At 48.8% G+C, this 61,489-nt stretch overlaps 1 protein-coding gene and 1 long non-coding RNA gene across 4 annotated transcripts; one reads left to right on the top strand and one right to left on the bottom strand.

Annotated features, from left to right (window-relative positions):
* Positions 1–2,167: 2,167 nt before the first annotated feature.
* LOC116665855 lies at positions 2,168–16,980 on the bottom strand. The gene is made up of 2 exons (XR_004322595.1): positions 16,902–16,980; positions 2,168–5,362 (listed from the first exon to the last, which is right to left on the bottom strand). It is a non-coding gene; the product is annotated as an uncharacterized LOC116665855 (long non-coding RNA).
* Positions 16,143–37,750, top strand: TENT5C (terminal nucleotidyltransferase 5C). Of its 3 annotated transcripts, none has more exons than XM_032486945.1 (2): positions 16,143–16,274; positions 32,235–37,750. In XM_032486945.1, exon 2 carries the CDS (start codon positions 32,259–32,261, stop codon positions 33,432–33,434), a length of 1,176 nt encoding a protein of 391 aa, XP_032342836.1. In that variant the 5' UTR covers positions 16,143–16,274; positions 32,235–32,258; the 3' UTR covers positions 33,435–37,750. The 3 variants fall into 3 exon arrangements, with proteins under 3 accessions (XP_032342836.1, XP_032342835.1, XP_014414366.1); XM_032486944.1 differs by lacking the exon at positions 16,143–16,274 and adding an exon at positions 16,283–16,666; XM_014558880.2 differs by lacking the exon at positions 16,143–16,274 and adding an exon at positions 16,691–17,197.
* Positions 37,751–61,489: the final 23,739 nt, after the last annotated feature.

Raw genomic sequence — 61,489 nt, 5'->3', positions numbered from 1 at the left:
CCTGGTTTCTGGAACACGGGGCTGGCCTCACTGTGGGTCTGGAATCACCATTATGTTGCATTTGTATGACACCAGTAATATTTGTCATCTCATTTGTGAGGGAGAGTGGAAGTTTGAGGCTTTGTGCTTTCAGCAGAAGGGTGTCACTTTAATCCTCTGTCAAGGTTTATAAAACATGATTGCAAGGTGCCCTTGTCTCTTCAGTCTATGAAAGGGAAAGGGAGGCGACAATTCTGACTCAGATGGAGCCAAGAGCAAGCCTGGGCCTGCTGCCTCTGAACAGCAGGTTCCTGGGCCGTTCTTGAACTTCTCTATGCTGCCTTTTGTGCATCTAAAAAATGCAGATAATGCATGTGGAGCCCTTAGTTTGAAAGTTCAGAAAGGTTATTACAGGGCATGAAAAAGCTGTCACAGTCGCGATCCCATTCCACCCGCATGATGGAGCTGTCGGAGGAGGCATGAGATAGCCATCACGACCCGCATTTTACAGAGGAAACAAAAGTTCTGAGGGTTGTGTGGCCGGCTGAGTGGCAGAGCCCGTCTTTCCACCCTGAAGCTCGTGTTCCCCACTCTAAGGCTTCCCAGAGGGGCCCCCTGGCTGCTTAGGATTCTGATTTAGAAGGTGTGAGGTGGGTTCAAGAAATGATGTTTCTAACAGTCCCCCTGTCGGTGGCCCGGGGAGCATTTACAAAGCTGCTTCTAAGAGGACAGAGGCTGTGTCCCCTGCCTGCAGCTTCCAGCCAAGACTGCTGCACTCAAGTCCCTCAGGGGCAAAAGAACGAACACGGTCACAGTGGGGCGGTGGTGGAAACTTCTCAAAGGAGAAGTCTGCTTCCCTCCAGGTAGCAAGCTCCAAGAGGGGGGGTGCCTGAGCTGCACAGGAGGTATCTGGAGGGCACCCTGCCCTCGACAACTCTAGAAAGACGTTGCTCTTCAGTAGTGGCCAGCTTTTCAAGTCCTTTCTCCTGGTTTACTAGCCCTGGGCTCTGACATGTCATTTAATCTCCCTTGTCTCAGTTTGTCCATGTGAAAAAACAGACCCTACCTCCAGGAAAGAGCCCTTGGTACAGTTCCCAGAGCACGATATAACTGGGGACCACTGTTGTGAACATGGCTACCACTGCTCCGGCAGCCTCTCCCCCTTTCCAGCTGCTACTTCTCTGCAGCTTAGGGCCAGACCCAGCCAGGGGCAAACAGGAGCGAGGACGAGTGTGAGATGGGGCAAACCCAACAGAAGAGGCAGGCCAGCTTTGCTCCCCACCCCCGCCTCTCCTTCCTCAGTGTGACCAGGGTCCCACAGAAGCTGGCTGGATGGAGGGACAAGCCACACTGAGCCCTCACCCTCTGGCTGATGTTACCAAGTGCCGTCCTGGAGAAGCTGGCCTTGCTGTCCTGGACATGCACCACAAGGCAGGGGTGTGGCGGGTGGCAGGGACCCGGGGCTGCGCGGCCACCCCCTCAGAGCCATGTCTCCTCTACATGATGCTGGAGAAGCAGGGACTCTGCCAAGCACGGTGGCCAGAGGCCCAGGTCAGGCCAATGGAGTGGGTGCCTGGGGGAGCTGTCCACTTTTCCTCTCCCGGCCCTGGCGTCAGGAAGGCTTGGCTAATGCTCTTGGTGCTGGAAACTACGTCCTCATCTTGGGCTTTCTCCATTACCACCGACTCTGCTCCGCTCGGATGGCTGCCCTGGGGAATTTGCTCAGTGCAAAACAAACAGAAATGTATTTTGTAGTGGATCGTTGGCAGCGAGGCTGGGTTCTAACCGCCCTCTGGCCTGTTAAACTAGAACCGAGACCAAGCGTCATTCTGCGGAAACGTGAAGGCCAGCTCACCCAGACACTCGGACTCTAGGTTAGAAGGCGTGAGACTGAGGGATGACCACCCCCACCTGCCGCTGTGTGGATGAGAACCCCAAAGCTCTGAAACAGCCTGCCCAAGGTCACACAGCAAGGTCAAGAGAGTCAAGACTGGAACCCAGGTCTCTGAACCCTCCCCAGCCAGGTCCCCGGCTGGTTTTGTGTGGGGTAGACACAATTCTTGGATGTCTGCCAGGGCTTTAAGATTAATGAGGTAGAAGCTGGCTGACCCTGAATTCTAATGATTAGAAATGCTATTTAGGGGGTTCTCAGCTACAATGATAATCATTATTCACAACAAGGACAACAGAGCTTTGGAAGATTTTAATGTAACATTCTAACCCTTGAACATTAAATTTAGCAGAGTTTGGGAGTTGCCAGACCCTCTGTATAAAGTAACAATTCTCAAATATTCATGTATACAGGATCAGCCAAAGAACGGATTCGTCTGCTCTCTCAGTGAGCCCACATATTTGACCACACAAAAATATCGTATTTTTCCAAAGGCTGGATACCTGTTCTGGAATACTACTTGAAAAACCAGAAGTCTAAGACCTAAGAGTACTCAGGGTGGTGCCTGGGGCGGCCGCACCACTTGTGATGTCAGCAGCGGGCACAGACGCCCTGCTAACAGGTGTTCTGTGGACTGTGGGGGTCGCACAGGGACAAGCCCTTTGTGGAACAGGCAGTGGAGCACGGGGGCTTCCAGGCAGAGGGCTGGTCCAGTTGAAAGAGAAAGGAGGAGGGTGGGAGTGTGCCTGGGGTGAGGGTGCATTAGGATTGTTTTGTTTATCAGTGAGGACTCTGAATGCAGCAGCCAACACGGGTGTGTCTTTAGGACACGAGAATTACCTTTCGTTTCGGCAGCGTGTCTCTTGACAAGCCTGGTTCTGCAAGTGAGTTTTCACTCAGGCTTCCGTCACCCTTGCCCACCCTTCCCAGGCCTTGAGAGCAGCACCTTATTTATTTCATTTATTCTTCCTAATGCCCCAGTGAGGTTCATATTATTGTTCCCATTTCTCAGAAGAGAAAACTGAGGCACAAAGAGATGAAAGGGCTTGCCAAAGGCCACACAGCCAGCAAGTGGCAGAGCCAGACTACTGAATCCAAGTGTACCTGATGCCAAAACCTTCCTCTTAGACCAGAGTTCCTTAGATATGGTCCTTGGTCATCTGGAGCAACTACTTGGAGGGGGGCTTGTTGAAATAAAAGACCCCTGAGTCCCACCTGTAGGTTCAGAGCTGTAGGTTCAGAGCCTCTGGGGTTGGGCCATGGGAACCTGCCTTTTTAACAAGTACCCGAGGTGTTCCAATGGTCTCAAAGTTTCAAGAACAAGGTCCTAAATGAAGGAGGAAAGTTAACACCCACAGATGGGACTTCAGGTCAAGACTCCAGGGGTAGGCATCCTCCTGGGAGTTCAGCTGTTTCTAGTCTGAGAGGCACACCTCTTCCTCAGGTGACTGATACCAGGTCCGATCCCAGCCTGCCCTGGGCCCCTCTCCTCACAGGGGGCAGCCTTGTCCCCAGTACAGGTCCTCCCTGCTGATTCAGTACAACAACCGGAGCATCTTCTGGGTCGCGGTGACTGGGGATGATTCCGTGGGGCTGTGACTGTCTGTTATTCAAGCCTCTCAGCCCCCAGCAGCAAGAATGAGGGACAGGTGTCACCACACCAGGGTGGATGTGATTGTAAACAAGACAGCTCAGAAACAGACTGCTAAACACAGGAAGCCTGCTCCCCGCAGGCCAGGCCACAGCAGCATCTCACCCTATGCTCATTGGTACGTATTGTTAGGGCTGACGTGGTTACCAAACCTCAGTACCACCTGCAAGCACCAGACCTGTGATGACCCTTTCATACGGAAACAAGCCCTTTGGGAGACAGGCCATGACAGCTCCAGGCTCGAACAGCACAAGCCCTTGAGCTTTGGGAGCTTGGCCTGGGGTGAAGCTGCCCGGAACAAGACAATGAGAAAGGAGGGTGGACGCAGCCCTGGGAAGAAGCCCATGTCTGACACCGCTGTCCCTGAAGCTGACGGCCCCATCCAGCTGTGCAGCTTCAGGCTCTTGGCCCACCTCTGCTGTCCCTTGAGCACCTGTGCCCTGTGATCCCATCCCTGGGACCTCGGCTGAGAGCACCTGGCCCGGGGAGGCCAGCCTGGAAGCCACCAGAGAGAAGGGGCCCACACAGAGTCGCTGGTGCCAACCTCCCCCTCAGAGTCTTCCTCTGGGACTTTGGATCTTAGATAGCAGAGGCCTTGGGAAGCTAGGGGTGAGGAGCTCTAGAGAAAAGGGTTGCCAAGTCTCACGAGCTAACAGAAAGCATCGCTACATCGCTGAGAGGGCCGTTAGGAAAATGGGTCCCTAGAGCTGCCATGATGTGCTAGCTCCCTGGGTCCCGGGCGCTGTCCCGTCTGGGGTCTCAGTGGAGAAGCCGGTCTCCCCTGGACCCCAGCAGCCTTCCAGCTCAAGTGTAGTGAGAGAGCGTATTCGCTTGCATCCTCAGGGGCTCTCTCTCCAGCTCTGTTCCTCACTGCAGTGGGGGCTGATGGCCTCAGGCTCCAGAAAGAGGAAGGGGACAGTACTGACAAGGCACCCAGGTGTGACAGGCACGTTCCCACGGCCCGTGGGTTAATTTTCTGTCATCTTCACGGGCCCTCTGGGAGACGGGGAGGACAAGCCCCATTTACAGATGAGCCCCACATGGCCCAGCAGGAGGCACGATGCCGATGCAGGATTTTAGAACCTCAAACCCACGCTCTCTGCACATCCAGTCCTGATGCGCCGTGTATGTGAGGACCAGCAATGCATGGTCCTGTGTTTGTCTGCTGCAGTGGCTACATTTAAACCAAAACCAAAACCAAAACCAAAACCAAAACCAAAACCAAATAAACATGGGTCCCTGAAGGCCCTAGAGGTCACCTGACAGGTGGCCCCTGCATCATTTCTAAGGGCAGGGAGGCCTCCCTGTGCAGGAGAGCTCTGCCCTTGCTGCTCAACGAAAGACCCCTCAGCTCCTCTCTCTGCCAAGGCCAGCAGGTCCTCCTTTGTCAGGAGAGGAAACTGAGTCCCAGCTAGGGGAGGTCTCCTGGACTGTCTCTGACACTTTTGGAAAAATTCCTGTTTGCCCTACAAACGCACGGTGCATTCATCAGCTCATTTAATCCTCGCAACACCCAGAGGTGAGAGGTCCTCTTATTATCACCATCTTGTTATCTTGAGATAAGGAAGCTGAGGCTTAGCGGCGAGGTCAGGTAACTCTCCCGGAGAGACAGGCAGAGCTGGAACTTGAACCCAGCTAGTCAGAGCTGGGAGCCCATCCTTCTAACCATCAGATGGGTCCCGGCCCCCACCCTGCTGCCTTTGTTCTGCCGCAGAGAAGTGGAACTCGAGTCAGCTTAACTGATCGTCGCGATGCACGTGGTGCTGTCCTTCCAGGCCCCCCTCTTCCTTCACACTGGAGGGGCTTCCACTGTTGAGGCTGAAGTATCTGGTGTGTGGTCACTATGCAATAAAAGAGGGAAGGAAAGTTTTATTTGGAAAGCAAAACTAGTATAGGAAATGCCTACATGGAAGGTGGGGCCAAGGGACTTTGGGACCATGAAGGTTTGGAAGGTTGGCTTGAGGGAAGGTGATAGAAAATTAGGATTGTCCTTAAATTGTCAGATTTGGCACTCTTTGGTCAACATGACAGTTTCACTTTTTTCTGTCTGATAGTATTTGAGTTGGAAAAAAGTTGTTTAATTATATCAGATGCTCTGATTGTTAAGTATTAGAAAATACAGTTCAATTTGCTTAAACACAGGGAGTCCTGGGCTTCTGGAAGAGAGGAGTTCCGTGGTGGGGTGGTCTTCTGGATTGTTTGTCCCTGAGTCTTTGGCACTGCCCTTGCTGGTGTGTAGACTTCATCACACATTGCCCTCTCTTGTGGCAGCAAAATGCCAACAACCATCCCAGGACTCACATCTCCACATCATCCTCTCCAGAAAGATGAGCATTTGTGGATTTCCTTCCTCCAACCACTGAACATAAGCTTGAGAGAACTTCTTATCCCAGCTGATCAAGGGCAAGGGATGGAATTACACTGATGGGCTTAGGCCCATCAATAGGACACTGGGGTGTCCACATCAATTCTACCCAAGCAACATGGCCGCTCCCCAGTCAGGGAAGGAGACGTGGGTGTGTGCACTGGCCAAGAATTCCCACTATGTACATTTTTCTATTATATCTTCACTTTCAAGTAAAGAACAGCAATTATTTTATGCCATCCCTAGTGTTAGATTACAGTCTTTCCCCACAATTGGCTAAAATTCATTTGCTATAATTCCCAATATTCACTAATTAAGAAGCAATTACTCCCCATTTCATAGACTGAAAAGATTAAGGCAACTTGCAATCATGTTTATATTATATATCTTGACAGAGAATTAAAATGATATCCTTCTACTGAACATCACAAAGCCTCAAACTTCTACTCTCCCTCACAAATGAGATGACAGATATTACTGGTGTGATCTTGAAACCAGATACTCTCACATCTCCTGGAGAATTGCAAACCCTGGTGTGACCTAGACTTTGCCCAGGGGTCCTGGACCATCCCCAAGCAGCCTACTCTGGCCATCAGCAGGCCCATGATGCAGCCAGGGGCTGGGAAGCCTGCAGCCCACCTGGAGCCATCATCCCCAAACCAAGAAAGTGAGCCATTGACCTCTCTGGGTTCCTTGGGGCTCTATAATTTTCTAGTGTAGAATCTGCTTTACATTGCTCTATGATTTAGGCGAGGAAACTAGTGATCATAAATTGGATCTCATAATCCAATGGGATCCCCTCCTCTGAACCCCAAAGGAACAGAGTGGTGCAGTGGTTCTCAAAATTTGGTGTCTTAAGACCCCTTTTACAGACCTCCTGGAGGACCCTGGAAAGCTTTTCTGTGTGTGTCTATTGGCATTTACTGTATTAGAAGTTCACACCGAGAAAATTTAAAACACAGAACACACAGCACACATTCCAATAGCCTGAGTGATGTCCTCACATGTCATGCAGCCTCTGGAAGCTTCCCTGTGTGCTCGTGAGAGAATGAGAATTCAAAAGGCAAATGATGACTTAGTATTATTATCAAAATAATTTTTATCCCAGACTCATGGGAATAGAACATAGATTTTTGAGAAAATGTGGTTTTGAATCAGACTGCCTGGGTTCAAACTCTGGCTTCACCATTTCATCTTTCCATGCTTCAGTTTCTGTGTAAGTTATTTAACTTTTCCATGCCTGTTTCTTCAGCTAGAAAATGGAGCTAATAATACAACCTACCTCCTGGGACTGTTGGGAGATTAAATAATATAAGTACCTATAAAGCACTTAGAACAGACCAGTATATAGTAAACATTATCCGTTATTAATGAATATTAATTACTATTGGGCTAAAATATTAGCTTTTCTTACTAACCTACCACTGTGAGTGTAGACTTTGGTGCCTTCCTCATGGGCTTGCCCATCTGCCTGGTTAATGGATACTGGTGTGCTCTGAAGCCCGCCATGAGGTTGTAAGTTCCTGGCAGCCAGTGTCTGTGGTCCCCAGGGCCGTGTCTTACATCATGGAGGAGGCCCAGTTGGCTGAATACCTGAAGAGCTGATTCTGCCTCAAATGAGCAGAGAAGTCAGAGCCAGCAGCCTGGGCTCCAAACTCATGGTGTTGGGGGCAACAGCACAAGTTAGCAGTTTACTCATCTGCTGTTGTCATCAAGGAGAGAATTAACTTGGAACACTGCATTTTCTAGATCTGGAATTCTAGAAATTCCAAACCAATCAGTGTGTTCGTAAATGCACTCAGGAAACAATGTTAGACAGTCTCTATTGGCCCCTACAGAACCCCCCTCCATCCTAACTCCCCGCTCTGTGTCTCAGGGAGGCTGCCTTCTAGCAAGTGTACCCATCCGCCTTCTGACTCTGGGGAGGCAAGAGACCAGCAAGCTCCAGGAACAGCAGTCAGGCAGTTTCCCTCCGGCTCCCTCCGGGGAGCTGACTGCTTTTCAACCAGAGGCTGCTGCTCCTGTTAGACAGCCCCCTCTTAGCTGCAGCGAGGCTCCCCAGGTCCTGGGAGCCGCCTCTTCTCGTCCCTTCAGGCGTAGGGTGGAAATGGCTCGCTGCCTGCCGCTCGCCCTTCAGGGCTGCCCATCCCCTGTTACGCTTTCGCTGGACCTTGCCCACAACTAGGTAAATGGTTCCTTCACCAAGCGCTCCTCATTGCCATGTGCGAGTGTGTCGTCTGCTTGGAACACGTGTGTGTGAGTGTGGACCTACACATTGCGCGAGTGTGGAAGGGTAAACACCAAAGCCTCAGCTGCGAGATCCCGGATTTATTTCTTTCTCTGAACTTTCTGATTGTTTATCCACTGCAACTTGTTTGTGTTAAAAATTGTGTAAGAAATAGAGTAAAAATCCACAGATTTAGGAAATCTAGTGATTCCTGTCTAGGAGGATCAGGCTCAGGGAGACTAGAAGTCCTCAGATCCAGATCCTTCACAGGCAGATCTGGGCCCAGATCTACTTCATGGAAAGAAACTAAAGACACTGGCCATACCCCCTAGATCAGATGTCACGAGGATTAAAGGGATAAACGCATCTGCAGCTTGGAGTTCTTAATGTGATTAAAAAGAAAATAAGAGGCCCACTATCATTCCTTGGCTTTGGCCCTTTCACCTTGGCCGTCCCCAGTCTTGCTGCCATCCTGACTGTGCGGTAGCCACGCCGGTGTCAGAGCAGAAGCGAGAGGGAGTGTCGGCTGTGGGGCAGGAGGATGGCTCAGCCTGGTGGTCTTAGAGCTTCGGCCTGCACAGAGTCCCCTGAGGCTGTGCCAAGTGCAGATTCTTAGGCGCTGACCCAGTAGGGCCAGGGATCTGCATTTAAAAGTAGCTGGCCCTCCTCCACTCCCACACGCATGCACGTCATGAGGACTGGCAGTGCCTTGGCCGCTGGGTCTGGGGTGCAGGTCCCTCCTCCTTGGGACTCTCATCCCTAAGCCTGAGTGAGTAGAGGAAGGGGGAAGGGGGAGAGGAGGCAGAGCTGGGTGGGACAAGGGCAGTCAGGACAGGCCCCACCAAACCTGCTCATCACCAGGAGGAAACCTACAAGCGGGACGTTGAACCGCCAGGGCGATTAGTGCTCCGGAAACCACGGGGACCCACTGGAGACTTTGACCGATGCCGTGTTCTTTTCCATTTCTTCTCTGATTACATTGATCCTGTACTTTTGCTGATGTTGTGACAGTCTAATTATAGACTTCTCGGCTGCTGAGCAAACAGTCGTCCCCTCTCAGTAAATCTGCCTGTTACACAAGCGCCAGCTCTGGGACACTGTCATTATATGCAGCCAGCCCCATGATGTGCTGGGCAGCCAGGCCACACACCGTACCTCCTTCACATCACGTCGGGGCTGTAGGTGCTGGAGGTAAGCCAAGCCGGGTCCCTTTCTTTCTTCCTTTCTTTCTTTCTTCCTTCCTTCCTTCGGATGATTATTACGGTCTTCTTACTTCCTTCTTTCTTCTTTCGGGAGGGCGAGGCTTCCTTCCTGGCTCCGGCACTTGACCGGCCTTCCTTCTTCCGGTCCTGGGGTTCCTTCCTTCAGCCTACCTGCTTTCTTTGTTTCTTCGCGGAATCTCCGTCGGGCTCCTCGGCTCTTCCCCCTCCCCCCCGCCCCCTCCCTCTTTCTTCTTTCGTTTTTTCTTTCTCTCTTCTCCTTTTTCTCTTTTTTCAAACTTCCTCTCTCTTTTACTTTTTCCTTCTTCTTTCCTTCCTCCACCCTCCCTCCCTCCTTCTCTCTCCCTCTCTTTTTCTTTTTTCCTTCCTTTCTTTCCTTTTTTCTCTCTCCACCCCTTTCTTTGCTTTCTTTCTTGCTTTGCTTTCTTTTTTCTTTCTCTTTCTCTCCTCCCCTCCCTCCCTCCCCTCCCTTTTACTTTCTATTTCTTTTTTTTTTTAACTTTTTTGTATTGAGTTATAGTCATTTTACAATGTTGTGTCAATTTCCAGTGTAGAGCATAATTTTTCAGTTATACATGAATATACATGTATTCATTGTCACATCACATAGGAGCTGTAGGTGCTGGAGGTAAGCCAGGCCGGGTCCCTTCCTTCCTTCCTTCCTTCCTTCCTTCCTTCCTTCCTTCCTTCCTTCCTTTCTTTCCTTCCTTCCTTTCTTTCCTTCCTTCTTTCTTTCCTTTTCTCTCCCCTCCCTCTTTTTCTTTTTCTTTCTTTTTCCTTCCTTTCTTTCCTTTTTTCTCTCTCTACCCCTTTCTTTGCTTTCTTTCTTTTCTTTCTTCTTTCTTTCTTTTCACCAAACATCGTCCATTCAGTGTCCAGTCTAAGGATTTTGAAGAGGAAAATTGTCACCTGACCAAGAATATAGAGTCCTGGCAGGGTGGGGCCAGCTGGATGGCCTCCGCCCTCAAAGCTTCTCAAGAATCCATTTCCTTGTCCTCCAACTTATAGGCTTCAGAAACTTGTCTGGATCTGTGTCCCAGAGCTAGGTGGATCAGAGGATGCTTATTCATTCAGGCAGTGCTCACAGAGACAGATGTAAAGGCTGGAAGGAAGAGGTGCATGTTCTGGCCATCCAGCAGCTGAACCTCCTACTTCTGTTTGGAGAATTCTTTACCTCAAGAGGCAGAGCCCACAGTTAAAGCTGAAAATATCAGATAATTTGGTTTTTGAGCCTTCTTTGCAACCAAGGCTTGGGCACATGACTCAGACTCTGCTGATCAGATGCTCCCACCTAGATTTTGGATCAGAAGCTAGTGGATGGGACGCACAGACTCCATTTATCAGTGGGTGGCGGCAGTGGTGGGAGTGTAGCCACGGAACAGGCATTGCTTACGTCTGTGGTGATGTGATGGCCTCTTCTCTGGACCAGTTCTGCAGTACGATTTTTAAGCCTTGTTCCCAGTAGCACAGCAAACTGGCCAAGTTCTCTAGCCTTCCTGCAGATTCTGTGTGCTCCCCAATATTTTGAAAAGAATTCCATTTTGCTTAAATCATCCAGAGTCATTTCTAATTGTTTGCAACTAAAAATCTAAACCGACACATGGACTGGAAGACAATGTTTGAACGTTGAGAACCGCACTTGGTAGGTGAGTTAGACATCTAGCCGGTGGGCCGCCTCTTCCCTGGCAAGGTATGTGGGAATGGCGGGAGGCACAGACACCTGTGCCGGGAGTTTCAGGCATCACGGTGGCTGGCGAGAGAGACATCAGGGCCAAAACGGAAGGGCGGTTCAGAATGGACCCAGTGACTGGCCATGAGATATGAAGTGATCAGTTAACAATTTACACTTTCATGGAACACTTTTCCCTGAAGGGAGATTTGAAAACATTAATCCTCAGATAAGAGATGTGGGGCCCAGACATGAGGGCAGTCACAGCTAGGTGTCTGAACTTAACTCTCCTCTGCTCTCAGCCGATTCGCTTGCTAAGCTCTTCTAACAGTAAAGGGAGAAAACGGCCCCAGGTTGGCAAAGAGATAAATCTTGTGAGCCGGGCAACTGTTCTCACCTGCCTTCATTACCCGACTCAGTCAGCACAGAACTCCATGGAGCAGTGTTCGGAATAGGAAGCTGAGACTCAGGGGGCTTAAGCCATCCGACAGGGATACAAGCCATCTGACAAAGCCCTACATCCTTTCTCCAGTCTCACCGCTAGGGTGATGGGCAGGAAGGGTGTCTAGAGAGACAAGCTCAGAGGGATGCGGTCAGCCCTGCTCATCTTTGGCAGCTTCACTTTTTCTCTGGCAGTGCCACCCTCACTCCTTCCCCCCTTCCTGGCCCCTCTCTTACTGCCTTTGGGCTGCCCCGGTGCCCCAGTGCTTCCACTGCCATGCTATGCTTGAGCCTGTGGTCCTGGCCGCTCCTCCTCCCTGCCCCATCCAATCGGACCAGTCCTAGGTTCTTGCCTTCTGCTCTTTGTTCCAGATAAAACTCACACCTTCTTACTCTCAACCGAGCTCTCCTTCTGTGACGCCCAAGAAAAATATTGGCCTGAAGAAGCCTGAGAAGAGACAGGGATTTATTAGCAAGAGTTCTAGGTGGGAAGTGTAAAGCCAGGTCATGACTTAGCCCCACCAGAAACTTATGAGGGTGGAGACAATGCCACTGTCGTGGTTTTCAAATCTGGCTGCAAGGGCTGTGGGGCTCCTTTGTTTCTTGATCTGTGTGCTAGTGACATGTTTGTTCAGTTTGTGAAAATCCACTAAGCTGCTCTTATGATCTGTGCACGTCTCTATATGTCAGTGTACATCAATAAAAACTTTCCCTAAAAATCATTTTAAGATATTTAGACAAGGGCATTTTAATAAACATTTATCAAGGTGATCCACCTTGGGATAAAGTAATACAAAAACTCAAGACTTAAGAAAACCAATAAATGAGATAACAGGGCACTAAACAAAAGGTTTTTCTTGCCTTAAAAAAAAAGAATTAATGATAGAATTTCTTTGCTTCTATTGAGACATAAAACTTTTTCAGTGTTGTGGCCACAAGCAAGTCACACCTGCATTTTAAAGACTGTTTCCTCCCTCGGCTTTTCTTCCCTCCCTTTTCCCAGCTTTCCTAGGTACTGATCTTTAAACCATTTTGATTTGGCAAGAAGGAGGCTCCAATAATCTTGGAAGGAAAGTTTTAATATCTGGTTCCCCATCCAAAGGGCAGTACCTGGAGACTTCCTGAGTCTCCTTCCAGCTCCAAGGTGCCACAGTTTTATGGTGTAGAAAGAACAGTGTGTATTTTAAAGAAACAAAACAAAACAAAAATGGAAACAAAATTCTATTAAAAGTCAAGTAATGCCCCAGGACTAAAAAGGAGTTCAAAGGAAAAATATACACCTGTATAAATAATGAATTTCTTTCTTGGTTCTTGCCTCCTCCCTTCCACAAAATTGCCTAAGGTTTAGGAAACTAAATAAAATTTTACCTAAGCAAAGGTAAATTAAGCCATGATAGATCAAGTTCTAAGTAAGAATTTCTTTTTTTTTAATTAAATTGTAATTTTATTCAAATATATTAGATCATCATCCTAAAGAAAGAAAACAAAAGGGAAAATATTTCTATCTCAACCAGGTGTCATACTGGCAAATAGGAAAGAACTTCCGACCTGTGTTCTACCCTGAGGCCACTTGTGCTAATGGTATCCAGGAGGTATTGATAAAGTAGAGATGGTCCTAGGATCAATGTAATATAATAATTTATATTAATCTTATTCTGCTCATGTGTCCTAGATTTTTCTGGACAATCTGAATTTTAAGTAGCTAGTCACTTTGTTTTCTTAACTGAATTTTTCATTTAATAAATGTTCATTCATTCATTCAACAAAACTGCTTGCTAATGGTGCTGAGTTAATTAGATATTCATATGGGGAAAAAATAAATCTTGAGCCCAGACTGCACAAAAAATTAACTTGAGATGAATCATAGACCTAAACATGAAGGTTAGGGAAATCAAGTTCCTAGAAGAAAATGAAGGAGATGACCTCTATGGCCTTAGGCTGGGCAAAGATTTCCTCAACAGGACATAAAAAGTACTAGTCATAAAAGATTATGATTAATAAATTAGATGTCATTAAAATTAAGAATTTCTGTTCATCAAAAGATAACATCAAGAGAATGAAAAGAAAGGCACAGAGTGGGAGAAGATATTTGTAAAATATATATTGGACAAAGGACTTGCCCAGGATCTGTAAAGAACTCCTACAGATCATTAAGACAGACAACTGTCTAGAAATAAGCAAAAGACTAGAATAGACAGTTCACTAAAAAGGCATCTAAATGGCCAATGAGCATATGAAAAGTTGCTCAACATCATTATCAGAGAAAGGTAAATATAAATCACAGTGAAATAGACAACCCCATTTTTCCATGAAAAAGACTGACAATATCAGTCCTGGCAAAGATGTGGCGCAACTGGAAATCTCCTATCACTGGAATATAAATTGTTATATGACTTTGGAAAAATGCTTGGCAGTGCATTTAAAGCTTAATATGTATATACATTATGATTCTTCAATTTCAATACCTGGGCATAAACCCAGCATAAATGGACGTTATGTCCACCAAAAGACATATATAAGAATGCTTGTAGGTCAGAGGGCACAAAGGTTCAGAATAAGTGCTGGGGAATCTAATGTACAGCATGGTGACTATAGTTAATAATACCCTATTATATGCTTAATTTGCTAAGAAAGCTTATCTTTTTTATTTTTATTTTGTGTATGTGTATGTGATTTTTTGGGGGTAATTATGTTTATTTATTTATTTTAATGGGGGTACTGGGGATTGAACCTAGGACCTCATGCATGCTCTACTACTGAGCTAAACCTTCCCCCCAAGAGAGCTGCTCTTAATCATTCTCACTGCTCCTACCCCCAGCAAATGGTAACTATATGAGGTGATGGGTATGTTAATTAGCTGGGCTGTGGCGATCATTTCACAGTATATATGCATATAAAAATAACAAGGAGTACACTTTAAATATATACAATTTGTATTTGTCAAGTATACCTCACTAAAGCTAGGGGAGGAACAAGATTGTTTGTAGCAACTTCACTCATGACAGGTCAAAACCTGATGCAACCCAAACATCCACTGGTGGAATGATGCATAAATTATTGAATATTTACATAATGAAACAATACACAGCAATGGGAAAGAATGAACCATTGTTACATGCAACAACATGGATCACATCATAGACACACTGTTGAGTGAAGGAAACCAGATACAAAAGTACACACACTATGTAATTCATCCACATCCAGTTCAAACGTTAGTAAAACTAACGTATGGTGACAGAGCTCAGAAGAGTGGTTACTTGTGGCCACTGAACGGGAAGAGGCATGGGGAAGCTGGAGATGTTCTCTACCTCGATCTGGGTGGCAGTTACATGTAGAAATTCATTGTTCTGTACACTTTACAGAATTTATTCCTCAAAAACAAAAAGTTAAAAAAGATAAGGTCATATATCCTAATTTCATGTCCGACAATAGAGTCACTGTGCCTTTCCTACAAGCATTCATAGTGATATCCCATCTCATTAATGTTCCAGGGGACCTCCCCCTCCCCAGAAAAGGCATATATTTGAGAGCTCTATCCTGGCAGACACTGAGAGCCATACTTATTTCAGGCAGGGATGGAAGGGGCCAGGTAGAGAAACACTGCTTCTAGGAAGTAATCTTTTCCCCCACCACCGAGCTAAGATTAGTACAAGCTCAAAAACGTTTGATAAATAACAGCTACTACTTGATATAAATAACATTTAGCACACACTTTATATCAGGCACTGCACTTCTATCTTTCCATTTCCTTATTTAATACTTACATAACCCTACAAAGCTGTTCCATTTTTAGCCCCATCATACAGGTGAGGAAAAGGAGATTTATGGAGGGTTGGTTAAGTTACTTGCCCAAGACCTTACAGATAGTTAGGTGGTGAATGGAGATTCCAACCCATTAATCTGATTTAGAACCTGGACCCGAAACCACTCGCTGCGGAGTGACTGGATGGTGTCCAAGCCCCGCCTGCATGTTATATAACATACACGACTGAGCCCTGGGACATTGCGAGTCGCGCTGAAGTTGCCGCGACGAATTCCTCCAGACCCTTAGTCCCACTAACTGCACACAGGTGGTAACCGCGCCAGAGAACCAACTGTGCCGGCCTTTCCCCAATGACTTCCAGCCAATTTGCTTGGGGAATCAGGAAGGTTCGCCCGGCTCAGAAACCACACGTTTTTTTTTTCCAACTTCAAAACACACGTCGGAGGTAGGCGTGGGGGTTTCATTCCCTAGTCCCAGAGAGAGAACCAACGCGAAAATCCCCAGTAGAAGCAAAAGAAAAACAAGCCTGCGAGAGAGCGGAGTAGAGATGAGAAAACTTGTGGCGGCGGAAGTTTTGTGATCGGAGTAGCAGAAAAGAGCGTAGTGGAAAGTGGAAAGAAAGGGAGTCCCTGAAACTACGAAGTTAAGGGGGCGTCGACGCAGCCCCTCTCTATTGCGCCTGCGCAGTGCTACCTCCTTGGGCACCCCGGCCCCGTCCCGCAGCCGAAGATTTACTCGTCTCTCGGCAACCATTCACCCGAGGAGCCAATCAGAGGGCACCGTTCGCCCTGCCCTTGCCGTCAGCGCCCAGGCGGAAGGATCCCGTGGGCGCCGGCTCCTCCCCGCTCCGCCCCTCGCTCCCTCGGGAGGGCTGGCTCAGGGGCGGGGGTGGGGGCGGTGGTGGTGGCGGGCGGGGGCGTGGTCAGGCCGTATAAGAACGGAGGGGGCGGCGGCAGGACGGCTCATTTGGTGCCGCTGTCTGGGGGCTGTAGTGACCGCGCCGCTCCTGCCGGGGGCTGCCCACGCCAAGGACCTGCCTCTGTGGTCTCCTCCCCCGCCTCCCAGGTGAGCGCAAGGCCCACTCCTCCAAAGGTGCGAGGATGCGTGGTTCCAGGGAGCCGCGCACTCTGCCCTCGGGGGTCTGTCCCTGTCGAGCGGAGCTCAAGTTTTCACCGTGCCCGGTGGGAGCCCGGGGGGCGGAGGGGAGGTGCGGACAGGTGTCGGGCCCCGTGCTCCCTTCCCCTCCAGCTCCCGCGACGACACCTCCCCCTACGAAGCCCGCCCCCGAGGGCCCAGCGAATCGCTCCGAGGGGGAGCTACAACTTTCCAGAGACTTCGGCCGGGGCTGGCAAACTTCAGCGAGTTCCTGCTCTGCGCGTCCCGCAGGCTGCGCGCCGTCCGGGCGCGGGCCGGGCGGCCGAAGAGTGTGCGTTGGGGGCCTTCAGCTCCTCCCTGGGGTAGGACGGCGTCCGCACCACCCGTGCCTTGCTTGAGGTCTCTCGGGCTCGCCCCGGTGCTCCCGCGGGCGCGCACGCCGCGGCCCGCTGGACCGGCGCGAATTCGAATGCAGCGGTTTCTGAAGGCGCAGTTAGAGACTCCGCGGTCAGGGGCCGCATCCGGCTGGGGAGGGAGGGGCGCTTCCCAGGCTCGGTGCCAGGACCGGGGTTTTAAGGAGAGGGCGGAGATCCCTACCTTTTCCTGGACTCGCGCTAGACTGGGGTCTCCGTGAGCAGCAAAGTGATCCAAGCGAGTGACTCGTGCGCTGCGCTTCTCTCGGAAACTTCTCGGAATACTGCGTCTGTGACCTGGGTCCTCCCCTTTTAGGAATGAAACTTCCTTAGCCTGTAGACTGAAAGCCGCGGCCGTCAGTTGGCTTGGCTCGCGGGGCCGCGGGCGGCTTGGAGGCACAGCTGCCCCGGGAGGTGTCACAGTCCGGATCGCGAAGGTGGGAGGGAGTCGGAGGAGGGAGATGGACCTCGCGAGTACAGGTTGGTAGCCTGTACACCGAAATGCAGAACGCTTGCCTGCGGGAGAAAACAGCCCGGCGCTACCTCGAAGTGAGGGAAGACTTCCGGGGAAATGCCTGGCGAGTTTCTCTGGAAAACGCGAGTTGACCCATGCTCACTAGAACCGACTGCTAGGGCTGGATGCCGCGGAAGGGATCAGCTCAGTCCCCTTGCCCACTCTTTTTTATCTGGAGAAAGGCTTCTGCAAGGCAGACTAAATCCTTGTATTAAGCAGGGACCTGCTGCCTTTTTAAAGTTTGTTTGTTGTGGAGTTACAACATGCAGCTGCACTTTAACAGTAAGCGTTTATAAAGACTGTGAAATCGTTTATATTGTGGCAGTTGGTATTCAGAACATTTGGTAGGTGAGTTGGGAACCAGAACCTACCCAGGAAATGAAGTTAAGATTATTAAATCCTCCTGAAGTAGACTCCTGGCGCGGCCCAGCTGCCCTGCAGGGGGAATGTGAGTGGCCATTGTTGGCTACACTAACCTTTCAGCGTGAGTAACTTGGCAAGGAAGTGAACCAGGCAGCAAGCCAGGCAGCCGTCAGGGTGGCAGGAGCACTACCTACCAAGAATTGTGCTGTGTCTCAAGCCCCTGGAGGTGTTACTGGGGGAGTGAGACCTGTTCCGGGGACCCTGCCATGGTAGGGGCTGGAGCAGGGACTGGAGAATGCTGACTCTTCGTTTTCAGGGAAGCATCTGAGCTGGACCAGCAGGGTTTCTGCCCTTTGACATTTTTGTTTGTGAAGATGGGAAGCTTAGTGTCTCTGGAGTGAAGCGTTTACTTGAGATAACTGAAACCTTGTGTCTGAAGGCATACCCATGTCTTCAGTTTAGTCTCAGTAAGGCGTTTTTAGAAAGAAGATTTTGGTATATTGTATGTAATTGTTCAGGTAGTTTTTAGAAAGATTTTGGTGTATTGCATATAATTGTTCAGGTAGCTGTCAGGTAAAAAATAAAAAATAATTTTTTTCTCTGCTAGGAGGCCTCTAAATTGTTACCCAACAAAGGTCCCTAATTTCATGTTAGCATGTGCCCACAGAGCAAACAGCTACACTCTGAGTTTCTTCCACAATACCTACCTTGTATCCAGAGATTGTTAGGGTGACACTGAAGGAAAGGATTTGGCTCTTGGCCTGTTTGTCAGAATGAAGATGATTTGGTTGAGCACCCCTGGCACTCACTACTTACTGGCCTCAGCTCTACTGTGATTGCAAGTAGCCCCTGAAATCCCATCCTGTGTTGCAGAAGCTCTCCCCTACCCCTGTCCCATCTCCCAATATTTGCGCCCCACTGAGCACACATTCCCCAGCGTTCAAGGCCGGGCCAGATTGTGCACATTGTGCAAGGCCCATCAGAGAACAGAGGAGTCCTCACACTTCTGAGAGGCCAAGGAACTGCCCAGCAGTAAAGATAACTTAGAGTGGACTGCAGTGCTCTTGTTCTCCCAGGGCCAGAAACTGGGCACGTGTGATACAAAATTAGGAAAATGAGCAGTTGGAAAAAATAAGCGTCAAGTGAGCAGTACCCTGTCTTCATTTTCTTCTCTGATATGTTGTGTGCATGGGGTCAGTCATTAAAGAACTAAAGAATGACAAGCCAAGGGCTCTGATGCGGTAAGAGCTTTGCGTGTGTGTGTGTGTGTGTTACTGAGAGAACTTCATCTCGTGGATGCCTGGGACTGATTTCCTGAGTTAAGTGTTGGGTTCCTCAGTCTCATACTGGACTCTGGGCTGTATCTGTTGTTTTGTTGTTATGGGCGGGGGATGGGGATTAAGGGGAAGCAGTGCAGAGTCAGAGGGGTTACTTAGTATAAAGCATTAGTCTGGTTAGATAAGGTCCATTGCTTTTTTTGTGCTGTCACTGAGGTAAACAAGGCAATATAGACATATGCTTTCTGCCTTCTTGGTGCTTTGACTGTAGCATGTTCAATACATTGGCACAAGCAGTATTGTGATGAAGCAGACATCTCTGTCTTCAAAGAGATGTTCATGTATTTTAAAGCCACTTGGGTGCAGTGGTAGAGCTTATCTGTTGTGATGCTGCCAGAACTTCTGGTCTCACACTTTTTTATCCTTTCACTCCATGCATTCATAAGGAAGCTTATATTTGGAGTTTAAATGGTTTAGGGGAAGCATCTTTGTATAACCCAACTGTGTGAGGAAGCCTTACGAATTGTTTAAAATTAATAGATTTTGTACAGCTGGGCCCTATAGCCTGTTCTCGAACTGTTTCCAGAACTTCTTGAAACAATAGGACAAAACTAATGTGAAGAAATAATTGCTGATGTTAAGCAACTCTCCGGGTAGGATGTTTTCTAGTCTCAGAGCCTTTTGGAGTCTCGGTCACCCAACTGCGTAAAGTGTTTATTTCTTGGATGACAGTGACTGAGTCCGTGAGTGGTTAAATGCTTCCTTGGCAGTGGTTTGTGCCAGGTGCCGAGGAGGCCAAGGGGATGGGATGCGGAAAGGCTTGTGGAGACACTCTGGATGCAAGTGGAGCCGGGTCGGCCTCAGGACATCCTGGAGGCACGTGGGTTTTGCCAGTTGGTCGTAACTGCTGGCATGTGAGCCCAGGAAGGCAGGGGTCTGTGCTCAGGGCCTGGTGCCCAGAGCCGCCCGGGGCACAGGAGGTGCTCCTGATAATTGGCTCCAGGGCTCTGCTGGCCCTCGCCTGCCATTCCTCTCGGAGGGGGAAGTGCACATGAGGAGATGGCGGCCTAGTGGGCCCCAGGGGCTGGAGCCAGTTTTTGGATCAAAAGTGGGAAGCCCCAAAGGCTGGGTGGCTTCTGGGCCTTTTTTAAAACGGAGGCCTCTGGGGTGTAGGTTTGGAGCCAGAGGGGCAGTGCGGACCCATTGGGCAACAGCTGGAAGTCCTCAGGGTGACCTCCAGACCCTCCCTCCCAGCTCATCCGACCCTGCCTTCCACCCCAGCACCAGCCTCACACAGCGCACTCAGCCTTTCTCTCTCCCCATTCACTCCTGCCAGTTCTGCTGAGTCTTCCTCTTTTTAGCGTTTTGTTTCCCATTGCCATCGCTGACCTGGTTTCAGGCTGCAGACGGCAGCTCATCGGAGCTGGAGCCGGAGTGGAGCGCCTCCCCTGCCCTGGCCAGTTCTCCATCCTGCCCCTCCAGCACCACCTTAAGAGCTCAAGGACCTGCCCCCCTCAGAAGATGCACTCCTTTTGGGGACCTGAACCTTTCTGCCTTCTCTTCATTTTATACCTCCCTTCCTAACTGCCCTCCCTTGCCTCCCAGATGCACACTCAAATACTTGAACAAGTGAACACTTCTCTCTCCTCACCAAACCGTGTTTCAATCCAGCTTTGAACCCTTCTCAAAGGCTTCTGATCTTATCCATCTGGGGACCCCCTTATCCCATACCTCTTCTCATCAGTACTGCTTTGCACTCCTGCCTTGTCCCTTATTTTCTAGTTTTTAAAAAAATCTTGCATTTGATGAGCACAGAAACATCCGTATCTGTCTCTATATTCACTTCCTGTAAACACATTCTGAGAAAATTACCCATGAATCTTGAACTGCTCCCACCCTCTCGTGTTACCATAAGCTTCTCTCACCTTGTGCAGCGCTTACTGGATGTGAGAAGGGGTAATCCTCCACCTCGCCTGGCTGCCTGCTCCTTACCCCCAAACACACCCGGTTTGTCCCTGTCCCGTGCCTGTGGTGGTTGAAGAAGTGTGGGCATTAGGACACGGCAGCTGGCCGGCTGTGCGCGCACTCAGCCCGTCCCAGGAAGAGTGCTGGTCCCAGAGCAGAGATGAAGTGGGCACTCACTGAGCACCTGCTGTGTGTTCAGGTGCCGGCCTTGGGTTGGGTGGGGCACCAACACTGCTTCTGTCTCCTATGCCCAGGCCCTTTGTGGTCTTGATACTTGTCTCCTCCCGACCTCTGAGGCTGCTTTAGTTGTCAGGACACCTGGGTTCTGGTCCTGGATGCACCTCTACCTCTTCCATTTCTTCATGGTAATAAGAACAATAGGCCAGTGCTGTCCAATAGAAATATGAGTCATAATTCAGTTTCTAGTAGTCACATTGAAAAGGAAAAAAATAAACAGGTGAAAATAATTTTATTTAACCCATATCAAATATTATAATTTTAACCTGTAATCAATAGAAAAACATTACTGAGTTATTTTACTTCTCCACATGTGGAGTCCTTAAAATCCAGTTTGTATCTTCCAATCATCCATGGCACATCTCAGCCTGGACTTGCCCATTTCAAGGGCTCAACAGCTTGTGGGAACAGTATGGGGTGGTGCTGGTCTAGCCCATCTGCAAAAATGTTTCACCCTCCAATCCTGATCCTCCTGCTGTGGGAGACCACAGTTAACACGGAAGTTTTGGACGGAGAGTGTGAACTAGGATCTAAGCTCTGCAGCAGTAGAGATCTTGTTCTCTGCTGTTGCAGAACTTGGTCTCTTGCTGGATGGTTCCTCAGCTCCTCGAAGGATGCTCGGAACATTGTAGACACTCAGGTATCTGAAAGAACGAAAAGAAGTTCAGTCACTGGGGCCAGCTTGCTGCTAATCATTCACCATGTGAGTCAGACCTGACACTACAACACAGGATGTTTGAGTCCTAGTCCAGCTCATTCTTTTGTTTTTCTGTAGTTCTTAGAGAATAATCATAAGGTAATAGGATTTCCAAGAACTGCAGATAAAATCTTCTGAGACTGGCAGGGGACCAGGACTCCAACAATTTATCAACAAATAAAATTTATCAATAATTAAAGTTTGAAAATGCCAGAGGAAATAACTTTCAAGTGAAAGATGTGTGTGAGAAGCCTGATGGCAACAGCACATGACTCGGTAAACGCTACTTTAGTGATGATCATCCCAGTGCGCCGTATGCGTGGCTTGTCCGGCTCAGGCAGGTAGGGACACCAAAGACAAGGTGAGTTGGCCACCGCAGGTGTGGTTAGTACAGAATTAGGTACCATCCCACGGTCTCACTCCTTCCCTTTAATCCCACTCCTGCAACTCCGTCCTCTGCCTTCCCACCCAGGTTTCTGTTTTTCGTAGTATTTGTGCTGTTGTCAGAGGGACCATTGAGCCTGGCGATGTTCACTCAGGCTGCCGCCTCGCTCAGTACCTGCAGGTCAGGTACCTGCTATGTGATAGTTAACTCTGCAGGAAAAGAGCTACGCAAAACTGAAACTGTATGCGTAATTAGCATCCTCACTGAAATGGAGGCAGCTCATGCTTAGGTATCGGCGAAGGAGGTGTGTGTATGTCCAGGGGAGGAGGAGAAGTGCTGCATCTGAGCAACTAAGAGTTGCTTGTCCCTTTCCTGATGAGGCCCAGGGATGCTGCTTGTGACGAGATGCAGCTTTTAGCTGACTGAGGTCCTCATTTTGGACAGCTGACAACTATTGAAAGCTCTGAACTGGAGAGTTAATTGGTAAGGTAGCTCGTGGATGCAACCCTTGATAAAAAAAAAAAAACCCTTAAACCCCGTGGATTGTGTGTAAACTTGTTCGTCCTTACAACAAAGCCTCCTAGGAATCGTCCTGTTTTTCTCGGCCTGGTCAATCTGTAGGGCCGGCCCTGGGGATCTCTTTAAATGAGTTCAGACCAGTCACATCTCTGATTTAGAAAGAGGCATTTGATGGGAGGAAATGAGGTACCCAGTAGCAACAAGGATTATTTCCAGTTCAAGTTGTACATGTCGCATTTAATCGTGCTGACACCTTGGAAAAATCAAGGCTCCCATGCCTCGCTCCCATCCAAAGATATCTGTGTTCTGGCCTTGTTAATATTTACATTTGCAACAATTCAGGATATTCTTTTAAGCACTTGAACTTCTGTGGTGTCCCTGTTATAACATCTGGGCCAGTGTTTTGATTCTGTTTCATGCTGTTTTGCAGCCACAGCATGAGTTCTCCCTGTGTTATCTCTCCAGCCACACTTGCTCAAGCATCCTATTTTGAAAGACAGGGAAGCACTTTAAACTGTTTGGAGTCCTCACGGGGCGGGTGGTGTCTGTGGGCAGGGCCCTGCTGCTGATAACCATGAAGACTGTATGTTGGCATCAGTGGGGAGTGAGACCTCGTGAGAAGCCCCGGGCAGCATCCCAGTTGCTGTGGGAATCGAACTAAATTTTTTGACTCTAGTAAACATCAATGTTAAATGGCTAGGAGGATGCTGGTAACCCCGAGAAAATGGATTCAGGCCTCCGGCTGAATGTGCTCGAGCAGAGTGAGAAAAAACCACCTGCGGGGTTGGTGTCACTGGCCCAGAGACGGTTCCCTGGGCACAGCTTTGTGGTATGTGACGCTGATTCCTTTGAACTGAGATAGTGTGTTTGTGGGTGTTTGGGCAACTGTAAACATAACTTTTTGGGAAAAGTTAACAATATATTTTAGTGTTCTTTTAATAAACAAGGCTTTATTTTATCTGGTTCTGTTGCTTTGGGTTGCCTACTAGTCTAAACTCTTAACTCCATGTACGTTAAACCCAGGTGTGCATCTTGGTTGTCTGTAACCTTGCAGTGTGTTTGGGGGCAGTGGAGGAGTCTCCAGAATGTGACCTCCTCCCAGGTGGGCTTGGGGCCCCACTGAGGGGCTGGCAGCTGGTGGACGGAAGACTGGCTCAGGCTGCCCCCTGGACCTAGATAACTCCGGCCCTCACCCCCCTAGGAATTCAAGGAGTAAGGGAGGATGTCTCTGCAGAAGGCTGAATCCGTGTTGACCCTGGTTTTTCTCCTTTCTGACTACTAATCTGTTTCTGCGTGTATCAAGTCTGTGGTCATTCCAAGCGCTTGGCGCGCTCTCGAGGATGAAAGAATCTCAAGGTTCAGACCACAAACAGGTGGGAAAAAGGACAGGTGTCCAGTCTCAGGTTCCACGTGCATGTGTTGGTCAGGCTGTTCCAGGCTGTTTCTGTTTTCAGGTCTGTTCCAGCTCTCCTTCCTGTGCCAGCCCTTGGGATCCTAACCACTTCTTGCAAACTTACCTACCTTCCCTCTGCAGCTCCAGTTGGGTTGTCTGTTTCTTAGATCTGATAAAAGTGCCCTCTTGTCTGCAGGGGTGTCCTGTTCCGTTGGCTTCGTCAGCAGATTCACTCCTGATCTTCCAGCCACCAGAGCGAATCCCAGCAGCCATTCCTTTCGCCCGTGAGCAGGGCACGTGCCTTGGTTGCAGACCCAGATCAGGGTCAGCCCATTCTTAAACGCTCCCTTCTGTACCATTATTTTTTCCTCCTAATGCTTGTCTGCTCGTCTAGCAAGCTGACCATCCCAGCTCCTCCACTCTGGCTTCTCTCTGCCTTCCTGACTTGCCTTCTCTGAAACCACCACTGCCCAGAGCTCCGTCACGAGTGAGGACCCTGGCTTTCCTCTCTCAGCCCTTGTTCCTTTACAGCAAACATCCGCATAGCTGTTAGCGTGTCTGTGCTTAATCACATGCAATTCTGGTGGTTCCCACCAGGCTGGATACACCCGCACGTCCATGATGGTTTTGTTGGCTGGGGCGGGGGTGGTTTCTGTCCCACCAGTTGTAGATACTTTAGTTCTGGCTGCTTCTGCTTTGCTTTCGGCACTTGCCCTCTGGCCTTACTCCACACGGGGGACCTTCGCACATCTGGCTGACTTCTTTCCCGCCATCTCAGAACAAACCTTCATACCTTTCTTCTCTTTTTCTCTCCTCTTACTGCCATATCCTTCCTACAACTCCTGAGCACCCAGTTTACCTTCGAAGCCCTGCCGCCACCCCAGCACATGCATGCGGGCTGTCCATCTCTTAGGAAGCCTCCTGAGGCCCATTTCTGCCACTTGCAGCAGCGCATTCTTGGACCGTTAACAAAGCACGTATCCCCTTTGCTCCCCAGTTTCCCCGCCCACAAAGTAGGGACGATAGTCGTCGGGATCGGGTGAGTCAGTCCCGGTGAAGCCCTTGCAGCACTGTCTCGCTGCTGTTTGGGAAGCAGTCACATAGTTTGGTGGCTCATGTTCAGGGCGCCTGGCCAAACATCTAGTCACATTTGGCATCCCCTGGCTGTGACCAGCTCTACACGAAGAGCCCCTGGAGGGCTCTGCACTCGTCAGTACCTGCCAGAGCTTCCGAGGAAGTAGTAAATGAACCCCAGTGGCACAAGGCTGTGGGTGAGGATAGTAAAGTGTTTGTGTTGTGACACAGCCAGTGTGTGTGCCTGCCCTTGGAGAGCTGGGGTTCCCACACCGTGGCCAGTGAGCTGCCTTCTCGGTGCCTCTCTGAGGAGCCCCTCTATGCTCCGAACACGGACCCATGCCTTTGCTCGCCTGGAGTCTGCACTCAAGCAGGCAGTAAAGGGTGCTTGACTCAAGCGTAGCTGCCTTTGGCATGTGTGCATGTGTGGTGGGGACAAGGGGCGATGGGAAGATCAGGTGTCATAGTCACGTAGTGAGCAGAGTGTAGCTTTCTCCTTTTTTTTTGGATAAGACCAATAAAATTTGCTGTTTTAGAAAGGGTCACTTTGTTAGCAGCAAGACCTGGCCATCCCCGTGTACGTGTGGGTTTGTGGTGTGAACTTACTGCCCTCTCCCCACCTCTCGTCCTGCCAGCGGCAGAACTTGACCTTGGTGGAGGTTGTGGCCAGTTCCAGGAGTCAGAACTGTTAGCTCCGGAGTCTGGGGTCAGTTCACTTCATCTTTTCTGATCTTAGTCGTCGTGAAAAGGGGACAGTTGTCGCTTCCTTGGGTGCTTGTGAGGATGAATAGGGATGGACGTGAAGTGGCTTGTACTGAGAACCCTTCCATTGGCTGGTACACACCCCTCTATGCCTTCATTTTACAGGAAAAGAAAAAAAAAAGAAATAGGCCCAGAGTTGTCATTTCACTCACTCAGCTGGATGAGGGAAGAGGCGGGAGAGGATATTATGACACATGTTGCCCTCTGCTTTCACTTCTGCCTAAATTCTCTAGGCCTTTATACACAGTAAACTAGTTTCTTCCTGCTTAAAAGGTCCTCTGTTGTCCACGGAGGACAAGAGTTTGTGTGGAAGATGCCAGCCACGGGGCCATGGGATCCCCCCTAGCCAGGAGCTGGGGACAGCAGGGATCTTTGTTCCACAGACACACTCCCTCGGAGTCTGTCACCAGGCTTGGTCCACTGCCCTGGCTGGGTCTCCACGCTGAGCTGGGAAGTGTCACTGGGAGCATCCAGGCCGTGGGGGAGCATCCAGTTATCAGTGAGAGGGAATTTTGTCGTCAAAGGAGCGCCGGAATGTGTTTGAGTTTCTTTTGTGTTCTTAAGCCCACAGCAGGGTCAGAGGACGAGGGTGTCACTCAGTTGTCTGTGGACTGGATGGAGGGCTGCCACGGCTGAGAGCGCCTCATTTGACCACAGCGTTCCCATGAAGCCTTCTGGAGCTTGCACGTTAAACGTCGCAGACCTAGGCTGAAGTATATGCTGCCTTCAGCTTCGTGGATGTGCGTGTCCACATGTGACGGGGCTCTCTGGGCAGGGTCTGCGTCTTAGTGCCAGGCACAAACAAGGCTTGGCGTTGCCTCAACTGAGCGCTGGGCCGTAAGGCCGGGAAGTGCTACAGACGCTCTTACTGTCCGTCTGTCAGGCCTGCTCGCCCGCCTCGAATCCCGCCTGCTTTCACCGCCTCTGCCCCCCTTGTTTCTGGGGTCTAAGTAAGCTAGGAAGCAGGACTCTTTTCCATGAGGGCTCAAAGCGGTTTTCAGATCAACCTGCCTTGAGTGTCCCAGGCAGCGGGAAACAAAGGTAAGTTAGACATCAGCTTGTCCTCGGGGAGCTCGGTTTAGTCTTTGGGCTCAGTTTGTCTATCCCTCTCACCTTTTGCTGCCATCTCTGCAAACCTGTTTTCCAGGAATATGTGTATTTTATGCTGCTGCTGCAGCCGGATGATAAAAGGGAATTCAGGGGCACCCGGAGGTGCCGATCATCATGAGCCAAACTTTTTAGAAGACTATGTAGCTTAAGCTGAGTAGGCGGTTGGTCATCCTCACTTGTGAAAAGGTGCCTGAATTTTCAAATCAGTGAGGAGTCACGGTTCCTACCTTTCCCAGTTTCTCCTGTGCGGAATAACAGTGAATCTGCTTCTCTGGTAATGAAAGGAAATCAAACACTTTGAATTTACCAGGCTTCAGATGGATTTTTTTTTTCCTGGTTACCATTTTATTAATTCTGCTAGTTAGAATTTTCCTGTTGTGATTTGAGAATGTGTGTTTCACGTGGTTCTTTTATATGGGGATTATATCAATGTTGATCTCAAGTGGTTAATTAAAACTGTTACACTGTGCTCTGGTGTGCTATCCAAGCACTAAGGGCCTATGACTTGGATTTATTCTAGTAATAAATGTATTCTAGTGTTGGTCTAAGTAACTTAAAAATGTGCTTTTGATACTTGAAATTGTTTGGATGGGTGGGGGGCGGGGAAGAAAACAAAAGATTGCTTTCTAACAGGCCTCAGTAACTTACTTTGGGCTCTTCGGGCGGCTAGACGCCGAATGTGAAATCAGCCTACATCTGAGCCTTCAGTAGCCTGAGCTCCTCTATGTCTAAATCACGGTAAATTGGGAGAATTAAAAGCTACCCATGGGCTCGGTGTCTGGCGCGTCCCACACTGTGCTTTTACATAGACTGCTTTTTTCTGACAGTCGACGCCACTATTCGTACATGTGTCAGGAGTTGCTGGCGTGGAAGATGCCAACCACGGGCATCTTAGGTTCCTGAAAAAGTGTTTATTGCATTTATTAAGGTTCTTGCAACTGTAGACAATAATCAGCAACATCATGGGGAAAGCTGTACCATGTCTGAAATGAGAAATAGCGAGTCTTGTAAAACTACAGAAAACATTTTTGAATACCAAACATAAAATGGTGCTAGATGAGATGGCTTATCCATTAGTTTGAAAGTTTGGGTTTGTTGGGTTTTTTTTGTTTTTGTTTTTGTTTTTGGGATAAACAATGGACATCTTCTTTTAAACAACACGTAAGTAGAAAATTGACTAAAAGCTCTTCTAGAGAAAAACTGTTCCTCTTCCCCTGCTGATCTGGGGATCAGCTTTTAAGGCTTGGAGGGGAAGCCTCCAAGTGTACTTGATTTCGGCACCTGAGCATGGGGACATGGGGACGGCTAGGAGGAAAGGCATCGAAGGAATTAAACAAGGTAGCAGGTTAGATGGCTCATAGCGGGAGAGATTTGGGAACATGGCTCATAGGATTTTTTTTTTTTCAAGTAATGCATGTGTAGGTCCCAAATTCAAAAGAGAGAAAGTAAGTCTCCTTTGTTACCCTCTCCTAGCCTAGCTGTGGCATTTGGTGTAGTCGGAACCACTAGCATCTCCTTCCAGAGACTTCTGGTTGTATGACAAGCGCAGACTTATGCTTTTCTGCACAGTTTCACACTTTTCTGTTAATAGACCTTGATGAGCGCTTCATATTCATACAGAGGGAGCTGCCACCTTTCTTTTGGACACCTGTGTGCATTTGTATACTGTTGTGTACCTGCGAGTCATTTAACCTTCTTTACTGATGATTATTTGTAGCTTTATAATGCTTCAGTGAATATCCTTGTGTATACTTGCAAATGTACCCATAGAATAAAATCCAAAGTAGACTTCATGGAAGTTGAATTGCTTTGCCAAAGAGTGTGTCCGCTTAAAATTGAGAATCCCATGTCGTTCTTCAAAGAGAACCCAGGGACAGTGCACTAAAAGTGTCTGCTTCTCGGTCTTTGCCAATCTGATGGGTAAAAATGACACATCATAGTCTAAATTTGCCTATCCTTTAAGGTAAGGTTGACTACGTTACAGGTCTGAGCCACTGTTCATGTCCTTTACCCCATCTTATGTTGGGATTCTGTGGTTCTGATTTGCAGGAGCTCCTTATTCATTAAGGAAATTAGTACTTTGTCTAATGTTACAAATATTTTCCTAGTTTTGTCTTCTCACTTCTTTATGGTGTTTTCACCATGTAGATATTTTTATATAGGCAAATATATCAATTTTTTTCTGACTTTTAGGTTTTATGTGATTTAGAAAGGACTACCTAGCTTATGTAAGTATACATAAGTTTTGTGGGTTTTTTCCTAGTACTCTTAGGGTTTCATCCTTTACACTTAGGTCTTTGATTCTTCCATCTAGGTCTTAGATTGGCACCAGCTCAGGAGCCATCTTTGCGTATTTTTTAAATCTAGATAATTATCCAGATGTCTCAAAATTTTCCCTTTACTATTTTGAAATGCCTCCTTTATTATATACTAAATCTTCTTATGTATTAGATTTTATTTCTGGATTTAAAAGTTTCTGTTTCACCAGCTTGTCTTTTTGTGCCAGTGGCACGCTGTTCCCATCACTGTGGCTCCATAATATCTCTTACCAGCCTATTGTACGTCCTGTTCTTCGTAACTCTCCTGGCTGTTCCTGCCCCTCCTCACATATAAACCTTACCAATTTTCAGTCTAAAATAGATTCTCACTTTGAATCTACTACAAGTTCAGGGATTTTAAAACATATGAAAATTTTCAGGCATAAGTGCACCCCCCATCCCACTCCCCGCCCCCAACCCCTCCCCCCAGAAGGAGCGGTCACTTTCATGAGATTCTCCCCGGTCCCAGATGTCCCTCTCCTAATGTTAAGAACCACTGTTCTAGAGGTAGGAGTAGTCCTGGCTTTAACTCTACATGGCTTTTTTTTTTTTAAACAAGTCCTTAAAAAAAATGGCATGAGTCAAAAGCGATTCCTACAACGATTCTCCTCTACAACATTATTGAGTTTCTTCCTGGAGATTTTCTGAAAGTTAAGTGCTCCTTCTATTCCGAGTACCGACTGAGCAGCATCTCTCCTGTTGCTATGACTTCTTTTGCCCGTATCATCCGCACAAGCCTTGGAAGCACGCTAACAGGGGATCCGCAGGGTGTAAAGCGAGTTGCATTTTTATGGGTAGGTCAGCGTGCCTGACAGAAACCCATGCCACCAAATCACAGTTTGGCCGTGTCTCAAAACAAAGCTAGAGCCGTACCTTTCTGCGATCGCTTGAGCTTGCGTGCTGCCCTAGATAATGGGTACAAGTGTACTGCGTGCTCGTCATAAAAGGGGCCACAAAGAACTAAGTGTGCACAGAGCGCATTGAAGAAGAGAACTCTGCTGTTTCAGAGCTGACTTGAAGCCAAAGGCCAGCCACAGTAAACATGCAGCATTTCATCACCAAGTTCGCTTGGTCTCCTTAACGCAGAAGTGCTTTGGTCGGATAATCTAGATGGCCTAGGGCCTCCTAACGCTGTCCAAACAGGTTTGCAGGGAAACTTTTATCTTCCCCTTGGTGAGTATTCTTCAGGCGGGAGCAGAAGCCTGCCCATCCCCCATCGGTCTTCCTGGAGCCTGCTTGGATCATGCGATCAACCTTCCTGCTGCCCGGCCAAGCAGATTCTGTCCCTTAACCTACAGGGAGCCTGTGATCCGGCTAGAGGAGAGGCCCATGCTGGCCAGACTGGACAACTTGCCAGCTCTCAGCTGTGTGCTCCCTGCTGCCCCTCAGCCCCAGCCTTCCTGTCGGCCAGCATCCCCTCCCCATGTGAGCTCCTCTGTGGCCTCCCTGCTCACCCCAATCAGGGGGCGCTTCTTTCTTCTGCCCTTTTGTTACATTTTCTTTCTCCTACACACTGCCTTGTATTGAGACGTCGTGTTCTCACCCTCCTCTTAATGGCCAACTCCTAGAAAGCTTGTCTCGGCATGTCCCTGGGTGCCCCAGCACAGACTGAAAACTGTCCCATTGATCTGAGCCCTGTTGATGAGGTGAGGATCCCCGGCACCGGTGCAAGACTGAAAACTCAAGTTGGAACCCCAGGACAGCGCACGCTGGGTGTGCATCCGAAAGCAGCAGCTTCCAGACCCTGAGACTGCAGGTCATCGGGATGGGCTATGTGTGTCTGGCAAGTCAGTTTTGCTGCCCCTGTCACTTTTCTACCAATTTGCGAGGAAGTCTGAGGACAGCACCTCAACCTCTCGTTTGTGCTCTGACATCTGTCTGGCTAATAGGTGACCCAAGTGGATCCACAGGCACCTTGGCTTTCTAGTGTATCCGTTTATGTTCTTCCGCAGTAGGATTTCCAGTGTTTCATTTTCTGAAAAGTCTGACTTAGTTAGAAATTACTTTGGTAACTTTGTGGTTCTAACAGGTGAGCTGTGAGAGGCGTGCTTTGCTCCTGGTACTGAGTGCTAACTGTTCTCCTTGGGTGGCTTGAAGGCACTCTTTTTCAAAACACAGTTGAAAGATCACACTGCCCCAAGGAGGTTTCCCACATCCTGTGTCAGGCCTCCTTGCTGGGCAGAGCGGTTCCCTCCGTCCCTGACCTAACCCTCTGTTACTCAGGAATCCTGTCCTTCAGACAATTCCTTAGTCCTCGCCTGGATACCCCAGATAACAGGAGTGTTTGTTATAGGGCAGACGGCTCCCATAAGTGAAAAGCGTATCAGTGTACTGGATTCTAGCAGGACTAAACCGACTCTCTGTTCTCTGTGTGGTTGTAGCCTGGCGTTGAGAATCTATGTATTCACAGAGTGAAGGAGTCTTTGGTAGGTCGTGTGTTCTGTGTGGGCATTATAGCCTAGGCGTAGTTACGGTGCCAAAAGCAGGAGAGGTGATTTTCCATAGAAAACAAGGAAAATTAGCAACACCCATAGGCCCTCTGTTGAGTAACGTTGGGTTTAGGTTACTTGGCTTAATAAGTTTCTCTGCATCCCTTCACACACAAACTCTGCCCCCACCCTACCCCACACAGATAAAACAAAACAAACCCCACAGAAAACAAAATTATAAAGTTGTCAGATTCGATATAGGGTAAGTTTACGTGTATTCTCTCCTTACTGCCTGCCGGCACCATTCTTGCCACGTCTAACTCACTTAGCCCTCAGCAGCACCCGGCAGTAGGTGCTGTTTACCTCTTTACAGTAAGAAAGAGGTTCAGAGAGAAACCAGCATCATCTCTGAGTCCCGGGAGCCGCTTTGCCACGTAGAAGTGAGCGCTAACTGTTTCTCCCCCTCACTTTCAGTTTCCCTGGCAAGGACACCCCGAGATGGCAGAGGAGAGCAGCAGTACCAGGGACTGCGTGTCCTTCAGCGTGCTCAACTGGGACCAGGTGAGCCGGCTGCACGAGGTCCTGACCGAGGTCGTCCCCATCCACGGACGAGGCAACTTTCCAACCTTGGAGATAACCCTGAAGGACATCGTCCAGACCGTCCGCGGCCGGCTGGAGGAGGCGGGCATTAAAGTGCAGGATGTGCGGCTGAACGGCTCTGCAGCCGGCCATGTCTTGGTCAAAGACAACGGGTTGGGTTGCAAAGACCTGGACCTCATCTTTCACGTGGCTCTTCCCACGGAGGCCGAGTTTCAGCTGGTCAGGGATGTGGTTCTGTGCTCCCTTCTGAACTTCCTGCCAGAGGGCGTGAACAAGCTGAAGATCAGCCCAGTCACCCTGAAGGAGGCTTACGTCCAGAAGCTGGTGAAGGTGTGCACGGACACAGACCGCTGGAGCCTGATCTCGCTCTCCAACAAGAACGGGAGGAACGTGGAGCTGAAGTTTGTCGACTCCATCCGGCGTCAGTTCGAGTTTAGCGTGGACTCTTTTCAGATCATCCTGGACTCGCTGCTCTTCTTCTACGACTGCTCCAGTAACCCCATCTCCGAGCACCTGCACCCCACGGTGATTGGGGAGAGCGTGTATGGGGACTTCGAGGAAGCCTTCGACCACCTGCAGAACAGACTCATCGCCACCAAGAACCCCGAGGAGATCCGGGGCGGGGGGCTGCTCAAGTACAGCAACCTCCTGGTGCGGGACTTCAGGCCCACCGACCAGGAAGAGATCAAGACCCTGGAGCGTTACATGTGCTCCAGGTTCTTCATTGATTTCCCTGACATCCTCGAACAGCAGAGGAAGCTGGAGACCTACCTTCAGAACCACTTCGCCGAAGAGGAGAGGAGCAAGTACGACTACCTCATGACCCTGCGCCGGGTGGTGAACGAGAGCACCGTGTGTCTGATGGGGCACGAACGGAGGCAGACGCTGAACCTCATCTCCCTCCTGGCCTTGCGCGTGCTGGCGGAGCAGAACATCATCCCCAATGCCACTAACGTCACCTGTTACTACCAGCCCGCTCCTTACGTCAGCGACGGCAACTTCAACAACTACTACGTTGCCCAGCCCCCAGTCACCTACAGCCAGCCGTACCCCACCTGGCTGCCCTGTAACTAACCTTGAGACCTGTGGGTTTCCACAGTGGGAATCCCACTAGGGCAAGGGCTCTCAGGTAGGGGAGCCTCCTTCTAGATGTAGGCGTTTGGCTTTTAAAGGGGAACTCAGCTCTGATTCTGCTTTTTTTTTTTTCCTTTGTGTACCCATTGGAATGGGTCTACAGTGTATCATGAGCCAACCCTAAAGGGACCCGTTATTGCAGTGCCACTTTGGAAAAGGTTATAGGAAGTATGGCCTACCCACATCTTTCCAAGACAGACACTAACATGGCATGTCCCAAACACTGGCACGGGGCGTTTGGGCTCTGCAGTCACTGAGGTTGGGGGGACGCTTGGGCAGTGTCTGAGAAGTCGTCAGCTGCTGGTCCTCTCGTCTGTGCCCGGGGGAGGCCGCGCAGCCCTCATGTGCAATCCTCAGCCGTTGCATGAAAGTTGTGCTGATTGTCTGTTTTCTTGTTATCAATTTCAGTCGGGCAGAAAATGGTAAACATGAGGGTGCTCTTGTGACTTAATTTTTGTTCAAAGGACTGACTTGCTTATGTTTATTCTCCGTCAACAGAGCTGAGGATTTCTCTCATCAATAAACCAAAGCCAGTAGCTGGAGAATTGAGATCTGGTTGAAAGTGGTTTATGGTTTAGATGCTGTGCTAGCACGAGGAATTGTGAGAAATCGCTGAGAAAAAAAAAAGTGACCTTTTCTTGAAATGTAACTTGAAAACAAAATAAAATGTGCAACATAATGTTAAGTAGAATTGTGGTAGTGGTGGTGGGGTGACTGTAAATAGGAAACGTGAATGTTCAATTTTTCTTTTCTTTAACGTAAGGAATTCTTATTGAATGACATTTCTTCCCCCTCATCAGCTCATCACTTTCGTTTTGCTCTTCCCAAGACTAAGGTTGTGAGTCTAGAGTCGTTGCAGTAACTGACATGAGGGTCTTCTCACCTTTTAATCGGAAACCCATTTTGGTCACATTCCAAGTATGACTGGCTGTTTTTTCTGGAGTACTTTGGCTGATATTTTGTTTTTGTTCTCATCCCCCCCCAACCCAAAAAAATAGTGGTTTCCTTTTCCAGGCTTTTTGGACAGCAGATGAATCCAGGAGTTTCAGTAGATCTGAGTGACCTGTGGAATGGCCTGCTCTTGCGGGAAGAGTTCTTTGGTTTAAGAAAATTGCTTTAGAATCTCCCCTGCTGTCCCTGTGCTCCATGTGAGGTGGCCGCCCCTCCCGTCAGTCGGGCCTCATGTGGATCAGAGCCACTGAGGCACCTCCCGGCGACTACTTCCGGTGTATTTGGGAAGAAGCAAGTGAACGAAGGAGAATCTTCCTTACTCTGGTAGATTGATCATACGTGTTTGTACTCTGCACTTTAGAAGGAAAACAGTGTTACTCTCTAGTCTGAAGCAGGCTTAGTAAATGGGAGAGTTCTGGGCTACTTACTGTTGCTTTCCCGGTAGATTTATTTACGGGACTTTGTGTTTTGAAACTGTCTGTGGGCTCTCTTGGAAAACATCACTTCAGGGTTATCAAGGGCAAAGAACGCAATATTGCCAGCCAGCTTGGTTTCTCAAGTGATTGATCAAATCCACGCTCCAGAGTTTTGCATTCTCTTGTGGCCATAAAAATCCCAAGCCCTGCGTGATTGCCTGTTTCTTGCTTGAAGCAATGAAGTTACCTTAATGCTTAGTAGAAAAGGAGTGGTTTACCTTTTTCCAAAGATTATAGTTTCAGGGCTTTTTTCTAGAATGTGATGTCTAGGTCCTCTTGAAAGCAGATCGGGCGTGGCTCGGTATCCATGCTGTGGACTAGGCGAATAGAAGCCACTTCTCAGCGTAAACAGCTCCTGTCTCCCTGGGAGCCATAGTTATATTTAAATTCACGGCTTTGAGTCAAGGCTGGTTCTACATTGAGAGGGGCCCTGCGGTGCTTCAGGGTTAAAAAGGGCAATGAAGACTGAGCCCCAACTTTCAAAACTACGTGGTCATCCATGACCTTAAAAACTGCCATTGTGGTCAGATGGCAACATGTTTGCACAAAAATGAGAGATCTGTTTAACCAAAGCTTTGAAATATGATGAAGCCACCAACATAAGCACTTGCTAACAGAGGTCAGTGTTGCTTCCACCAGAAGGCTCACGGATCAGGGTGATGAGGGACCAGATGCAGAGAGGATCAGAACCGCATGAATAATTAAATTCCCAGTTTGTCCTTGGAGTGCTTTGTGCTCGTATTTTTTTTTTTTCCTATCTGGTACTAGTCCTCCTTTGAGGAGGAAGGGAGGCACAGAAGTTGCTGGAAATTCCCAGCCCCCCAATGCTTTACTACCACTGCACGATGGCCATCTCAGTAAACTCTCTTTGCCTGCAGTTCGTAGTCAGCCCAGCTGTTCTGAAGTTTGAGAGTAGGCCTGTGTTCTTAGAATCATCCGGGTAAAAAGCTGCCCTCACCAAAGCTGCACTTTGAAGCACCGCCCTGGTCTAGTGGTGTCTCCACCTGCTCTCCGAGCCTCTTGTCTGCCTCAGAAGAGACCAGGTAACCTTGAATTTCAGGTGTCTGGAAATTCTAGCTGAAACCTGCCTTTCGTGGTGCTCACACAAGCACCAGGTACTCCGAGCTTGTCCTGAGTCCAGTGGTTCCTCTTCTTTGTGTGTTGAGTAATGTGAAACTTGGCAGTGGCCAAGGGCACTAAAGTTCAAGTGCAAGTTCTAGTGTAGACTTAAGCAGCCTCATTTGCTTCAGGACTCTGAGCAGTTTTCTGATGCTTTCTGCAAGGATGCAGCCTGTTACCCTAGCCTGCTTCTTAGAATCAGTTTCAGCAGCTGTGAGATTGAAACAGTACCCTTTCCCGCTTGTGTTGGCAGAAGAGGATACAATACATTCCTGGCCTCGAGCTTCATCTCACCTTTAAGTCTTAACCTTGGCAGTGAGACAGTTTTCCTCACCCACTAACTTCAGCTCTGGAACTAAACTACATTGCTGACCCCTTCACCTCAGGGTTCCGCCAACTGGGTGTGGGAGGTGGCATGGCGCACACCGGGAGGGCCGGGCAGATGGGGAGAGGCAGGGTGGGAAAGGTGCTGGGTTCCTGATCTGCGGTCACGGATGTGGTTTGGCATTCAAGGGTTTTTTTTTTTTCCTAGTTTGATTTTTCTGCCCCCCTGGGGATTTGAGCCTCAGTGAGCTGTGTGTGAACCCACGCTCTGGGGTGACACATTAGTAATCCATTTGCTAAAGCCCTGAATCTGCTTTTCCTTCAACTTGGCCGCTAGCATTAGCCCCTCACCTTCACGGTAGGTTAGGATTTTAACTAGTACTGCTTTGTTAACTCTGGGGAATGGTGCCACTCAAAAGCAACTTCCTAACTTTAGGAAAACCTCCTTTCTAGTTACCTTTCTGGTTCCGGTGCCTTTTTTTAGGATGCAGATAGACTGTGAGTGCGAGCGTCCTCTTCCAGAGAATAAAGGATAGTTACCCAGTTGCGAGCAGAGGCCCTGATGCTCCCCGGGGCCTTTGCTTCCCGGCTATCTGACTGGGGCTCCACACAAGGAGAACCTGTGCGTGGATTCTGTGAGGTGAAGGAACAGCCAGTTGCCAAGGGTAAATTTGAATTTTTAACCTGGCAGAGACCAAAATGTCTCAGCTGACTTTGGAACATACTCCAGCTCAGCCAATTCCATTCAGAGGACCAAGGGAGGGGTGTGTAATGAGGGGTGTATTTAGAAAGACCAACTTTTCAGGATTATTTGTGGAGACTTCCAAGGTGAGGAGCAGGAAATAACTGCTTTTTTTGTGAGTTCCAATTCTAAACCTTGTTTACCTATCACTTAAAAAAAATAGTTTAAGTGGCTGTGAAAGAAAACGCTTGGAGTTTTGCCTGGGCTAGTGGGAGCTGGTGCAGGCTGTCATGTGTGTTTGCCTAGGAAGGCGAGGAGACCATCCACTAAAGAGGAGGTCGTTAAATAATATGGATCTGTGGGTGTTTTAAAACTCAAGGCATCTGGTCTTTTTTGTTTAATGAATTTAAAAAAAAAAGAGCTGCTTTCAGAAAATTGAGTTTTTATCCATTAATTTCCAAATTATTATAGATGAAAAGATACAAATTAGACTAAATTTGAAGCTTTTTTGTTACTCAATATTTGCATAGCCTTTGAAATATTAATTTCTTAGTGGTGCCTAGGATGTGTGAGGTTTCCTCTTTGGTGTAATGGTCCCTGACCTTCTTACGTGATGCAGGAGAAATCATTTGTCAATGCACAATGTGTTAGAACTTGATGCAGTAAAGCTTTGAGTTTGAGAAATAAAGATACATTTGAAAAGACCTTGTCATTTATGCTCGTTTCTTTGTGCCGCCTCAATGGTGAACTTATTTTAGGTTTCTGGAAACATGTCGCACATGGTAAGCGGTTATCAACATTATCAGCCTTGGATGCTTGTCTGAAAGATGGTGCCTTCTCTGGGGGAAGGAACATGTGGGTAACTTGGGGGCCATAATTCCCTTAATATTTAGACTCTTCTCCAAGGTGCTGGACTGATTTAAACCGACCTCAGCCTCTCAGCTGTCATCCACATTAGATGGTGTGGTCTTGAAGTCCCCCTTCACTGGCAGTTGGTTTGATTCAGTGCTAAAGGCCAGGTTCTCTTGAGCTTGACTTTGGTCCCAAAATCATTTCAGTAAGAGAACCAGAATAACTTCAACTCTACTATATACAACTGCTACCATGGTTTCTTCACATTTGAAGAGCAGTGTAGAAGTGATCAAGTGATCCTTGATTGGTTGATGGAAACTTGGAGGGTGTAAAGAGAAACTGTTGACCTTGCCCGGTCACCAACTTGCTTCCAGATTCCTCTGATCCAGTTCTCAAGCATCCCCAGCCCTGCCCCTCCCATGGCCTCTCTTCTGGGCTAAATTTCATTAACTCCAATGATCTTCTCTATAACTGTCATCAAAAAACTTGGTTTTTTAACTGTGTAAAATCCTTCATTCCCTTGCCTGCGACCTGCCTGTTGCTGCTGCTCCTTAATCCTTCCAGTCGGAGGATGAGAACTCTCTGGAGTCCTTCCAGATCACTGCTTTGGAGTGTTCATTGGCTGACCCCTCCTCTGACGCTTGCGCCATCTCTGTCGCCCCCTCACTCCTCACTTCACCTGGCACCGTCGAAGTCCAGGTCAGTGGCCTCTTCAGCCAGCCACTCACACTGGCTAGACTTTGGATCTAGAACTGCCCGTGAAGGCTGGAATGACTTTCTCCTCCCTCTGTGGCCACAAGAACTAGGATCCATCAAAGAGCAATTTTACAGTCTTGCTATGTTTGCCTACGAGCCAGCTCCAGGATCCTCTTCCCCCTCATCTGTACTGCGTGTTCCTTCTGTGATGTTCCTCAACTCTGCCTTTTTGATGTTGCCTTCACCTCTCACCGGGGTTATTTCGTGAGTCAGTTCCTTTGTCTCCCCACCATTTTTCTTGACTCATCCAAGGGCTCTTTCTCAAACATTCTGACTTACCTGTGCTCCTCCCGTACATTAAAACCTGCTTACGACTGTGCTGTGCAAGGGTGGATGTCAGACTTCGACCCACGAGGAGTCCTTCACAGCCCGTCCCGGCCTCGTACCTGCTCTGCCAAGCAGACCCTGTTCCGGTTCCTGAGCACACAGTTCCTCCCGTGCAGCGAGCCTCGAAAATCAGCTGGGATGTCGCACCCTCCCTGCTGCTCTTTCTACTCCTGTCCATCCTGGGTTGCGTCAGTTCTTCACTCTCATTGTGAACACCTGCTTGTTCCGTGTTCCCCTGCCTGCCTCCCACACAACTGGCATAGATTGGGTGCTTCAAATGTTGAACTTGATGCTTTTGTCCCTAGAGGACTTGGCCTTGGGCCACTCGCAGCGAGGAGGCTGAATCCTGCATATTAACCTGGATGTGTTATCATGCCCACTCTCATGCTAGGGAACGTTTCGGTCCAGGCATTGTCCAGAGCAGTGTTTACAACTTGTGTGGGCAGCGGTGGTGCTTGGTTCCCCAGAATGAGTAGTTACCTCGTGGACACTGGAACGCTGTGGGCCACAAGCTCTTGGCCTCCTAAGCAAGGTCAATACTTATGGCTGCAATACTTATACTCTGTCGTTTTCTTCTGAACTCCCCACCCACCTCATACCCTCCTGGTGTTTTAGTAGAACTTCTCTTGAATCCCCTCTGAGTGTGAATTCCTCAGCATTGGAGCCCTGCTCCCACTGCCACCCAGGATTCCCAGGACTCCAGGAGTACACTTTCCAGTACTGGGGAATTTTTTTTTCCTTCCCTGTCCAAGTAGTGACTGGGGTGGGATAGTCACATACCTGTAATTTGGGATTAACGTCTGCTGGAAGATACTAAGAGCATTAACAGGACCTGAGAGGGTTTACCAAACAACCTCTAGGAGAGGCCCAGACCAAAGCATCAGTGTGACACACCCTCTACTTCCTTACCTTCGGGTGCAACTTCATCCCCTCCAGAGGCCCCCAGCTCCTGTGCATCTCAAGGCAGGTAGAGCTGAGAGGCAAGCCAGGGTGGAGCCCAGTCTGGGACATAGTCAGGAGCTGGATGGCAACATGATGAGTGTCTGGTACCCACCAGCACCACCCAAAAGCTGAGTGGGAATTGCTGAGGTCGAGTGACTTCCTGCCCGAGTGATAGGACTGGTGCTGGGCCCACAGTGCTGGCTCCTTGCCTCCCGGCCCCGTGCTCCCTCCTGTCCCACCGGGCTGCGTGCCTCTTCCGAGGGTGAATGCTATCGAGAGGAATGTGCTGGCCTGGCAGTTGAACCACATGTCCCTCGCCTGCTTGACTGGCATCCTTCTCTTGAGCAGATGTCTGTGCATGCTGCCAACAAGCCAGGGAAGCTGGGCCATGGCGGGAGGCTCGGGTTCGTGCCTGGGGAGGTGATGCCTCACCGAGCTCTGAGCAAGCGGGCCGACCTGTCCTGGCCACGGCTGCACCGCAGATCTGTTTTGTCAAAGTGAGTCACCGCTCAGGCTGCCTTTTACGCTAAGAAGTTCCTTACAAGTGGTCCTAGGGGAGGCACAAGAAGCAAGAGTGGCCTGCCTCCTTTCAGATGCTTACCTTAGAGGGAGGGGTCTGAAGCTACGCTGTGTGTGTGTGTGTGTATGTGCGAGTGGGGGGAGGGGGGAGGGAGGAAAGGAGACAGACGACACAACACTTCTCCAGACTCTTCCGAACAATTTGAATCCATTCAATATACGTAGTGTCTCTGAGCCTTTGCTCAAGGGATCTATCTGTTGGAAGCTAAAGCCATGAGAAAATGGAGTGACATGGCTCACGTTTGACTAAGGCTTTAGAATTCACCACATGCCTGTTACCTGCATGTCAGCTTCTGGACCTCAGACCTGGGGGCAGGGAGCTGCAGGCCCACTTTACAAACAAGGGGCCAGAAGCTCCCAACACTCTGGAGCTGCACAAGTTTTCTATCTTAGGAGAGGCAGGGCCTGTGTACCACAGCCTGCCTCCAAGGCCCTGTTCTCTGATGCCCCTGAAGGCTCTCTGTAAACCATAAATCACTGGCAAATGTTGTTATGCCAGAGGTGTTGAGTTGCCTGGTAATAGATCCGCTTCCACTTGTGCAGGAAAGGAATTCCTTGGACAGGCCAGCAGCTCTTCTCAGAAAACCCTCCCTTTCTGAATCAGGTGGGGGAAACTGGTGGTGGGGGAGCCTACTGCAGGCTCCCTGACATGTTGGGGGAGTATCGCCGAGTGCCAGGTCCTGTGCTGAGTTAGCATTTCATCTCCCAACATCTCGGAGACAGGGTGGTCCTGTTCGCAGAGGAAACCAAAATGTTGTGCAGCGGGCAGTGCGGGACTGGCCCATCGGGCGTCCGAGCTTTTAGCCCCTCAACGATGTGCTGTTTTGCCTTCACCCTGTGTTTTCCAGGGTAGCAGGTGGAAGAGGCACAAGAGAACAGATATCCTGCCTCCCTATAGGAGCCTTTGGACAGGAAGGCGCTCACCTCCCAGCTCTGTGGTTAGTAATGGAATTAAATGGAAGCCAAGGAGACGGACTAAACTGACGCGTTAAAAATAAAAATCAGGTCCACTGACTAAGCTGAAACAGGTGCCTATATAGGATTGGGGTTGACATACAAATTTTTCAAATTAATTAATTAATTAATGTTTTTATTGAAGCATAGTCAGTTTACAATGTTGCATCGATTTCTGGGGCACAGCACACTGCTTCAGTCACATAGGAATACACCTATGTTCGTTTTCATATTCTTTTTCACTATAAGTTACTGCAAGATACTGAGCACAGTTCCCTGTGCCATACAGTATAAACTTCTTGCTTGACTGTTTTAGATATATTAGCCAGTTTTAATTAGAATTAAAATTGCAAGAGCATCCTTTTTTCCCCTTAAGAAGTTACATAATAGAGGGGCATTTAAACTCCCTGCAAGCTGGAGGAGAGGGTGAGGGAGGACGGGAAACCAGCTTGCCCACAGCTCTGGAACAACAAAACCTAGAAAGGAGGGGACTCAGAAAACTAATCACAAAACCCAAAGCAGTTCCTGGAGTCAAACACCTGTTGATGTTCATGCACTAAATTTAGCGGTAGTTGGGTCATCTTATCCTTAAATAAACACTAACTAGGCAAAGACATTTTACCAAAGAATCTTGACATTGGCTCCTACAGGCTGGGAGGAGCAGCCTCGGGGCAGCCTCTAGCTCCTCTGCCACCCTGGCTCTTTCAGGTTCCCCCGTGCTTCTTCCCTTCCCTTAGGTCGACTCTGGGTACTTGATTGTCCTTGTGCCTTGTGTCCCTTTCCCCAGTGTGAGGGATCGGTTTTCTTGGCCTTCACATGATCGGCATGGGTACGGAGGTAGGGGGCGGGGCGGGAGAACAGCCCCGGTCCCCGCTGCACCTGCCCGGCCCACAGGCAGCTAAGCAGCAGGCTTATTTTCCATCCCACATGAGACGCTCCTGAAAGGAAAGTGATTCTTCCTTGCCTTTGCCTCTTGAATTTTGGCTGCTGCTGAATCAGGCACAGCCCCTATTTCAGGAAATGTCAAACTAGAGGTTTTGCTGCTGCAGTCCTGGGCTCTGAGCCTGGTGGGCGATGCCTACAGCCTCTTGCCTGAGTGCCAGTCCCATAACCCAGCAGGGGACAAGGGGCCTGTAGTGAGGAGGACTCTGGAGAGGCAGAAGGGCCAGAGGTCCAAGCCCAGCATGCTTCCCCTCCCCCCCTGCCTGCTCTTATAAACCACTCCAAGCCCAACTTCACTCTGGACAATGCAGGTGATGATGGTACCCAGTTTGGGGTTGCTGAGAATTAGAGAAGCAAGGTATTTGACATAAAGCCCCAAGCTCCAAACCAGATGGTATCCATTCCTTGGTATCCTCTGCCTCCCGGGAGCTTACAATCTGCTTGGGGAGCTAAGAGACACCATACATGAAAGCAATAACATTTGTGTGCCACAGATTCTTCGGTTCTGTTGGACATCAGGAAGTAAATAGTAATACTGGCTGCAGTTTATGGAAAGCTACAAGGCCAGTTAAGGGTGGCACCTGTGCTCTCGATAATGCTAAGACAGCTCTGCCAGGTTAGTGGTGGCAGTCCCTCCCCCAACCCCACCTCCCACTTAGCAGATGAGGAACCAAGGCTCAGAGAGGCTAAGAGACGTGTTACAGCCCGCACAGCTGCTGAGAGGTTGATCAGTCTGGCCTGAACCATTCCACACCTGGAGCCAAGATGGTGTGGACCATGTCCAGCTGGGGTCCGGAGCCTGGGGTGCCAGCCAGTGCTCTGTGCTGGCAGACCGCCCCATTGCCCAGTGGCCCATGGGGTGCAATATCATCATAATTCCTACTAGACAGCCGATCAGCCTCCCTTCCAAGGTGTTGCCAGCTCACACAGTTCCCCGGAACTTCAGACCCGCTTCCCCCACCCCTGTGCTGGGGGTAAGCAGAGAATGGAAGATACTGTTCTGGACGACGACAGTCAACTCGCTATACAATGGACTCATTTTGTTCTTTTGATGAACAACTTCCCTGTACCCGGAATTGGAACCTACACGCTGAAAAAGCCCAGAACCCTCCTGCTCCAGGGTGGCAGGCTCTTTTGTAACTGTGTGACCCGCTGGTTTTGCTGGGGTGTGCACATTTCTAATAATAATGGTGATGATAAACAAAGAGGACTTTGCATGGCCGGGGCGTTTCCTCTCTCCAAAGCTGCTGTTTCAGATGTTCCTCCACTGCCTGAGCCCCAGACCCAGCCCCCTCGGTCCCCCACCAGGCCCTGCTCCCCCGGACCCGGGACCCAGCAGCCCAGGGAAAGGGCAAAAATGGGGCTGGAGGGAGACAGGGCTTTCCCTGCTGGGATTTCACAGGTTCGCATTCCCCAGCACGGTTGTGTTTTCTCTGCCAGACAAGGGCTTCCCCCACCCAAGGAGCATTCAGTGACTTCCAGCACGGTCAGCGGCCGGGGCCTGTGGGAGAGGACAGGTGGAGAGACCCTGCCCTGCCACGTGGGATCAGCTTGGGCGAGTTTCTGATCTGGCCATCGTGGAAACCAATTAGAGAAATAACTTGTTGAGGACATAACAAGGGTTTTTCTAACCCAAGGGTCAGCAATTTTTTTTCTGTAAAGGACTAATTAGCAATCATTTAGCCTTTGTGGGACATGGGGACTTGTCACAATTATTCAACTCTGCTGTTTTGTTTTTTTTTTTTTTTTTTCACAAAAACAGCCAGAGACAATATGGAAGTAAATGGGCATGACTGTATTCCAATGAAACTTTATTTATGGACACTGGAATTTGAATTTTGTATGTTGTTTTTTAGTGAAGTATAGTTGATTTACAGTGGTATGTTAGTTTCAGATGTACAGCAAGGTGACTCAGTTACACATATATATAAATCTATTCTTTTTCAGATTCTTTTCCATTATAGTTTATTACAAGATGTTAAGTATAGTTCCTTGTGCTATACAGTAGGACCTTATTGTTTATTTATTTTATATATAGTAATGTGTATCTGCTAATTCCAAACTCCTAATTTATCCCTACCCCCTTCCCCTTTGGTAACCATAAATTGGTTTTCTATATCTGTGAGTCTGTTTCTGTTTTGTAACTAAGTTCATTTGTATCGTTTTTTTAGATTCCACATATAAGGGATACCACATTTTATTTGTCTTTCTCTGACTTACTTCACTTAGTATGATCATCTCTAGGTTTTGAATTTGAATGTTGTATAGTTTTCATATAGCATGAAATACCATAATTTTCCCCAACCATTTAAACCGTGAAACCCAGTCTCGCATGTTGGCCGTATGCAAACAGGCAGAAGGACAGATTGGGCCCCTGGCTGTAGTTTGCCGACCTTTGCTCTAGATGCAAGGCTGCTTCACAGCAAAATACTCCTCTTCCTTTTCGTCCCCCTCCAACTGTGTCCCGGAACGACTGCCAGTCCTGTTACTCGTGTGCCACCAGCCTCCTTGTGAGCTGCCTCCATCCTGCCCCCTCAGGGTCTGGCTGTGCTGGCCCGCAGCACCTGCCAGCCTGAGCTGCTGTCACCATGACTGTGAACTTGAGCCTAGAGGTTCTAGCCAGGTGGGCATCCCTGCTCTCTGACCCCAGCTGATTCTCGTGGCCCACTTTCCACCATACCTGTCAGGTGAGGAAGCCCCTCTCCCTACCCGTGGTGGGGTCACAATCTCTTTTATGTTCTCAGAAGGGGTGAACTCTGTCCCTCGGTTCTTCCCAGAGTGCCCCAATATTACAACTCCTATTAGGCAGACTGGTTCAGCTCCTTACCATTCATCTCAAAGAACTTAGGACACTTCACTTGGGACTCTCAAGTTGTACCCCTCAGCACTGAGTCAAACATATCTTTCCTGCCCACAACCCCAGGATCTTAAGATGCTCCCCTAAGACTAAAGCAAGCCCTTTGTTCTCGGAGCCTGGGGGCTGACTCTCAGACTCCAGAGATCTTTACCACTTCTTTCAGGGGGTCCTGGGGCTGTTTGAAAGCTGACTGTACCCCTGGGCTGGGCTCCAGCAGGGTCTGCCCCATCTGGCTCAGACCTCCCTGGTACCCCTGCAGCAGGCACATGGGTCACTGGAGGTTCCGAGAAACAATGGCCAGACAAACCAAATGCCTGAGGAGAATAGGTTCCAAATGGGAGAACCACTGATGTTCTCCCTAAAGAGTCCAGAAGGTGGTGGTGGTGGTGGTGGGGTCAGGGTGACTAGCAGCCGTTCAGGTGGTCAGGGGACAAGGTGATGGAGGGGCCGTACTGAGAGGGAGGGTCTCAACCCTGCCAAGAATAAGTCAAGAAGGGTCAAAGCCAGAAAGAAAGTATCTGAAAGACACTAGGCTTCACCAAGTGGAAGATGGAGGGCACAGCCCTGCTGCCGGGGGCAGGGGAGAGTGGAGCCAGCCCGCAGGCTCAGTTCCTCCAGGCGTCTGTCTTTTCCATTCAAGAGGGCACAGGCAGTGAGAGTGAGGAGTGGGTGAGGGCCAAGGAGTGGGATGGACTTTGCACTGCCATTTCCCAACACTGTGTCTTTCGGTAAGTTATTTAACCTCTTTGTTTCCTTGACTATAAAAGTGGGGATGCTTGCCGGCTGTGGTTAGGATAAAGATTAAAGGAGATAAGGTTAGTAAAGACCCTGCACCAAGCAGATGGTTAATAAATGATAGCCTGTGTGTGTAGGCACGTCTATGTGTGTGTTTAAACAGGGCGATTCTTCAGTAAAGTTGAGCCCTGCGTTTTGGTCTTGGGATTGCCTGATTAAAATCACCTGGAGGGCCAGTTAAATTCAGATTCCCCAGATCCCACCCCAAGATTCTGATTCAGAAGGTCTGGGTTGGGGCCGGGGAGTCATCCCCGGATAATTCTCACGTACTTGGAGTTTGGACACCACAGCCATACGAATTAAGGAGGAGACGTACCACGGGAGCAGGGATAACTGGGGGTCCTTGGGAGCTGGAAAACTGAACCTGGTCTCAGAAGATGACATCCCAGGGCAGGGGAAACACTTGAACATGGGATCACGTGTCGCAGTTTTCAACAAGGTAAAAAGGGAACCAGAAATGGCAACCCAATAAGCGAGATGCCCACACCTAGTTTGAATTTTTAAATGGTTGCCCACATGGATCAATGAGACCAGTCTGCTGTCCTTTCCTTCGAATTTTAGACCAGGGTGCAGAGAGAGAGTTTTGTTTTTGTAATTTTAGTTGACTGTTGTTAAAACATTGCATTTTTACTTCAGATTTTGGGGGAAGAAAAAAAATCATTGTTCCTGGTGAGGAACTGTGTACTGAATAGTAAGAAAAATCAAGGCGATTTGCGGTTTGTAGCATGAAACTGAGTCCAAGAACTGAAGTCTGCTCGGAGAGTGGCGGTAAGTGGTTTTCACTTCCCGTGATAAAATCCCCAGTCTTGAGGGGTTAACTCTGCAAGGAGAATGTTCCAGGGAGAAGGGCAAGTGACCAGGAGTTCCTCCTGCCCTTCTGGAACCTTCACTCTAGCGGCCCTGCTGCTTCCACTGGCCTGGGGTGGGGTGGGGTGGGGGGCGGGCTGCCCCTCCTTTGCAGACTGCCCCTCCCCCCAACCCCCACCGCATGGTCACCAACACTCTTGGTTCCCCGGAGCCCGCTGAGACAAGCTGGATGTGTTTAAAAAAAAAAAAAAAAAGACACTTTATTAAATTTTAAAGGAGAACAAAAGGAAAATAAATATAGAAAGAGCAAGGGTTGTAAACACAGCATCATGTGAAGAGCATTGGCCCCTGGCACTCCCTGAGGTAAACTGATCCCTTGGGCTCCAGCCCACACCATCCCTGGCTGGCCAGCCCTGTGCTCTAGCTCCTAGGGGCTGGCTCCCTGTCTCAGCCTTCACTGGTGGGGCCACAATTACTGTCACCACTACTCCAAGGCCACCTCCTTGACCTCTTGACCCTTCCTGGGTCCAGATCAGAGTCCAGGGACAGTTTCCCTGCTGCTCTTTACCCAGGATCTTCTCTTTCGGTTGTTACATCCACTGAGACCTCGCTGTGTTGGTGAGACCGCTGCCTCTTTCCTGTACACGCCTAGCTGTGGCATTCGGATCACTCATGACAACTTCACCAGTGGCCTGCGTTTCCCACCTCTCTTCTCATCAGTCAGAAGCCCTGCTTCCATGGAGTCAGCCTGTTCTTAATCCTTCAGTAACTCCTGATTGCCTCTAGAAAGGCTCCAGATCCTCCACCATTGGCCTCAAATCACCATCCAAGTCTCTCTCCCATTCCTCCCATCCCTACCCCCCTCCACTGAAGCGTCCTTGCTGGTGAGAAGGGAAGATGGGGTGACAAAACAGTCACTTTATGCGTAGACACTCACCAGTTCCCACTGGTCCCATCAAAGCTGGAGTGAGAGCCTGTGGGGCACGGGCCTGGAGGCCAGGAGACCATGTCCTGGTCTGGTGTGTGCTGCCATGCTGCTTCTGGCAAGGCACTGCCTCTCTCGGCTGCTGTTTCTTCATCTGCAAAATCCTAAGCCCATCTGTAGGGGCCTCAGGCCACAGGTCTAAGCCCAGCCTAATGCACAACGTCCTTTGTGACTCAGAATAGCTGTGAAGGGCTCAGGTGCTCAGAGGAGGCCTGACACAATGTAGGGCCCTTGCTAGTGTTGGTAACAGGAGTGTATCTGAGGGCCTTTCTCTGAGCTCAGCCTTCTCATGAGGGAGAAAGGGGTCAACTCTCCTTAGTAGGTGTGTGGGGAGTACCTGCCCCAGGCCAGGCGTGGTGCCAGGCACTGGAGATCCCAAGATGGGTGAGAAGCAGGCAGGGACTCCTGCAGCAGGTGAGGAGCTCATGGACTCCTGGGAAACACTGTATAAAGACACACAAGTGTCACACTGTGGACGTGAACTAAAGCAGAGGGTATAATGAGAGGGTCTCATTAGAAGGGAATGACTGGGCAAGACCACCCTGGAGGTGCCTTGGTGCTGGGTCTCACAGGATGAGTTGGTCTGTCTGTGTGTGCTCCAGGGACCGGGGAGGCAACGGGAGGCCACTGAAAGCTTCAGAGCAGGAGAGTGACACCATCAGATCTGAGTTTGAGAAAGATCACTGTGGTCACTGTGCTGTGGATGGAGAGGCAGAGGTGAGATTGGCCACAGGGAGGCTCAGCGGTGGCTCAGGGGACACATGGTGAGGGGGCGTAGATGTGAACTTGGGCTCAGAACAACTCGTGAATCTTTTACAAAGGTGAGCATCCCCAAATATAGCTTTATAGAATTTGTTCTGTAGACTCACAGGCATGTGGCATGCTTGTTTATTTTAATCAGTCATTGTGTTTTATCTCCTGGAATGTTCTCCTCCATTCTCCCCAAATCAGCTGTCTTCTTTATCTCACCCAGCACACCCCACAACACACAGGACAGTCTCTCAGCCCCACCTCAGGCATAATCAGCCTCATAGTGGAAGCCAAGGAAAGTGTCTAGTCTGTATTTCTCACGGATGTGCTTTGGGATTATGGGGAGCACAGTTCCTTGTGGAGGGACTGCCACGCATGGCAGGACACAGCATCCTGGCCCCTTGAGGGAACTAGGTGTCTATTGCATCCCCCAGTGATTATGACAGCCAATGCCCCTCTATGCATCCAAGCTGCCCTTAGGGGGCCAGTACTTGAATGATGACTGTTCATGTCCCCACACATGGCCCTGTCTCCCAGACAGCTGCTGTATGCAGGTGTGTCCCTTGTCTGCCATAACCTGGAAGACCAGATCCCAGAGACATCATCAATCATCTCAATCTCTCCAATCAGGTCAGCTAAGAGGACAGAGTTCCCTGCTCCCCAGTCAACCTGCTTGAATGCCTAAGATATCTTTATTCTACCTTTATATTTGGTTGAATTTAGCTGGACATAAATTTCTAGGCTGGAAGTCATCTTCCTTGAGAAGGCTAAGGCAGTTTTTCATTGCTGTTTAGCTTCTAGTATTGCTGTTGAGAAGTCTGATGCCACACTAGCCCCTCATCCTTTGTGTATGACCTGTCCCCATTATCTGCCCTCTAAGGGCCTTCTCTTCTGGGATTCTGAAATTCCATGATAAAGTGCCTCGTGTGTGTGTGTGTGTGTGTGTGTGTGTGTGTGTGTGTGTGTGTGTGAACTTACATTCACTGCACTGGGCACTCCATGGGTCATTTTAATATGAAAGTCATGTCCTTCCATTATGGGAAATTTTTCCTTTATTATTTCTTTGCAAACATTTTCTTCCTTTTCTCTTTCTGGAATTTGATTAATCAGACGTTGGAACTTCTGAGCTACTCCTCAATTGCTATTGTTTCTCTTTGGTTCTCAAACAAATTCTCTCTCTGTGCCTGTCTGTCTCTGTCTATCTATATCTTTTCTTTAAACTTCTGAGTGATATCCTTAATATCTGGAACATACTTTCTAAATTTTCTGTTGAATTTTTAATTTTTGCCACGAAGTTTTGACTTTCAAAAGTTCTTTATAATACTCTTTAAAAAAAAACTTTCTATTCCTATTTCTTAGATGCAGTATCTTCTCTTATCACTCTAAAAAGAATATTTACACATTTTGCTGATACTTTCTCATGCTCCTTTTACTCCCTTCTCTCCAAGCTCCTTTTCTCTGTTTATGTGTTTTATCCCATCTTTCATTTAGAGACTTTCTTCAGAAGGTTGATGACCCTTGGCTGTGCATTCTTATTTCACTTAAATATTAATTAGAAGCTCTACTCAGTGCATGAGGCATGCTTAGAGTTTCCAGCCTTCTCTGCAGAGAGATGAGGCAGGTACTCAGCCACACTTTGTTGGGAGACCCCTAGTGTGAATCTCTGTAGGTATTTTCTCTTGGGTTGACTAGTTTTCCCAAAGGACTCTTTCGTCCATACGTGTATCTGGAGGTCCAAGCCTGACTCACAGTCTACTGTGTGGGCTTTCATTGAATCTCCACTTTCAGAAGAGTGTCTCGATCGTCCCTTACCTATTATTGGTATCCCCAAATCCAGAGCCTTTCCAATTCAACTTCTGCAGAGTAACCCTCCTATCCTCTACCAATGCCTGATCTGCTGTTATTTCTAACCAGGATATTTTTCATTCCATACATTACCATTGTCATCTCTGGAAGTTTGGTTTGGGTCTTTTTATATCTTCCATTTCTTTCCTTAGCGTATTTAATCTTTTCTTTATCTTTCTGAAAATGTGGCATGGAGTTATCATAACACTTTGTACTTTATGTAGTTCTTTTTTCAATTAAAAGACTTTTTAACAGTAGTTTTAGGTTTACAAAAAAGTTAAGCAGAAAGTACAGAGAATCTCCCTCTACCGCCTCTCTCTTCCCTGCCCCCCCCCACATAGTTTGTCTATTATTAATTAACATCTTGCATTAGTATGGAACATGTGTTACAATTGATAAGTCAACATTGACACATTATTATTAACTAAAGTTCAGAGTTTACATTAGGACTCACTCTTTGTGTTCTACATCTATGGGTTTTTACAAATGAATTGTTGGCTCACATGGTAAGAGTATGTTTAGGTTTGTGATAAACTGCCAAACTCTCTTCTAGAGTGGCTGCACCATTTTGCATTGTCACCAGCAATGAATGAGCATTCCTGTTGCTCCACATGCTCATCAGCATTTGGTGTTGTCAGTGTTTTGGATTTTAGCCATTCTAATATTGTAACTTTTAAAATATTCTCATCTACCAATTTTATCGTCTATGTTGCTTCTCCACCTGATACTTCATGATAAGGCTTTCCACTCTGCTGGAAGGAGTAGGGACCATTGCTGGCTCTGTGGAACACTGGGGATTATTCCCTCTAATCCTTTAGGGTGGTTCTTTCCCCATCCCTGAGAAGTTTCCTCTACATGTATGCACTGGTCAGTGCTCAGCTGAAGACCTGCAGAAGATCCACTGATCTCTGGAGCTCCCTCCCCTTGTAGCTCTCCGCTCTCTGGTCCCCTGCCCTGCACACTCCCATATTCCCAGCTCCATCTCCAAAATTCAGCTCCCGTTGGCTTCCCCTCTCCCTGTCTTAGGAGTCTGGAACTCCCTCCAGCCAGTGAGCTGAGGCAATCAGAGGACTCCATTCCTTGGTTTCCCATCTCTCAGGAATCACCACCTTTTATTGCCTGATACCCGACATCTTTCATACATTTTGTCTGGTTTCAAGTTTTTGTTTTTGTTTTTTTTTTCCAGGCAAGAGGGTAAGAATGGCTGGAAGTGAAAGTCTAGAGATTGCTTTTGAACTGAACAAATCTTTATTCCTGCTGGGTTCACCATAAATAGAATCCCCAGAAGTGTGGGCATGGTAAAAATAAAATCCACCAAGCACAACTCTTCAGCTTGTGGTTGGCTTCAGCTCTGATGGAGACCACCCCTCTCAGAGTCCTGTGGCATCTCTCTGCCTCTTCCCCCGAGAATGGGACCTGCAGTGATGGGAGTTGGTGCGGTGGAGGCCAAAGGCTGGAAGGCCAGTTTCTGTTTCTGGAAAGTGAAGCAAAGGGATGGGGGTGGAGAGCAATGAAAGCATCCAAGAAAGAAATCACCATAGCAATGCTGTTCTTCTGATTAAAAAGTTTCATCTAACATGTTGTCAATCATTTCCTTCAAATGCTGGATGAAGGGGTATTGCTAATCAGGGGACCTATTTTGGCAATTTAAGAAAGCTTAAACTAACCCAGCGACTCCCTGGTCCTTTATCTCTTAGCTCCAGTGGCCTGATGGTGCTGCACCTCTGGGTTATCCTGTCCCTCAGGCGATGGGAGTTGCTGGGCCAGCGGGTTTCTCACATACCCAAAGATTAGCCCTGGAGTGCCAGCACCTCAAACATTTTACCTTCTTGATAGAATTATTTCTAAAATTCACTGCACACATTTCTGCCTTCGTAAGAGTCATCAAATGACAATACCAATAATAATAATAATAATACTTAATGAGTTTGGCACAGTTTTGTGTGCTTTACTAGTATTAATTAATAGAATCCTCACAACAACCCTGTGAGGGTGTACAAGCATTATCATCATTTTGTAGATGAGGAAACATACACAGGCGATTAAATATGTGTCCAAGGCATACAGATCACTAAGTATAATTTTATCTGTTCTTAGTAACTCAGAGGTGTCACTGGGATCATCCCCTATTGGACTGTAGCCATGAATGTCGACATACATATGGAAGGTCCTAGAAGTCTGAGAACTGACCTTGGGTCCCCAAAGTTAGGTTCATTGGGGGTTCATTGAGGACCCTGCCTTGGGCAGCATCTGCTTTACATGGGACCCTGCAGAGTAACAAACTACAAACTATGGAGGAGGTGTCCCTCAGAAATGAAGGTCCGGGGACTATAACGGAGATGGGGGAACTGGGGACATTGTGATAGGGGAAGCCTGGCAAGGCATTGGGGAATATTGAGGTGCGCAGATGGCGGCCATAGTGGGCTTGCTCTGTGCGTGCAGCAGGGCAATTCCTGTTGATACTTCAGTGGATTGAATGGATCATTGAGACCTGGGTTCCCCTGGGAACCTGGGTAATCCCCTGGGTAATCCTGACAGCTACCAAACCTCTCTATGTGTTAGTTTTTGCATGAATAAAATGAGTAAAAGTACTTAAATTTTATGTAGGATTGACTTGGATTGACCCAGATACGTACATAAAGCACTTAGTAGAATGCCCGGAATGTAGTAATAACTGAGTAAATGGTCTTAGCTGTTTTTAATAAAGAAGTTCTGGAGCAAGGCCGAGATGAATGGTTGCCTTTGGTTACATAATACATCTCGTCCATGACTTTGAATGTAGTCTTGGAGCCACAATAGGCAAGTTTCTCCGGAGGGAGCACATTCTCTGAATGGCAAGTGGCTGGGCTGGTGCTGCCGTCCAGCACGCTCCAACCCACATTGCCACCCTGCTGGGCAGCCCTTGGGAGCACAGCCCCTTCCCTCCTGGCTCCCTGGGCCATGACTCCGGGCAGTCATGTGTCGGGTTCTCACAGTGCCCAGCTCTTGCTAGCAGGGATCAGGCAGTCTGCATGCTGAAGGACTCCTATGTCAGCAGCTCTAGAAGCCAGCAGGTCAGAGAGGAGGCCAGAGGTCCCGAGCTGGAGGCTCCTAGAGGCGCAAGAGCTGACAAGTCTAGACAAGGACATCAGAGCCAGCAGCACATGGCTTGGCCCCGTGGAATCCAGACTGTGGTGGCTGCAACTGGTCCCCAACTCCTTTCTCCTGTGGCCCAGCTGTGCATCCTGCCCAGTGTGGACTGGGGGACTCCACCCCCTAGAAACCACAGCTTCCCTAAAGAAGACCTCTGGGTGAGCCAGCACGGCTGAAACTGGCCCACGTGACTCAAGGAAGCAGCCTTTTCCTCTGCACAGAAGGCGGGGAGGGTATAGTTGGAAGGGGTGAGGTGGGGAGTCTGGGAGCAGAACCTGGAGCCTCAGGGTCCAGAGGGGAGCCTGAAGGAAGTCTTTCTGGTGAATAATCTGGAAGAGAGATTTTATTTTTTTAAGAAAAGTAATTTTAGTATTTCTAACTATTATGTCTATTACTAAAGGGAGAACTGATACCCAGGGATTTTTTTTACATTTCTCTGTTAGCATCAAAAGCCATTTTTAAAATGAAATCTCTTGTAGATCCAGTGTGGAAAGCAGTTAGAATCAGTGGAGCTGGGCTGCAGCTGAGTTAGGGGCCCGGAGCCCCTCTTGGAGGTTGGCTTATCACTCCCTTGGGAGCCCTGACTCACCTCCACAGGGCCCCAAGGACCACACTCTGAAATCCCCATAGAAGAGGAGGAAGACACACTGAGGCAGCACTGGAAGCAGAGCCCAGAGTAGCCGATGTCCCCCCTGTGGCTCCCATCCCCCCACTTAAAGGCTCAATCCTCAGGGTATAGCTCAGTGGTAGAGCACATGCTTAGCATTCACAAGGTCCTGGGTTCAATCCCCAGTACCTCTATTGAAAAAAAAAGGAAAAAGAAAAAAAAATTTAAAAACAAAAAAAGCTCAATTCTCAGAAAAATAACCTGCTCCACCTATGAATTCCCACTGATTCCGGACTGCTGAGTCCAAATGAATGAGCTTTTTGTAATTTTTGAATCGGTGAGATGAGAAAACATATACTTTACTTTTCCTTATTTGTGTAACTGCCCCCAGTTTAAGCAGGGACAACCTTGCGGGGCCGTCAGAAGCCCCTAGGGAGCCTGCATCCCTGCACTCTCCCTCGTCCCCAGGCTGCCCCTCTCCTGTCCTCTGTGACACTGCTTCTTCCTTCTCCTTGTAGTTCTACCACCCGTGTAGGCACCTCCAGGTGTGTTGTTTGGTCTGGCCTGGTTTTGAACTTGCTAGAAGCAGATTTATAATTTTATTCTTTCAGAACATGCTTCCTTCCTTCAACAGTTGTTTGTATACTTCAACTGTCTTATTGAACAGTATATTTTTATTTGTGGATGATTTTGAATATGTCGTTTCCATGTCCTCGGGCAGGTCATTTAACTTTTTTGAGCCTCCGCTACCTCATCACAAACTATGGTTCAGAAATGGTTCCAGAGTTTCCTCCCAACTCCTGCCTTATTGGAGAAGCGATAAGATAAATAGAACCCAGGGGTCATAAATCACTAACGAGGATGAAAGAAAAGAGAAGTAAACAAGTTTCTATGAGGAAAAAGCACCTCTTCTTTGAACTGAACTTACCTTTGGGAGCAAGGTGATTTCAAAAAGAGGAGAGAGAGAGATTTTCTCTTAAAATTGGAAATCGTATTTTTAAAGTTCCAAAGTGACTCGGTCACTTCAGCGGGTCAGCAGGACCTTAACGACAGAGCCTAAGTGGACAGCTCTGGTGGATAATAACACATCATCTTCCACCACATTCTTTTTGTTACTAAGGTGCCGTATAAAAGCCATGAAAACTGCATAAAGAAATCATAAACACAATTTGTTGGTTCTCTAACAGTCACTTGGATTTTGTAGGACTGGAATGTTGCTCTAAGGACCCCGTGTCTCCCCCAGCCTGAATGCGCCAATCCTCCCTGTGGGGCACTGTGCCGGTGCCTTCCATCAGCACACCCAGCCCGCCCACACCTCCTTTTCCCGTGCGATGGATCATGAGCTGCCTCCAGTTGTCCCAGACCGTTGTGGGATGTGCTGGGAAAACACCGCAAACACAGAACTTCAGACCACCCCTAGACCACATCCTGAGGTCCCGCAGCCTCCTGGTGTCCCCACTGATCTCACACTCCCTGGGGCCAAATGTGATTCTGTCGTGCAGAGACTGTAATGAAATCCCAACGGTTTTTCTGCCAGGTTTGGAGAATGTTTCCGGTAGGAGGAAGCCGGGGGTTGCTGTGCACTGGTTTAACCTAAACTTATTTTACTGAAGCCAGCAGAGACATGATGGATTGATACTTTTTTCTAGAGCAGTGCTGTCCAATAGACCTTTGGCAATGACGGATACATGCTCAATCTGCTCTGTGCAATATGGTAGCCACTTAGCTACTGTGATTAAGGAGCTGCATCTTAATTAATTTTAATTTAAATAGCCACATGGGGCAAGTGGTTCTGTTAGTGGACAGTGCAGTAACAGAGCACGCCTTTCCTATGTAATCTCCTCTGGACACACATTAACCTTTCATGTCTTCAGAGAAAACAAAACAAATGCCTCTCAATCTCCACTGTCATTTGTCTCACCTCCCATTTACTTCTGCAGTCTGGCCTCTACTCCAGCAGCACACAGAAATTGCAGAGAAAAAGCCATACACGCTCTTACTGTTGGTGAATCCCTGACATCTGAGCCGGGGTAATTTTTCCCTTCCCTCTTAACCCCTAACTTCATTCCTTCACGCATTACCTCTTTACTGAGTGTCTGTGTGCTGGGTATTCGGGTGATAATAAGAAAGAGGACACTGTCCTGGTTCCATGTTCCATGTCATAATCTGTGGTACTCATTTTATAAATTGATGACATTCAAACTAATTGGACCACAACCCAGAAATACATTTCTGCCTTGCAACCGGGTACACATATATGTAGGCAGATACATTCATAACAAAAGTTTCAGGGAAAGATCTTTACCTAAATTATATTCACAAACAGACTAAATCATTCAAGGCACGGTGTTCATTGTAGATTTGACTGAACATTTGTAGGAGGAGGGGTTTATAGCACAGTAAATATATATCCAGATCATATCCAGGCGCCAAGTTCAATTTGAATTTCAGATAAACAATTTCTTTCATTGTTGTGTCCCAAATATATTTTTTTCCAAATCTTGCAACTCTAACAGCAATGCTGACAACTTCAAATTGAACATCAGATGTTCTGTTCCTGGCTCCCCATGACTGGGGATTTCTCATGGTCTGTGTCACCTCTGCGGTCTGCAGGGCCCGCATCTCCCAGGCTCCCGCTCTAGGCTGTTCCCCGCCCCGACCCTTTGCTCTACCACAGATCAGCTTGCATATCCAGAACCATCCTGGCTCCAAGCACAACAAAAGGGCCTTTCATTCACCCGGATCTGCAGTCCCGTGAAGGTAGCTCTCCCCACTTACATAAATATCATATGATAACACTCAAAGAAGGCCACGACGGTGACAGCAAGGCCTTGTCTCCTACTCAAGGTGGTTACTGACCCCCTCGCTGGCAATCGTGTTCCTGGTGGAGGAGGTGTGCTGGGCTGAACTATTTATGCACTCAGTGCACGTGTATCGCATCCCTGTGACTTCACAGGCTCTGGGTATACAATGATAAATAAGGTGAGATGTGGGGCTCTGGCAGCCACGGGACATGGATGGAGGGATGGAGAGTGAGCTGTGAAATCCTATAGCAGGGGTCAATCTCAGAGGGCTTCATGGAGGAGGTGTCATTTCAACCAGTCCAGGATGGGTAAAAGGGAGTTCACAGGCCAAGAGGCAGATATTCTAGGTAGAGAAAGTACTGGTTCAAGGAATGATAGAAAAATAGGTATGGGGGAAGATGTGCAGGAGAACTGGTGAGATGGGCTGGTCCCGTGGGCTTGGGGCATCCCTGTTGGGTTTCCACACTGCTTACAGCAGAAAGAGTTCTCCTCCCTTTGTTCAAACAGGTGAAGAGACTGTAAATGTGTTCATTTCCTATTGCCATGTGATAAATTAGCATAAACTTAGCACCTGAAAACAACACCATTGTGACCTCACAGTTTCTGAGGGTCAGGAATCAGAGCACAGCTTAGCTGGGTGCTCAGGGGGTCTGATAAGGCTGCAGTCAAGTCAGGGTGGCCAGGGTGGGGGTCTCATCTGGGGCTCGACTGGGGAGGAATCAACTTCCAAGCTCACATTGCTCTTAGAATTCAGTTCCTTGCAGTTTGCTGGACTGAGAGCCTCAGCTCCTGACTGTTGAGAGGCAGATGGAGAACCAGGAGAAGCAGGAAGGTGTGATGTCTTGGGAGCCAAGGGCGGGGGGTTGGCAGCATCAGAGGCTGGCCTGGATTAGGGACTGGACACATCACTGTGACTGCAGAGGCAGGTGCAGGGAGCAGAGGGGGGCAAAGCCCTGTTGCAGGGGGCTGACAAGTAAATGAGAGGTGGTGACCACCAAGTATAGATCTTTTTTTTTTTTTTTAAAGCAAAGGCAGTAAGGCTTAGTAGGCAAAAGCATGGGCTTGGAGAGCTGGCTCCACAGCTCACCAGCTGAGTGGCCTCTAGGCAAACCTCAACCTCTCTGAGCCTGTTTCTCAGGGCTACTCAGCCCCAGGGTAACAAGGATAATAGCAGTCACCTCACAAGGGTGTCGTGAGACTTCAATGCGCAATGCAAGTAACAGCACGCTGAGAAGCAGCTCAGGATCTAACCCTCGGCGCCTGCTCCTGCTCCCATCAGCAGATCTTCCCGAATCCCCTTCAAAAAGTATTTTGCTCCCCAGCTCAAATGTTCTCCCTGCTTGTAGGGTAACATTCCAACTCCCCATGTGGGTTGGCTTCTTTTTTATCTCCTCGTCCCCACTGAGTGCCTCTCACATCCTTGAACCGGGACGCTCCTTCAAACCTCAGGGCCAGTCCATGTGGAGTGTCCCCTGCTTGGGACACTTCCCACCCCCCACCCACCATCACCGGGCTGTCGCCTCCCCACCCACCCTTCAGGTAAGTGATGGTTTTTTTTCCTCTCTGGCTCTGGGGTTTTCCTGTCTCAACGAACCCCAATGCTGTGCCCTGGGGCCCTGAGGATTTAATGTCTTTGCTCTGAGGTCAAAAATGGGGCTGGGAAGGGAAAATAACCTAAATGACTCTCCAGGTGTGCAACAATTTGCATCTCCATGGTCTAAGGGGCTAAGAAAAACTAGGTCTAGCCACTAGAAACTTGCTGGTCTGCAGGTGCAGCTTTCGAGAGGAGCGGAGAATGGTGACGTGTGCAGATGGCGAAGGCACACGACACTGAAACAGACTCACCCAGGAGCTCATCTGACCCCCACGACAACCCTGCACAGGTTATTTACAGATGACGAAGCTCAGGCTGGCAGCTGTGATGGGCAGGGGTGGGTTCAGACGGGTCCCAGCAGGCCCTGCGCTCTGCCTCCCCCACCAGTCTGTCTCTTGCCCCTGCCCCTGGGGGCTCCACTTCCAGGCTACTGATGCTCGCCTCCCTCAAACAGGCCTTCCGGAGCCCTGGGCTGCACTGAAAGGGGCTGGGAAGACGGTGAGTTTTCTAGAAACTCGAGGAAGTGCAGCCTGTGAGAACAGCTGATGTGACACTCCAGCTGCAGGCCCTGGTCCACCGCTCTTCCTGGAAGAAGGGGCAGAGGTCTCTGGAGGAAAGCAAACCTGAGCCACAGGACAGAGACAAGCAGGTCACATCTGCGCATTGGCTGCCCAGGGCATTGAAGTGATCATGCAGTGACTAATTCTAGAAAAGCTGACAATCTAAAATCTTTTTGAAATGTAACACCCAGTTGACAGTTTCATGAGCCCAAAGACACGCCTTCTCCTCCATACCCCCCACCCCTTACACACATACACGCACACACTTGCATGGGCTGTGGGGTTGGTTGGGGCATGCAGGGTAGATCTCTTCCAGCCCAGTGTTTCCCAAATAACTTGATGTCAACAATCATCTGAGGTACTTGTTTAAATGACAAATTCCAACCTGGGTCCCATGCCAGGCCTCCAGAGCCAGCACCTCTAAGGGAGGGGCCAGGGAAGCTAGATATTTTTACAAGGTTTCTGATTTTTTTATCACCAGGAGAGTTTGGAAATCATCTAGACAAACCTCTTCATTTTATAAGCCAAATTCTAGCTACCCAGAGAAGCCCTGTAGCTGCCCCAAATCACGCACAAGTTCTTAGCAGGGCAAGCCGTGAACTTGATATTGGAAATAGAATCTTTATTGAAAAGATAAAATGATTGAAAAATCATTTTTTAAATGGAAAAATCTTACCTAGTCATTCCTTGTTCCCTGGGTCCAAAAGATTCTCGTTAGCTTTTTAAGGAAAATGTAAGAAAAATCAACATCATGAGATACTGGTTTTATCTTTATTTTTCAACATGCTTCTCAGAACTTGTGTAGCCTTATGAGTTTCTGTGCTGTTGGTTCGGCTGGAGCACAGGAGCTGTTGCTTGGTGCTTACCACTTTTTGCAAAGAGCTTCTTTCCCCAGCAGGGCTGTCGTTGAACTAACAGAGGCCGGTGCCCCAGGCAGGGGCTTATTGCATGTTTGGGGATGATGACAAAGTAATAAAGAGTGTTTGGGGCAGTGCTGACAGCATAGCATAAATGGAGATAATGCAGCACCCGCCTCCTCCTGGCACCTGCTAACGCAAGATCCCCTGGACGCTTGGCAAGTGTCTCCCGGGCTGCTGGCTGTTCACGTCGCCCCTGAGCCCTGAAACGTACAGCCCAGGAGCTGGAGAGACTGCTCTGGGCTTTGTGTTTCCAGCTCACAAGAGTCTCTGGGGAAGCTGAGCTTTTACCAGTGAGAAGAATGGCTGAAGTCAGTCCCTGGAGAAGCTTGGCGTGGTTTCCAAACAGTCTCCCATACAGCAGCTTTCAGGGAGGTCATGGAAACCTGGCCATTTCTAACATGAGGGTGGAAAAGGCTGGGCACCGAGGCTGGGGGTTGGGGGGGGGGTCCTGTTGTGGGGAAGTGTCGGGGGTGGGGGGGCACGGCCTGCAGCTAGAATGACAAGGACATCAGAGGAGGCAAGCTTGCCTGGAAGGAGCCAGCATGGCGGGTGGGTGGGGATTGGATTGGATTGGAACCCCAGTGTTTCCCATGGTTCTGTGAGCATGATCTGTCTCCTGGCTTCCTGAGCTGAAAAGCGTCTCATTCTCAACACCAGGCAGCAGGTGGCTCGAGTCAGTGAGGCAGGAAGGAAAGAGCCCCTCATCCCCCCCAGGTGTTTGTTTTTCCCCCAGTTACAGGTTTCTAGAGTTCAGGAGCTTTTGTTCATGCCTTATTTACCAAACGCAGTCCAGAAGCCCAGCCAGAACCCAAACCCACGACAGCAAATCGTTTCCATCCCAAGTGCCAATCCTGGTCCCGTGTGGTGGCTACCGGGATGGCTCTGCCAAGGCGGTCCTTCGGCCGCGTCTGGTCCTGCAGAAGAGAGGCTGTGATGAGTGACTGCTGACTGCCATGGGTGTGTTTCACAGCCTCACAATCGCTCCAGCTCAGTTGTGTTTCTCTGCTCCCTGGGCCCATGTGTGCTGGCTGTAGACCTGCAATACATTTTTGTTGAATTAAACTGAACCCACCTAGAATTTCTCTTGAGTGGCTGGTAAATCCACACTTCCTTGGATTACTCTGCAGGTAAAAAGGAACAATTGCTCATTGAATTATCCCAGGAATTGTTGTTTGGGCAGAGCAGGGGCTGCATGAGGAAAGCCTCAGCCAGTGGCCCTCTTGCTCAGCCCTTCACAGAGATCGTTCCCCGGCTGCCAGTCCTAATAGGTGGCCCTCCCTCCCCTCTTGATTCCCTCTGGAATCAGTCGATTGGACCAGTAACCTCTGGCAGCATCAGTTGGATCAGTAAGCTCTTCTCTTCACGCCTGTGTACACTTGGAGGACTTGAAGCACTTTCTAAAAATAAGCTGGTTGCCCCTGGGTCCTGCTAGGTT

The sequence above is a fragment of the Camelus ferus genome, chromosome 9, assembly GCF_009834535.1.
Source record: "Camelus ferus isolate YT-003-E chromosome 9, BCGSAC_Cfer_1.0, whole genome shotgun sequence".
Lineage (NCBI taxonomy): Eukaryota > Metazoa > Chordata > Mammalia > Artiodactyla > Camelidae > Camelus > Camelus ferus.
This window is presented reverse-complemented; position numbering and strand designations above follow the sequence as displayed.

Bases quoted from the DNA above. Each gene is read 5' to 3' on its own strand.
- TENT5C (XM_032486944.1), top strand. From the start codon at position 16,310: ATGCGTGGTTCCAGGGAGCCGCGCACTCTGCCCTCGGGGGTCTGTCCC. The intron at 16,667-32,234 runs GTAGGACGGCGT...CCTCACTTTCAG, and splicing joins GCCTTCAGCTCCTCCCTGGG to TTTCCCTGGCAAGGACACCC.